At 44.1% G+C, this 72,089-nt stretch overlaps 1 protein-coding gene across 1 annotated transcript; it reads right to left on the bottom strand.

Annotated features, from left to right (window-relative positions):
• Nucleotides 1-14,700: 14,700 nt before the first annotated feature.
• On the bottom strand, nt 14,701-49,695 carry LOC124624653. The gene is made up of 3 exons (XM_047149120.1): nt 49,570-49,695; nt 40,882-41,213; nt 14,701-15,035 (listed from the first exon to the last, which is right to left on the bottom strand). Exons 1-3 carry the CDS (start codon nt 49,693-49,695, stop codon nt 14,984-14,986), a joined length of 510 nt encoding a protein of 169 aa, XP_047005076.1. The 3' UTR covers nt 14,701-14,983.
• Nucleotides 49,696-72,089: the final 22,394 nt, after the last annotated feature.

A 72,089-nucleotide genomic window follows, 5' to 3' on the forward strand; every position in this document is an offset into this window, starting at 1 on the left:
CAACACTGAACTGAGCAGCAATGGCTTTCTGCGAAGAACCTCGACTTAACTTATCTAATATTTCGAGTTTCTGCTTGAGGCCTAGCGTAACGTGTCTCGTTTTAGAAAACATGATTCCGAACTGTAAAGAAAGCTACAATTTCAAATACTGCATATAAAGCATTGATTAACCAAGCAAAGTTGCGCACGATAATTCATTGTGCACGTGTTTTTGGATGTGCGCCGGATTACTCAGAGGCCGGACTACCGAAGGCCGGATTAGCGAGAGTCTAGTGTACATTGAAAACAGCACGATACGCTTCCAAATTAAAACAAATGAATGTTCTACAAAACTTATATATGCTATAATAATTATGAAAATAATTGTAACGACGACCAACTGATGTCACACATGTGCTTAAACATGTTTGGGCAAGAAAACTGAGAAGAATGTGAGTTTGTTAAAAACGGAAAGAACGGACTGTCTTATTTAGGAGGTCTGTTGTTGAATTAACATTTTATAGTTCTCGTTCAAATGAAGACCTGCGAACAGATGATGTGTTTCTCATCTTATCTCAGCAATGAGTCAATTCTTGCATAGGTGACATTATCCTCACGGGCAAGGTTAACTTACTTATGTTAACGAAATCCAGTAGCAAAAGAGGACTAGAGAATGTTACAAGTTCTGTAAGTGCTATAGAGAAGTAACGTCGAAATGGTGAAGTAAAGTCAGGTGGATTTTAAATGTTACATGCCCAATACTGACCGGAGTAGTGCAGTGGTTAGCACAATGGACTCCCATTCGGAAGGACAGTGGTTCAGACCCCCGTCTGGCCATCCTGATTTAGGTTTTCCGTGATTTTCCTAAAACGCTAAAGACAACTTCCGGGATGGTTTCTTCGAGAGAGCACGGCCGATTTTCTTCCCTAATCCAGGCCCGTGCTCTGTCTCTAACGATATTGTTGTCGACGGGACGTTAAACCATAATCTCCTCCTCCTCTTCCCCAATGATATCGTGAGAAATATGGGCGCCTGAAGACTGTGCAATTCATTAAATTATGATTATTCCTTGTTTTTCAGAAAATTTATGTTTTGACGTGTTGGAAAATTCCTCCTCCTCTTCCCCAATGATATCGTGAGAAATATGGGCGCCTGAAGACTGTGCAATTCATTAAATTATGATTATTCCTTGTTTTTCAGAAAATTTATGTTTTGACGTGTTGGAAAATTCCAAATTGTTTGTCTTAGAAATGAAAGGCTAAAAATAGATTTATTAAAAGAGTAAAATAGTGTCAGTGGACGGGACATCCAAGTGAAGTGTAGAATTACGTCCTGTAGTGTGCAGTAGTTGAATCACAGGGAACAGTAGAGGTCGTTAGAGTACTGCTGACAGAGCATGCTTGCAAACATCTGGATACAGCTACGAATTTGCTGAGTAACTTTAAGGAAGTTATCAATTACGGGGCTTCTCTACAGCATAATGTAAGTTTTATACTCTATCTACACTTCTACATATAAACCTTGTTTTTCATCTCCTTATAAACAATGTGTATATACCTATCATACGACGATGTGTGAAAAGCGATGCCTCCTAATTTATTATGCGAAAATTCTTAATTGCTTTTTTACATGAAACAAACGTTATTAACATTCTGTACTTTTATTCTTCATGTCTTCAGGTTTGCAGCCCTCTGCTGCTGTAGGGCTCCGAAGACCAGGATGCAACCTAGCTGTGTGTAACGTAAGTATGTCAGTGCGTGAGAGACAGCGTGCTACAATCAAGTTTCGGTTCGAAGCGTTCGTCCACACATGGATCGTCCCCTCCGTCAACATGGCGTGGCATTGCAAGACCTTACGCGTTCGCTGCGTCATCTGCAACAGTCCGACGCCTTGGGTTCACTGTCATCCATCGTCTTCCATACGGCCCCGACTTGCCCTCATTCGATTTTTATTTGTTTCCAAAACTTAAACAACACCTTGGAGGACTTCACACTGATAGTGGAGAAGCAGTGCAGGCAGAGGTGAGGTTATAGTTCCGTCAACAAAGTCAAACACTCTACAGTGACTATATCAACAAACTCGTCTCTCGTTGTGAGAAATGTGTTCGTTGCCAGGGTGACTTTGTTGAAAAATAAATATGTAGACATGTAGAATGAAGATGTAGACTTTTAATAATGTTCATTTTACTGAAAAAGCTTTAAACGTGTTCACATAAAGAATTCGGAGGCTTTGATGACTCCCTCGGTTTTAGGGCAGTTTCGTGAACTATTTAATAAAGGACTAATACACTTACGGAAAAATAGCAACACCAAAAATTAATTAATATAGAGAAATGAAATTTCTGGAATTCATTTGTCTGGGTAACATATTCAAGTTGAAACCTCCCCTCAAAAAAATTTATGAATGACTGTGCTGATAAGCCTCTACGTTATTTGATTTTCAAACCGCTGAGCAAAACTGAACGTACTCAGACATTACTCTCTTTACTTATTCTGATCAACACTAAACTGACACACAATATTTTTAGCGCAACGCAACCTGACTCAAAAATTCCTACAAAAGAATGGCCCTGACTAACAATAACCTATACCTTTCATGAATCACTTACCTCACAAAAATCTTCGTTACTCGAACTACTGCAATACAGCGAGCGCCACTACTGCCAGGTGAATAAAAGATTCTAATTACTGAAGGCACTAACCACTGATAGGCATAGTTAGCAAATGAAAGATTTTGATAGAGAACAAACAATGTATTACCTTAATAGTGTTCAAAAGCCATAATATCTATATCACTTCATGACATCCAGTCTTACAAATTTGCTCTTTCTGATGGACACGCGTCCAGATCATCCGCTCTCAAAACTCCGCCATCTCACTCCCCACATCCACCACTGCTGGCGGCTCACTTCCAACTGCGCAACGTTGCTCGCTGTTCACATCCAACTGCCACAGACTGCACACAGCACAGTCAGTAATTTTCATACAGAGCGCTGCGTGGTGTTACCAACATAAAAACCTAAACAGCCTACTTACAAAGTGGCTAACTTTTATAAAGACGGCGCGTGGGTCTGCTCCTGAAAGCTGACAACGAAGCCGAATGAAAGGAAGCGAGTTGGAGCAGGTGAGGTAAAGCACGTCGGTACTGCAAGTGAAGTAAAAGTGGTTTTACTATGGTATAAATATATGCAAACATGTTACATAACTTTAGGTGATGAGCACGTAGGTGTGCAGCCAAAGTCTAGATAAGACAGTGTCAATAGCAAGCTAAGCTAAAGCGATGGTTCTCGGCCGTCTGCTCTTCATGAACTGGGCGAAAGTAGAGCTGCGGTCGTAGAGCTGCACAGCGTCGGCTAGAGGGCGCTGTCGTCGGCGAAGATCTTCCGCTCTCGTAGTACCAACCTACGCTGTGGCATCGGAACTATATAGATACCACACCTACATTGCAAGATTACAGGCTAATGAGCGCAAGAGACAAGTCATTGAAAATGTGAAACGCTGGTACATTAATAACAGACGTAACCACCAGTATGTTGAATGCAAACGTGCTTTCATTGTGTTGTACTGGTGGTGGATGTCAGTTTTTGGAATGGAGTTCCATGCTTGTTGCACTTTGTCGATAAATACAGTTAATGCTGTTTGTGGACGACGCTGGTGTTGTCGTCCGATGATGTGATCGAGCAGGCCAAGGCAACATGTCGACAATCTGGAGAATATGTTGGGTTAAAAAGCGGCATGTGGGCGACCGTTATCCTGTTGGAAAACACAAGATGGAATGCTGTTCACGGATGTCAGTACAACAGGTCGAATAAGCGGACTGACTTACAAATTTGCAGAGAGGGTACTTGGGATAACCACGAGAGTGCTCCTGCTATGATACGAAATCGCACCCCTAAACCATAACCCTGGTGTAGGTCCAGTGATTCTAGCACGCACATGAATTGGTTGCAGGCCCAACTTGCCTCGCACACGGCCATCACTACCACCGAGGCAGAAACAGCTTTCATCAGAAATCACAACAGACCTCCTCCCTCCCTTCCAATGAGCTCTCACTCGACATCACTGACGTCGAAAATGGTAGTGATTTGGGGTCAGTAGAACGCATGCTACAGGTCGTCTGGCTCGGAATTGACCTTGAAGTAACCAATTAGTAACAGTTGGTTGAGTCACTGTGGTGTCAACTGCTGCTCAAATTGTTGTTACAGATGCAGTACAATGTGCCAGAGCTATAAGACAAACACGATGGTATTTTCTCTCGGTAGATCACATGATCGCCCGGAGCCCAGTCTTCTTGCGGCCGTACCTACCCGTGGCCATCACCGCCAGCAATCATATACGGCGGCCCACTCTTGCCAAGTCTTTCTGCAGTGTCGCAGAATGAACATTCATCTTCTTGTGTCCCTATTACACGATCTCGTTCAAGCGAAGTGAGGTGTTGATAATGGCGTCTTTGTCGCCTTAAAGGTACTCTACTAATATCAGCTGACCACGTACGATCTTAAAGGTAACTAACGCTCACCACCTGATTTGCACCCTAATATTGGCACTACTAGCGCCGCTTTTATGTGACTGGCGCGAAATTTGAATACACATCATCTTTCAGATGTGCAAACACGCGTAGACAATGTCGTACAACTCCTTCTTAGTGTTGATATTACTTTTCCGTCAGTGTATTTTGGCCGATATCGGAAGTGAACTAGATCAATTTCTACACAGCAGCTGGAGCGATTATTCATTATTTTAAGCAACAGTTGAGGAATCCGCATGTAGAGAAATTAATAAAAGCTATTGTCATTTTGGAAGAGAGGGCTGCCCACAGAATGTAGCAGAAAGGGCAGCACTTGGGCACCGAGAAGGTTGAGTAAAGATCCTGCTTCATGTTGACGGTGAACTGAATGAGTAGGCCCAAGTCATGGTACGAAAAACACCCCAGAAAACATCGCACAAATCGCCTCCGGCCTGATCTACGGCCTCCACACGCTACAGGTCATACGTCTCACTGGGCTATTGTTGCACTCGCCGCCTTGCATCCTCCCCAAAGAAGAAAACTCGCGACTAGTCAACCACACCCCACCCTTCCAGTCGGAGTGTTGTCTGGTCCACTGAAGACGTCGTGCAGCTTTAAGATTCGCAGTGAACAGCAGGCTTCGGCGAGGTACGCAGCTCCAGATGTCCGCAGTTCTCCTCGCAATGTTCACTTGGAAACTAGATGAGAAGGACAAGAATTTATTGACAGCAGCAATTACAGTCGGGTTTGAACCCGCTTGCCATTGACACGACGTGACTCTTGTTCCAGTCCCTGGGAGTTGCAATCTTTTTGCAGTCACTGTTCTTATGCCATGTTATATGGCTGCTTCTGGTACACCATTCCCTGCAGACGGGTTGTACCGTGTACGTTGACACAACAACCATCAGACAACTCCATTCACAATGTAGTCGTAGGCATGTCGAAAGACGATGGCACCTTTCTGTCATTCAGTCACGCCTCCAGGTATTATACGCACACACACACACACACACACACACACATACGCACGCGCGAACCTCCCACTCAACCACCCACCCTCCCACACAAACACACGTACACAAACGCACAAACCACTTCACTGCTACGACTTCTGTCAGAAGTGGAAGGTCACAATATAGCTTAGTATCAGTTCTGTATCATCTGCAACGCTCCAGAGAGAGCGGCATTGATGGGGGGTCACTCAGAGCGCTGTAGGTAAAGCGCCGAGAGCTGGAGGGAAGCCTACGCTCACATTTTTTGTAAATATTAAGTGGGGCCCCTCCATGCCCACATTTGCATGTTGACTATTCTAAAAGATCTACTGTCACCTCTACTTTCTTTAGTACCTAAAAAAATAAAATCCTCCGAAAATGCAGCGATTTCTTTTCGCCTGACTTGTTAACCATTTGTAACTTCCTGAGAAGCGTCACGAGTGATCAGTTTTGAGTATAACCTACACATTTCCCTGGTTGCCATGTCAAAATTTGGTTCTTTTGCCAACAGACCGCGGAGTTTACACCGTCCAACCTCACTAACATATTGTACAGACACAATTGCGAGAAAATTATGAAACTGTGGTTTACTAAGTTTATTAAGTGAGGAACTGAGGAAAAGTAAAGTCAGTATCTTATGAAAAATCACTTTCACGGTACAAAAAAAACGTGTAATGTCTTCATACATGATGTTCCAACCCATAGCATTTCTCGTTTCACCAGATATCGATGGCCCTTAAAAATTACATTCTTTCACCAAAAAAGTGTGTAGTTATTGGAATAACACGATAGATGACGAAGCTTTTACATAATAAAGATATGGTGAAATACTCTCCTTTGTGAGCTATCATTTGCCAAAATCTCATTTCGATATCTGAAACCGTTTGTGAAGCATGAGGAATGATGTGGATATTTCATTCAACGGCTTTATCGCTGGCCCGTCGCTATCGCAAATAAATACAGCACATAAATATTCAGGACCCGTAATATTTTTCAAACGCTGGACAAAACACATTCCCATGTCTCACAACAAGAAAAATAGGAGACAATGCCAGAAACTCCTGATGGCGGCTGCTAATGCGCATTCCTTCTTATGACTGCAAAATCAGGCACTATATTGAAACACCGACAAGGAAACATCATGTGTTCCTAGGTACACTATCCTCTAGGTGCAACACTCTTCCTAACTACAAAAAAGGTACAACGTTACCTTCATAAACATCTTAATTAATAATAGTAGATGAGTGTTAACTATACATCAGATTACTTACTTACACCTTCATGCATTCCAACTTGCAGAAAACGTCATTTCGATACCTTGGGCCAATCATGAGTGAAGAATTAGGCGCCTCACAGTACAGTCAAAAGTGCGGTTATAAAATTATCCTTACTATATGCCCGTCGTTGTTCTTTTGGCTTATAAAGGTTTTTCGTGGGTGACTGGGAAGAATTTCCTATCTTTAAGAAATCACAAGGAATTAAATGCACGTTTTGTGTTGCAGTTGGGTTTAACATTTTTAATTATTACATAATTTGTAATTCTCGCTATTTGTAAGGCCATTGATAGTTTCACGGTATTTTTCGACGTTGCTAATTTTTCGCTTTTCTCAAAAAATAATATTAAGTATAAGAATAAAACTACTACGAAAAACAACCCGTACAAGGAAATAAGGGATTTAACATTTTGTTTATCTTTTCTCAAAAAATAGCGCCCAACACGTATGTAATACTGCTATCAAAAACAATCTCTACAAAGGATTCAGAATTTTAATGGTAGTGCGAAAAGAGTCATATTTATTGGGAGACATTTGTTTATCAAACTTACAATGTATATTATAGATTTTGTGATTAACATGGTAAAGTTTAAAACAGTACTCTCATGCATTTCGGAAAGAACACACTGTTGATGATCCACAGCAATACGAAATACTTTCTAAATTCATTCGCTGCCTGAGAAATCTTTCGCATCAGCTATATTACCTATAGGTCTACTACCGAAAAGTGAGATATGAGAATTTGTGACTGACCGAGTCTCGAACCCCATCCTGCACAAATTTTCATAAGCCATTGTTGGATAGTAGGTCTTTAAATAACACAGCTGACGTCAAGGAATTCACAGACAAGGAATAAATTCCGAAAGTTTAAGAATGTACTAAACATCGTTCAGTTGGACAACTCTGTCTACTCCGTTGAATAGTATGCCCACGGTACCTATTAAAATTAGTGTATTCGGTCGTTGTTGTTGTGGTCTTCAGTCCAGAGACTGGTCTGATGCAGCTCTCCTTGCTACTCTATCCTGTGCAAGCTTCTTCATCTCCCAGTACCTACTGCAATCTACATCCTTCTAAATCTGTTTAGTGTATTCATCTCTAGGTCTCCCTCTACAATTTTTAGGCCTGTGCTCACGAGCGTGCACGACCTCGTCGTAAACCAGATCCTGCAAACTTTAAGTTGAGTGCATTTGGATTCAAGCAGAGAAACCTCCACCATTGTGAGACCTTGGTTTCGTGTTGCTGCTCATAGTGTTGCCGAGGTGAAGAGCAGCGAGTGGAGTGCTATGGAGCGGCGGATCTGATTAGCTTTCCTGGACTTCTAATTACTATTTATTGCTTTCAGCTTGTTACTATTTGTTAAGTTCAACCAGCGGTATTTTTCCTGCCTTGTGGCCGCTAACACCCCACTTACATGCCCTAGGGGTTAGTGTATGTAACGGCAGTGCACGTTTCTTCGCCTTGCCGCTGCTGTCCGGTGAGGCGTGTAGTTTTGATAGCTTTCTTGATTGTAGGTTGGTTGACGATTCTTATACTCTGGTGGTAGTGATTCCTTTCTCGTTCTGGGCGCTCTAAGCACAGTATTCTGCGGACGGAGTCCAGACTGCAGGTTCCGGCTTTGGCGTATTTTTACATCTTTGTATTTGGTTTATTGGACGTCAGGTAGCCTCAGCAAGGTTATCATTAGTCATTCGTTAGACTGCCACCAGTCTGAGTTACCATCTTGTGAAGTGAATGCAGCTCTTGGCTGCCTATCTCATCGCTCGCTAAAGTGTTTTTTGCCGGATCTATTCAGAGGTCGATTCCTGGTGCACCTTGTGTTTTATTGTTGTATTTGCTGTTTTATTCTATGTTTTTAAAATTTTTTATGTAATTGCCATTGTTGGCGTTATAGCAGGTTTAAATGATTGTGCTACCAAGTTCACCATCATTTTGTCTCACCTGTTTGATTATCAGTTCCTTGTCCTTTTAAATTAACCTTTGCTGTTTAATTTGCTGTTTTACTGTATGTTTTTCTAATTTTTTAATATAATTGCCAATCTTGGCATTCCAGCAGGTTTAAATGGTTGTGCTACCAAGTTTACCATCATTTTGTCTCATCCGTTTGGTGATCAGTTGCCTGTCTTTTCAAATTAACCTTTGCCATTGCATTGCTGTTTTACAGTGTGTTTGTCAACTTTTTTTATAATTGCCGTTCTTGGCGTTAAAGGCCTTCAGCCGTGACTGTGGTTACTTGCCTTAAAATTCTAATTGGGATCACATTGGCTTGTTTTTAGAACATTATTTGCTGTGTCTGTATTTTATGCTCATTAGGTAAATTGTAACGCACTGAAAGCACTATTAGTTACACAGTTGTTTATTCTTTCATTAAAATTACCAAATATGAAGCAACCAGTCGCAAAATCATGTTTTATTTATTCACTTTTGCAAATCTATTTCGACTGATTAACAGCCATCATCGATGCTTGCAACTAATATCTGTCCTCAGTAGTAATACTGTCTTAAGCAGAGGTCAAACATAATTTTATGTTTGCATATTGGTTGCAAGCACCGATGATGGCTGTTAATCAGTTGAAATCGATTTGCAAAAGTTAATAAATAAAACATGATTTTGCGACTGGTTGCTGCATGTTTGGTAATTTTCTGGTTTACGATCGCTGCACGACTTGGGAACCACATGGAGCCCACCATTCATTTTCTCACATTAATGCTGAGTCTGGAATTACCGTTTTAAAATAAATGCGTGTAATTGCAAAAGGGAACCAGTAGTAACTGATTACAGCCCCGTCCACAATCGCAACCGAATCCTGCCTTCCTTGACTACCAGGTTTCACTGTTCTCTTGAAATACAATACTCAGCATCAACAACAGTAGAAGCTCATCTGAAACTCTAACTACTCGTTGGTCCACACGATGATGGTGACTGCTGTCGCTGAGGTTTCGAACAGGGGTGAGCTCTTGTATACTCAGCTCTATATTGACCTCAGTGTGAGTGCGCTGCTGTTGATGAGAGAGAGGCGTGGTCTTCTGGAGAGCCATTCATACGTCATTGGAGATTGTAGCGAGCCCTCGCTAATGTCTGTGGTATCGATTCACTTTGCCGACGTTGATGTGTCACAGAAATCCATGGACGATACCACACTATTAACAGTCTGCATTATATCTCGTCTCCTTTTCGGCTATCATTAGTTAGTTTTCTGCGCAGCTCATCTACTACTTTTGTGTTTCCTTTCCTAATATACCCCCCCCCCCCCCCCATGAACCATGGACCTTGCCGTTGGTGGGGAGGCTTGCGTGCCTCAGCGATACAGATAGCCGTACCGTAGGTGCAACCACAACGGAGGGGTATCTGTTGAGAGGCCAGACAAACGTGTGGTTCCTGAAGAGGGGCAGCAGCCTTTTCAGTAGTTGCAAGGGCAACAGTCTGGATGATTGACTGATCTGGCCTTGTAACAATAACCAAAACGGCCTTGCTGTGCTGGTACTGCGAACGGCTGAAAGCAAGGGGAAACTACAGCCGTAATTTTTCCCGAGGGCATGCAGCTTTACTGTATGATTACATGATGATGGCGTCCTCTTGGGTAAAATATTCCGGAGGTAAAATAGTCCCCCATTCGGATCTCCGGGCGGGGACTACTCAAGAGGATGTCGTTATCAGGAGAAAGAAAACTGGCGTGCTACGGATCGGAGCGTGGAATGTCAGATCCCTTAATCGGGCAGGTAGGTTAGAAAATTTAAAAAGGGAAATGGATAGGTTGAAGTTAGATATAGTGGGAATTAGTGAAGTTCGGTGGCAGGAGGAACAAGATTTCTGGTCAGGTGACTACAGGGTTATAAACACAAAATCAAATAGGGGGAATGCAGGAGTAGGTTTAATAATGAATAGGAAAATAGGAATGCGGGTAAGCTACTACAAACAGCATAGTGAACGCATTATTGTGGCCAAGATAGATACGAAGCCCACACCTACAACAGTAGTACAAGTTTATATGCCAACTAGCTCTGCAGATGATGAAGAAATTGAAGAAACGTATGATGAAATAAAAGAAATTATTCAGATTGTGAAGGGAGACGAAAATTTAATAGTCATGGGTGACTGGAATTCGAGTGTAGGAAAAGGGAGAGAAGGAAACACAGTTGGTGAATATGGATTGGGGGACAGAAATGAAAGAGGAAGCCGCCTGGTAGAATTTTGCACAGAGCACAACATAATCATAACTAACACTTGGTTTAAGAATCATGAAAGAAGGTTGTATACATGGAAGAACCCTGGAGATACTAAAAGGTATCAGATAGATTATATAATGGTAAGACAGAGATTTAGGAACCAGGTTTTAAATTGTAAGACATTTCCAGGGGCAGATGTGGACTCTGACCACAATCTATTGGTTATGACCTGTAGATTAAAACTGAAGAAACTGCAAAAAGGTGGGAATTTAAGGAGATGGGACCTGGATAAACTAAAAGAACCAGAGGTTGTAGAGAGTTTCAGGGAGAGCTTAAGGGAGCAATTGACAGGAATGGGGAAAAGAAATACAGTAGAAGAAGAATGGGTAGCTTTGAGGGATGAAGTAGTGAAGGCAGCAGAGGATCAAGTAGGTAAAAAGACGAGGGCTAGTAGAAATCCTTGGGTAACAGAAGAAATATTGAATTTAATTGATGAAAGGAGGAAATATAAAAATGCAGTAAGTGAAACAGGCAAAAACGAATTCAAACGTCTCAAAAATCAGATCGACAGGAAGTGCAAAATGGCTAAGCAGAGATGGCTAGAGGACAAATGTAAGGATGTAGAGGCCTATCTCACTAGGGGTAAGATAGATACCGCCTACAGGAAAATTAAAGAGACCTTTGGAGATAAGAGAACGACTTGTATGAATATCAAGAGCTCAGATGGAAACCCAGTTCTAAGCAAAGAAGGGAAAGCAGAAAGGTGGAAGGAGTATATAGAGGGTCTATACAAGGGCGATGTACTTGAGGACAATATTATGGAAATGGAAGAGGATGTAGATGAAGATGAAATGGGAGATACGATACTGCGTGAAGAGTTTGACAGAGCACTGAAAGACCTGAGTCGAAACAAGGCCCCAGGAGTAGACAATATTCCATTGGAACTACTGACGGCCGTGGGAGAGCCAGTCCTGACAAAACTCTACCATCTGGTGAGCAAGATGTATGAAACAGGCGAAATACCCTCAGACTTCAAGAAGAATATAATAATTCCAATCCCAAAGAAAGCAGGTGTTGACAGATGTGAAAATTACCGAACTATCAGCTTAATAAGTCACAGCTGCAAAATACTAACACGAATTCTTTACAGACGAATGGAAAAACTAGTAGAAGCCAACCTCGGGGAAGATCAGTTTGGATTCCGTAGAAACACTGGAACACGTGAGGCAATACTGACCTTACGACTTATCTTAGGAAAAAGATTAAGGAAAGGCAAACCTACGTTTCTAGCATTTGTAGACTTAGAGAAAGCTTTTGACAATGTTGACTGGAATACTCTCTTTCAAATTCTAAAGGTGTCAGGGGTAAAATACAGGGAGCGAAAGGCTACTTACAATTTGTACAGAAGCCAGATGGCAGTTATAAGAGTCGAGGGACATGAAAGGGAAGCAGTGGTTGGGAAGGGAGTAAGACAGGGTTGTAGCCTCTCCCCAATGTTGTTCAATCTGTATATTGAGCAAGCAGTAAAGGAAACAAAAGAAAAATTCGGAGTAGGTATTAAAATTCATGGAGAAGAAATAAAAACTTTGAGGTTCGCCGATGACATTGTAATTCTGTCAGAGACAGCAAAGGAGTTGGAAGAGCAGTTGAATGGAATGGACAGTGTCTTGAAAGGAGGATATAAGATGAACATCAATAAAAGCAAAACAAGGATAATGGAATGTAGTCTAATTAAGTCGGGTGATGCTGAGGGAATTAGATTAGGAAATGAGGCGCTTAAAGTAGTAAAGGAGTTTTGCTATTTGGGGAGCAAAATAACTGATGATGGTCGAAGTAGAGAGGATATAAAATGTAGGCTGGCAATGGCAAGGAAAGCGTTTCTGAAGAAGAGAAATTTGTTAACATCCAGTATTGATTTAAGTGTCAGGAAGTCATTTCTGAAAGTATTCGTATGGAGTGTAGCCATGTATGGAAGTGAAACATGGACGATAAATAGTTTGGACAAGAAGAGAATAGAAGCTTTCGAAATGTGGTGCTACAGAAGAATGCTGAAGATTAGATGGGTAGATCACGTAACTAATGAGGAAGTATTGAATAGGATTGGGGAGAAGAGAAGTTTGTGGCACAACTTGACCAGAAGAAGGGATCGGTTGGTAGGACATGTTCTGAGGCATCAAGGGATCACCAATTTAGTATTGGACGGCAGGGTGGAGGGTAAAAATCGTAGAGGGAGACCAAGAGATGAATACACTAAGCAGATTCAGAAGGATGTAGGTTGCAGTAGGTGCTGGGAGATGAAAAAGCTTGCACAGGATAGAGTAGCATGGAGAGCTGCATCAAACCAGTCTCAGGACTGAAGACCACAACAACAACACATTCCTAATATAATTCCACCAGTGTCATCTTATTTTATTAGACTGCACACCACTACCCTTTAGAACTATAACGAAGCTAGTCACTTCAGTCTGTTGTGGTGGTGGTGAGATCGCACAACCTTTAAGCACTACAGCCGCATTCAGAAAGACGGCAGTTCACCTCCCTATTCGGACCTCCAGTTTCAGTTTTCCATGATCTTCCTGAATCACTTATTGTAAATTCTCCGGCGATTCTTTTCAAGATGACATGGTGAATTTCGTGTCCCATTTTTTCGCAATCTGCCTTCAATAACCTTGTCATCGAGGAGACAAGCTTCCTTCACTCTCTCTCTCTCTCTCTCTCTCTCTCTCTCTCTCTCTCTCCCCCTCCCTCCCTCTCCCTGCCTCCCCCAATCTCTCTATTTACGTCACTAGACCTGGGTAAAATGTACATCGTTGACTTCTTTCCATATGACAAGTATATAATAAATGATGAAAAATAATGTCGTAATATAGTGTCGCACTATTCTTTAGAATAGTTCCCCGTTCGATAGCAATACGTTAAGTAGCTTACATTAACTGGCTTATGTAAGGTCTTTACAGGTCTTCGTCCAGCCCGAGAGATTGTTGAGCCACCTGATCTGAACGGTTTTCGTCTTATTGCCCTCATATTGCCGCATTACTCCTGTGGCAAAGGGGTGTGAGTGTGACAGTTTTATTGTATCTGACTGCGATGTCTGCGTATAGAGTGTTGTGTAATGTTTCTATTGTTGATGAGAAAAGGGAGAGAACGAAATACAGCGTCGGTCCATACCCGAATCTCTCTCGAACAACAACAAAAGAAGAGCCTGCGGAAAAATTTTGGGAACTGGCCAAGGATAATGTTGCAGTATCTAGTGATGGGAAAAGATACGACGGCACCTTTCGTTCTAATTGGCTACCCTACACATTATATTTCTGAGGTTGGAGCCATAACACGTTGGTGTTGCACTTGTCTCTCATCTGACTGGCTCGTCGAATAATGCAACATGAGAACTGTGTTACACGTGACGTAGAGTCTTTTTTTGGAGGCTACTTAACATGTACGTGTAAGCGTCACCCACTGATGCTCCGAAGGAGGCCTCATGGACCTACTGAAAACTGTAATCTGCTGATGGCCTGTCTCTGTTACTTCTCCTGTTTCGCAGAGGCTCTTTGGCGACGCCGTGCTAATGACAGCACACGATAGTGGGGAGGAGCTGGTAGCAGTTGAGTATTTGCGTGCGGCGCATTCACGTGGCTCCATAATGAGTTTCAGCTTATTATTAATGTTGTACACTGGGAGATAAAGCCATAAGCATGCGGGATGCCACACAGGGAGACAAACCAGTAAAGTGAGAGAATTTTAAATTGTTTTATTAAAAAACAGAAAAAGTACGGTTGCAACCGTAAAGCAGAGCAGACAGTATAAATATCGGTATAAAGAACAATATGGAATGTCCATATGTTTTGGATTATAAAACAATAAATAAATGACAGAAATGTCAGGCTTCGACAGAGCTCATCCTTGAGACGGCAGTTAGCGATGGAGAGTGGCCATCTTCGTAGTAGACGGGACGCCGTGTGGAGTGCAGAGGACAGCCAGAACCGTGGGGAGAAGAAGCAGCTGCGTGCTGCGCCCAGCCGCGCCGCAGCCGCACCAGGATGCCGGGTCGCGCTGCCCGCCGCTCCCTGCCTACAACCGCCGAAGCAGAGGCAGCAGCAGGTGCGACAGGCGCAGCTTACCCCTGTAACACCACAACCACCACGTGTGACGACTGTCAGCAGGAACGCAAATATCAAACAAAGGTTTTGCTCGGTATCTATACAGGGTGTAACAAAAAGGTACGGCCAAACTTTCAGGAAACGTTCCTCACACACAAATAAAGAAAATATGGTTATATGGACATGTGTCCGGAAACGCTTAATTTCCATGTTAGAGCTCATTTTAGTTTCGTCAGTATGTAATGTACTTCCTCGATTCACCGCCATGATTTCGTACGGTATACTCTACCTGTGTTGCTAGAACATGTGCATTTAAAAGTACGACACAACATGTGGTTCATGCACGATGGAGATCCTGCACATTTCAGTCGAAGTGTTCGTACGCTTCTCAACAACAGATTCGGTGACCGATGGATTGGTAGCGGCGGACCAATTCCATGGCCTCCACGCTCTCCTGACCTCAACCCTCTTGACTTTCATTTATGGGGGCATTTGAAAGCTCTTGTCTACGCAACCCCGGTATCAAATGTAGAGACTCTTCGTGCTCGTATTGTGGACGGCTGTGATACAATACGCCATTCTCCAGGGCTGCATCAGCGCACCAGGGATTCCATGCGACGGAGGGTGGATACATGTATCCTCGCTAACGGAGGACATTTTGAACATTTCCTGTAACAAAGTGTTTGAAGTCACGCTGGTAGGTTCTGTTGCTGTGTGTTTCCATTCCATGATTAATGTGATTTGAAGAGAAGTAATAAAATGAGCTCTAACATGGAAAGTAAGCGTCCGCAGCTCGTGGTCGTGCGGTAGCGTTCTCGCTTCCCACGCCCGGGGTCCCGGGTTCGATTCCCGGCGGGGTCAGGGATTTTCTCTGCCTCGTGATGACTGGGTGTTGTGCACTGTCATTAGGTTAGTTAGGTTAAAGTAGTTTTAAGTTCTAGGGGACTGATGACCATAGATGATAAGTCCCATGCTGCTCAGAGCCATTTGAAGCATTGTGGAAAGTAAGCGTTTCCGGACACATGTCCAAATAACATATTTTCTTTCTTTGTGTGTGAGGAATGTTTCCTGAAAGTTTGGCCGTACCTTTTGTAACAACCTGTATATGTAACTCTTTATCTACACTACTGGCCATTAAAATTGCTACACCAAGAAGAAATGCAGATGATAAACGGGTATTCATTGGACAAATATATCATACTAGAACTGACATGTCAGTACATTTTCACCCAATTTGGGTGCATATACCCAGAACAACCACCTCTGGCCGTAATAACAGCCTTCATAGGCATTCAATCAAACAGAGCTTGGATGGCGTGTACAGGCACAGCTGCCCATGCAACTTCAACACAATACCATAATCCATCGAGAGTAGTGACTGGCGTATCGGGACGAGCCAGTTGCTCGGCCACCATTGACCAGGCGTATTTAATTGGTGAGAGATCTGGAGAATGTGCTGGCCAGGGCAGCAGTCGAACATTTTCTGTATCCAGAAGGGCTCGTACACGACCTGCAACATGCGGTCGTGCATTATCCTGCTGAAATGCAGGGTTTCACAGGGATCGAATGGAGGGTAGAGCCACGGGCCGTAACACATCTTAAATGTAACTTCCACTGTTCAAAGTGCCGTCAATACGAACAAGAGGTGACTGAGACGTGTAACCAATGGCACCCCATACCGTCACGCCGGGTGATACGCCAGTATGGCGATGACGAATACACGCTTCCAATGTGCGTTCACCGCGATGTCCCCAAACACGGATGCGACCATCATGATGCTGTAAACAGAACCTCGATTCATCCGAAAAAAATGACGTTTTGCCATTCGTGCACCCAGGTTCGTCGTTGAGTACACCATCGCAGGCACTCCTGTATGTGATGCAGAGTCAAGGGTAACCGCAGCCACGGTCTCCGAGCTGATAGTCCATGCTGCTGCAGACGTCGTCGAACTGTTCGTGCAGATGGTTGTTGTCTTCCAAACGTACCCATCTGTTGACTCAGGGATCGAGACGTGGCTGCACGATCCATTACAGTCATGCGGATAAAGTGCCTGTCATCTCGACTGCTAGTGATACGAGGCCGTTGGGATCCAGCACGGTGTTCCGTATTCCCCTCTTGAACCCACCGATTCCATATTCTGCTAACAGTCATTGGACCTCGACCAACGCGAGCAGCAAAAATCGCGATACGATAAACTGCAATCGTGATAGGCTACTATCCGACCTTTATCAAAGTCGGAAACGTGATGGTACACATTTCTCCTTCTTACACGAGGTATCACAACAACGTTTCACCAGGCAACGCCAGTCAACTGCTGTTTGTGTATGAGAAATCGGTTGGAAACTTTCCTAATGTCAGCACGTCGTAGGTGTCGCCACCGGCGCCAACCTTGTGTGAATGCTCTGAAAAGCTAATAATTTGCATACCACAGCATCTTCTTCCTGTCGGTTAAATTTCGCGTCTGTAGCCCGTCATCTTCGTGGTGTAGCAATTTTAATGGCCAGTAGTGTATCTATACAGCACTTCTGATGATCTAGATTACTCGCCAGGCGAAGTCCGTAGAGGTAAACCCCGAAATGTTCAGTAATAATTTACAATCGAAGTAGCTACAACTTCGTGTGCATTTTTACAAGTACCAGAAGGGATTCTAACGTAAGTGATTAAGTAAAAAAGAAAAAAAATATATTTGAAACGCCAGCCCTTCCATCTGACTAAACTTTCGGACCTATTTTAGGAAGTTTGGAAGGTAGGAGATGACGTACCGGAGGGTTATGGGAGAAGTAAGAGTGTCCTGAGTTGTGCTTGGGTAGCTCAGTCGATAGAGCACTAGTCTGTGAAAGGCGAAGGCCCCGGTTTCGAGTCTCCGTCCGGTATACACTTTGCATCGGCCAGGAAGTTTCATATTTTTAAAAAAATCACTTTAAAAAAGCTTCTTCTTCTATTTTTAATCCACGGCTTCGTTTTCAGTAGCCTTTTTCATATTTTCTGTGTCTGTAACCATTCTCTTCAGGTGGTGGTAGTTCCTGCATCGTTTAACGTTCATCAGTTTTCAGTGTTTTAATCAAATGAAACCACGTGGTTGCACAGACGTTTTTCAAATCTCAAACGTGTACACTATGTGATCAAAAGTATCCGGACACCTGGCTGAAAATGACTTAAAAGTTCATGGTGCCCTCCATCGGTAACGCTACAATTCAATGTGTTGTTGGGCCACCCAAAGCCTTGATCACAGCTTCCACTCTCGCAGGCATACTTTCAGTCAGGTGTTGAAAGGTTTCTTGGGGAATGGCATCCCATTCTTTACGAAGTGCTGCACTGAAGAGAGGTATCGATGTCGGTCGGTGACGCCTGGCACGAAGTCAGCATTCCAAAACATCCCAAAGCTGTTCTATAGCATTCAGGTCAGGACTCTGCGCAGGCCAGTCCATTACAGGGATGTTATTGTTGTGTAACCGCTCCGCCACAGACTGTGCATTATGAGCAGGTGCTTGATCGTGTTATAAGATGCAATCGCCATCCCCGAATTGCTCTTCAACAGTGGGAAGCAAGAAGGTACTTAAAACAGCAATGTAGGCCTGTGCTGTGATATTGCCACGCAATACAACAAGGGGTGCAAGCCCCCGCTACGAGAAACACGATCACACCATAACACCACTGTCTACGAATTTTACTGTTGCCACTACACACGCTGGCAGATGACGTTCACCCGGCATTCGCCATATCCACACCCTGCCATCGGATCGCCACGTTGTGTACCGTGATTCTTCACTCCACACAACGATTTTCCACTGTTCAATCGTCCAATGTTTACGCTCCTTTCACCAAGCGAGACGTCGTTTGGCATTTACCGACGTGATGTATGGCTTATGAGCAGCCGCTCGACCACGAAATCCAAGTTTTCTCATCTCCCACCTAACTGTCATAGTACTTGCAGTGCATCCTGATGCAGTTAGGAATTCCTGTGTGATGGTCTGGATAGATGTCTGCCTATTACACATTACGACCCTCTTCAACTGTCGGCGGCCTCGGTCAGTCAACAGACGAGGTCGGCCTGTACGCTTTTCTGCTGTACGTGCCCCTTCACGTTTCCACTTCACTATCACATCAAAAACAGTGGACCTATGGATGTTTAGGAGTGTGGAAATCTCACGTACAGATGTATAACACAAGTGACACCCAATCACTTGACCGAAGTCCGTGAGTTCGGCGGAGCGCCGCATTCTGCTCTCTCACGGTGTCTAATGACTACTGTGTTCGCTAATATGGAGTACTTGGCAGTAAGTGGCAGCACAATGCACCTAATATGAAAAACGTATGTTTTTGTCGATATCCAGATACTTTTGATCGCATAGTGTATGATGTATATTTGTAGACCGAACAAGGAACGAAAATTTGTACCAAGGCCGGGCTTCGTACCCGAGTCTCCTACTCAGTAGGCAGATGCGCTACCCGGTGTACCACCATGGCACTGCGGCTTTGCACAGCTCCACAGACTGCTGTAACACTACGCCCTCCTCAGTCTAAATGTAGGAGGAATACCTAGCAGGTTGAGTTATGAATGGGATTTGGACTGAGGATGGAGGCGTGTTAGGGTAGTCTGTGCAGTTGTGCAAAGCCACAGTGCCAGGATGGCGTAGTGGTTAGACTATCTCCCTTGTGACCAGGAGACCCGGGTTCGAATCCCAGCCTGGATATAAATTTTCATCCGTTCCCTCACCCTTCATAAACACATCAACTTTTCAGTGTAATTCATCTCCAATACAACTTTTATTTTAATTTTCATTCTACTTTTATAACTTAGAATATGAGCTATCCCATTTTCTCCCTTTTTTCATATTGTAGCCTCTGTAGATCTAGTTTTATTCCCATCCATGTAAGCCTTTATGTTATTTGAAACCTTCTTGCCAGCAGATAGACGGCAGGTTGTTGGACATCAACGCCTCATCACGGAACGTGGGGGTCGGAGGCCTGGCCGCTCTCGAAAACCGGATAGTTAGCGATCAGTGACAGATCTGACGACAGAGTAAAATGCTGGTGCAGCATCAAGTGTTCCGGAGCACGCAGTTCAGCGCACATTGTTGAACGTGAGACTCCGCGTAAAACTACGTCTATATGTTCCCATTATGACCCGATGACATTGTCACTGATGATTGCAGCGGGCACGTTCTCATCGAGAGTGATCAGCTGCTGGTCGAATGAATCACGTTTCGGGTACGAGTACGCCGTTACCCAGATGACCGCCTGCTCGTAACGTGCACCGTGCCACGTACACCCTGACCTCCAGATGTCAGATACCGAGATTGATGCCAGACGTTGCATGCCGATTGAGTATCGACCAAAACACCGATTTAGTTCGTGCTATGTACTGTCGTCTAGTATAACATGCGTAAAAGGTAATTAAAACTAATTCCAGAACTACGGATACAGGAAAAGCGTATCTGTGAATGATTATCTTGTAGATCTCGTATGGGTGAGTTGCTAGAGCTTGAGGTAGTCGTTCAAACCTCACTGTTGACTTCTTTTAACTGTTTACACGTGAGCCGACCGGTGTGGCCGAGCGGTTCTAGGCGCTTCAGTCTAGAACCGCGCGACCGCTACGGTCGCAGGTTCGAATCCTGCCTCGGGCATGGATATGGATGTGTGTGATGTCCGTAGGTTAGTTAGGTTTAAGTAGTTCTAAGTTCTAGGGGACTGATGACCTCATGTTAAGTCCCATAGTACTCTGGCGCAGTGGACTCGCATTCGGGAGGACGATGGTTCAAATCCGAGCCTGGCCATCCTGATATCAGATTTTCAGTGATTTTATTAAGTCACTTCAGGCGAATGCCGGGATAGATCCTTAGTAAGGGCACGGCCGACTTTCTTCCCCATCCTCCCCTAACCGGATGGGACCGATGACCTAGCTGTTTGGTCCCCTCCCCCGAATCAATCAAGCAACCAAACAACAAACAGTAGAATAAAGAAACAACTGCATCACACATGCTGAAGTATTAATAGACCGATGTAAAACTATCACACACAGTACAGTAAAAAACTTGTTACCACTGGGATTTTAACCCAGGACCCTTGGTGTTATAATCTAACGCTCTACAGCCTTCTTCGCGGATAATATGCGTATTAGCTACTCACAGTTATGCTTTTCCTATGCTCCGTAATTCTAGTGTTAATTTTAATTACCGTTTGCGCGTGTTCTACCGGACGACAACACATGTTGTTGTTGTCGTCTTCAGTCCTGAGACTGGTTTGATGCAGCTCTCCATGCTACTCTATCCTGTGCAAGCTTCTTCATCTCCCAGTAGCTACTGCAACCTACATCCTTCTGAATCTGCTTAGTGTATTCATCTCTTGGTCTCCCTCTACGATTTTTACCCTCCACGCTGCCCTCCAATGCTAAATTTGTGATCCCTCGATGCCTCAAAACATGTCCTACCAACCGGTCCCTTCTTCTAGTCAAGTTGTGCCACAAACTTCTCTTCTCCCCAATCCTATTCAATACCTCCTCATTAGTTACGCGATCTACCCACCTTATCTTCAGCATTCTTCTGTAGCACCACATTTCGAAAGCTTCTATTCTCTTCTTGTCCAAACTAGTTATCGTCCATGTTTCACTTCCATATGTGGCTACAATCCATACAAATACTTTCAGAATCGACTTCCTGACACTTAAATCTATACTCGATATTAACAAATTTCTCTTCTTCAGAAACGCTTTCCTTGCTATTGACAGTCTACATTTTATAATACGAACTAAATCAGAGTTTTGGTTGATTTTCTATCGGCATACAACATTTGACACCGATCTGTTTGTCTGAGATCTGGAGGTTTGGATGTCAGGCTAGTGAAGGTGGTATTACGCTATGGGGACGTTCGCCTGGGCTGCCACGGGATCTGTGGCAGTAATTGAAGGCACCACGATAGCTGTGGACTACGAGAACGTTGTTACGTTGTTGCAGACCACCGGTTATTAAAGTTTTTTTTCTTATTTTCGCAGAAAATGATGAGAGATATACTAAATATGAACATCAGGACTGTTATCGCAGCCTGCCGTCGCCAAGAGGTCGCAAAAGATATCTTTTGACCAGCCACACAATAGGGAAACTACAATGAGTAAGGTGCATTCTACGTATCAGGGTCAAACAAAGCCAGAAGAGAAATACTTTGAATATCACGCCACACACTCACAGAGAAAGCAATTTAATTTTGTCTGTTCTAAATTCTGTATTTTTTTGTGCAATTAGGCACATAGTAGCAGGTTGGCGATCTCCCCATAGTGGAACATCGCTTCATCTGATCCTATAACGCTACTCGAGTTATTAGAGTTTTCATCTTTCCTTCGTATCATTTTAAAATGTGAAAACCTTTGGACTGAACCTGTATTACAAAGTACAAGTTACTGTAGTAGTCTGACGTAATGAAACATTATGCGTACTTGAACACAGAGGTTCACTCACTGTTAGATTTCCTTGATGTACGCTACCCACTAAAGTTTTGGAATCGTCTTCTCAAGACATCTTGTCAATCACTGAGGCTGCTGTTTAAACTTTAATGATGTACGAGAAATATACAATACCTTATCAGTTCCACGAGTATCGAAAAATATCCCATGCTGTTGACAGGTATTCCAAAGATTACATTTGTTTTCCGCTTAATTCTCTGGAAACGTTGGTACAAACATTTGACAAGCTTGTTCGGTATACAACTACTTAAAGCTACTGAAGATAGAAGTACATTCTACATAATAGGCGAAGTGAAAATGATCCGTCTTTATGGTCAGTTATTGGCTATTGCTTGTGTTTCTGACACGCCGACCAGTTGCTTGAAAGCTTACCGCTTCCTGAGATAATAGTCTTGTTTAAAGCCGTTCTGATAAAAAGTTAATTTGATTGATGATGCACTCAGAAAGAGAAACAGGTAGGAGTCTTTGAATAGATTTGAAACTTGTGTTGTGGCTCAGTACGTAACAAAAAGATAAACAGGCCGTATAGAATGAAAGAAGATTTGAGCTTGACGCCCTTCGCCTGCGAGGTCGTTATAGATAGCATCACGCGGAAATCGGTAGCCTAGTGCGAAATGCCTTAAAAAAAAAAAAAAAAAAAAAAAAAAAAAAAAAAAAAAAGTCATTAGAGGTGAAGTAAAAGGTGGGACTGGTCGCGTCCTGTCAAAGGGAAAATCCTGACATTCACCTCAAGCGATTAAGGGAAATAGCGTGAAACCTAAATTAGGCTGGCTGAACAGTGGTTTGAACTACCATCCTGCAGAAGACAAGTCCATCTCGCTGCTGCACCATCTCGTTCAGCTGAACAGGTCTCGTACTATTCGGAGCAACTGCTGCACATTAATATGCGACCTCAACATTTACCGGCAATCCAAGATCGTGTCCGATCAGGAGATGACGCCACTAGTGTCTGACATTTGAATTAGACGGGCGCAGCTCAAGGTTTCAGCTCTGCACCTTCTTTCACGGTAAATTCCGCTCGCCTTAAAGGAACGGTTCCCAAGGTGAAGGGCGATCCCCTAGAAATGCGTGCAAAACACAATAAGCATGCAGTTTTCACACAAGAGGTATATTCTGTATTTCATTTGCGTACATTGTACAGGGGTTGGGACGCAAATGCTTGACGACGTACAATTTCTCGTTACATGAGCTGCGTCGTTTTTGATAGAAAGTTCTCTTTCACGATTATTCGGTCAGTATAAATTACACTGACGAAGAAAAGTGTTGTGACCGCCCGCTTACGGATACACCTGTGATACGCAACACAGCAGCGACTCTGCGTGGCATGGATTGAACAAGTCCTTGTTGGGTTTCCTGAGATATGTGGCAGTAGATGCCTACCCACAGGACACACAATTCCCGTAAATTATGGATCTGTGGTCTGTGGAGAGGAATCTAGAATCCAAGATGATTTCCAGATCTGCTCCATCGAATTCAGATGAGCTGGACTGTTGCCGACTACATCAACGCGACTTCCCTATCGAGCTGTTCGAATCACGGTAGCACGATTTTGGCTTCGTGACACGGACAGTTATCTTCCTAGAAGGTGCCACCGCTTCCGGGAAAGACATCAAGCACGAAGGGAGGCAGTGATTAGCAGCACTGTCCAGGAAGCCCGTAGCTGTTATGGTTCCTAGGAAGCCCAGATGAACATTTCTCTTACCACACAGATCTGCTCACCTGACGCAGTGAATGTTTCGAGCATCGTTTCGCCTGAATGACAGCGTATCCGCACATGGCCGTCGCCCTGGTCTAACAAGATACGTCATTCCTTTGACCAGATAAGTTTTCATTGATCCACGATCTTGTCTCGATGACACAGTTTGCTCTGGAATCGTGATTGACAATGTCGTTCTTTCAATATGAAGTGGTCAGTGCTCGTCTTGTACGGAGTCCCATATTCAAAAATATGCGTTGAATGGTGTGCTCCTAAACATTTGTGCTTGCACCAACATGGTACTCTGTCTTCATATCTGCCACTGCTCACCGAATATCCTGCTGTAGTGGGCGACCAAGTTTCCGAGCTCCGTGTTCTAAGATGAGGCGCGGATACCCAACATCTGTTGGCTGTTGTGTGCTGTCCATAGGTTAGTTAGGTTTAAGTAGTTCTAAGTTCTAGGGGACTGATGACCATAGATGTTAAGTCCCATAGTGCTCTGAGCCATTTGAACCATTTTTTTACCCAACATCTCGTCGCCTTCTCGTGGTATCAGCCGACCGGCTACACCAATTACGAAATGCTCTTTTCCAGACGCCTAGCCATAAAAATTTGTCATTTATCAAAGTCGCCTACTTCAATAGATTTCCCCATTTGCGGCCCGTATCTTCGCAAGAATGATGCCTATTCGTTTCTACTTCGCTTACATTTACTGGGTTGGAGCAAAAGTTCGAAGCCTTTTTCCATAAGTTTAATAAACACAGCAGATCTACATCTACATCTACATACATACTCCGCAATCAACCATACGGTGCGTGGCGGAGGGTACCTCGTACCACAACTAGCATCTTCTCTCCCGGTTCCACTCCCAAACAGAACGAGGGAAAAATGACTGCCTATATGCCTCTGTACGAGCCGTAATCTCTCTTACCTCATCTTTGTGGTCTTTCAGCGAAATATAAGTTGGCGGCAGTAAAATTGTACTGCAGTCAGCCTCAAATGCTGGTTCTCTAAATTTCCTCAGTAGCGATTCACGAAAAGAACGCCTCCTTTCCTCCAGAGACTCCCACCCGAGTTCCTGAAGCATTTACGTAACACTCGCGTGATAATCAAACCTACCAGTAACAAATCTAGCAGCCCACCTCTGAATTGCTTCTATGTCCTCCCTCAATCCGACCTGATAGGGATCCCAAACGCTCGAGCAGTACTCAAGAATAGGTCGTATTAGTGTTTTATAAGCGGTCTCCTTTACAGATGAACCACATCTTCCTAAAAATCTACCAATGATCCGAAGACGACTATCCGCCTTCCCCACAACTACCATTACATGCTTGTCCCACTTCATATCGCTCTGCAGTGTTACGCCCAAATATTTAATCGACGTGATTGTGCCAAGCGCTACACTACTAATGGAGTATTCAAACATTACGGGATTCTTTTTCCTATTCATCTGCATTTATTTACATTTATCTATATTTAGAGTTCACTACCATTCTTTACACCAATCACAAATCCTGTTCAAGTTATCTTGTATCCTCCTACAGTCACTCAACGACGACACCTTCCCGTACACCACAGCATCATCAGCAAACAGCCGCACATTGCTATCCACCCTATCCAAAAGATCATTTATGTAGATAGAAAACAACAACGGAACTATCACACTTCCCTGGGGCACTCCGGATGATACCCTCACCTCCGATGAACACTCACCATCGAGGACAACGTACTGGGTTCTATTACTTAAGAAGTCTTCGTGCCACTCACATATTTGGGAACCAATCCCATATGCTCGTACCTTAGGAGTCTGCAGTGGGGCACCGAGTCAAACGCTTTCCGGGAGTCAAGGAATATGGCATCCGTCTGATACCCCTCATCCATGGTTCACAAGATATCATGTGATGACAGAGACTCGAGTCATCAATAATATACCCTCCTTCAGTGTTTGCATCAGTCTGCCAACGCTGGGGTATCTTTTCGATTCCGCGACTGTAGAAATCACGTGCCTTTCAGGCGATGAACTCGTCGATCCATGTTCTGAGCGCATTTTCATCCAGAAAGGAAATTCCTTGAAGGCTGTTCGACAGAGAGCGGAGAAGGTGAAAATCTGAGGGTACAAGATGAGGTGAGCAACGTCAGCAACCCAAATCCTATATAGTGACGGTCTAACAGAATGCGAACGGGCGTTATCGTGGAGTAGCATCACTTCACGCAGTCTTCCTGGTTGTTGTTCTTGGACTGCGTCTGCAAGACTTCGCAGCTGTTGACAATAAATGTCAGAAGTGATGGCTACAGCTCGGGGAAGCAATTCATATCGTACCGCACCGTCGCTGTTCCACCAGATGCATAACATTATCTTTTGTGGATGCCCACTGGTCTTTCTACGGGAAGTTCCGCTTTGTTTGGCCTTATGTTAGTATACGGACTTCATTTCTCGTGACCAGTAACGATACGGGGTAGGAATGTGTCGGCGTTGTTTACGAGCCAATCGACGGCGAGCAAGGAGAGATGCACATATGTCCACCCACAAATTTTTGTGCTTTTGGCTTAGTGCATGCGGTACCCATACACCCGATTTTTGAACCTTCCCCATTACACGAAAATGTCGCACGATGGCGGAATGATCACAGTTCATCACATTTGCCAGTTCTAGAGTACAATGATGTAAATCATTGCGGACTAATACGCTTAAACGATCTTCATCAAACCCCGAAGGTCTTCCTGAACGTGGAGTGTCACTAATGTCAAAACGATCCTCCTTAAGACAAGAAAAACGTTTTCTTACTGTGCGCTCTCCAATGGGATTATCCCGTACACGGCGCAAATCTTTCTGGCTGCCTCTACTGAACTCAAACAGAAGAAAATGTCGGGAACGTTCTGATTTCTTCACTTGGCACTCCATTTTCTAGCGTCCGCACCTCCAATCGCTGTCTCCAAATGACAAAATGACAATATGTTAACTCAGGTCGATAAATAAACCCATAACAACCGAAATACCAAAATGCAAAACAAAAACACTATGAACGTATGCACCAAACAATACTTTCACTAGCGTGTCACGTGCCTGCATCGCCAGCAGAGGTACTCAATTTCACGGTGGGCAGTGGTCGTAAAGTATATAGTATCTTAGATTTGTCTCAGATTGGTCCTAGTTTTTCAGGTTATGTCACTCTTGTCCTACATGCGTGCTTGTTGTATCTACATTTCTATTTCATACGAAGTATTTATAGTACAGTCTCGTGTCTGTTGTGGTACACGTCAAGCTAGTTAACTGCTTCTATGTTCCTAATAGAGATCGATCCATTCACGTTGGACATGCAAAGCGGCTAATTTCTGTACGTCATTCACAAACTGTTTATCGAGACTAAATCGATGTTTCGTCCCTCTCGGACGTTGATGTGTGTCTTCTACAGGCCATGATAGGCGCCCCTAATAAAATACTGCCATCTAAGTGACCCCAATCAGCCGTCACTACCGTATGCAATAGTGTCATGAAAGGGCATGATGGACTGCTACAAACTGGAAATGGTCTGTATATATTTTAGCGGATGGTGCTCAACAGCTTGAAATTACTTGAGAAAGGGAGGTATGACCACCAGAAAGCTACAAAAAAGCGTTACTTTATTCAGCCTCTAGTTTCGATGGCATGATCATCCGATCAGCTTAACTGAGTCTTATTGACTAACAGTAATGTTTAATGATTTCTACATCTACATCTACATGGTTACTCTGCAGTTCACCCTTAAGTGCCTGGCAAAGGGTTCATCGAACCATTTTCATACTACTTCCCTACCATTCCACTCTCAAATGGTACGTGGGAAAAAGAAACACCTAAATCTTTCCGTTCGAGCTCTGATTTCTCTTATGATGATCATTTCTCACTACGTAGGTGGGTGTCAAAAAAATATTTTCACATTCGGAAGAGATAGATGGTGATTGAAATTTCGTAAATAGGTCTCGCCGCAAAGAAAACAGCCTTTGTTTCAGTGACTGCCACCCCAAGTCGCGTATCGTATCAGTGACACTCTCACCCCCATTGCGCGATAACACGAAAGGAGCTGCCCTTCTTTGCACTTTTTCGATGTCCTCCGTCAGTCCTACCTGGTAAGGATCCCACACCGCGCAGCAATATTCCAGCACAGGAGGGGCATGTGTAATGTAGGCTGTCTCTTCAGTGGATTTGTCCCATCTTGTAAGTGTTCTGCCAACAAAGCGCAGTCCTTGTTTCGTCTTCCCCACAATATTATCTATGCGGTCTTTCCAATTTAAGTTGCTCGTAATTGTAAGTCCTAGGTATTTAGTCGAATTGACAGCCCTTAGATTCGGATTTCTTTTAGTACCTATGTGGATAACCTTCACTTTTCTTTATCTAGTGCCAATTGCCACTTTTCGCACCATACAGAAATTCTCTCTAGATAATTTTTAATTGGAATTGATCGTCTGATGATTTTACTAGACGGTAAGTTACAGCGTCATCTGAAAACAGCCTAAGGTGGCTCCTCAGATTATCACCGAGATCATTTATGCAAATCAGTAACAGCAGAGGGCCTATGACACTACCTTGCTGAACGCCAGATATCACTTCTGTTCTACTCGATGATTCATACTCTATCACTACGAACTGTGACCTCTCTGAGAGGAAATCACGAATCCAGTCACACAACTGAGACGATACTCCACATGCACGCAATTTGATTAATATCTATTGTGAGGAACGGTATCAAAAGCATTCTGGAAATCTAGGACTATGGAATCGATCTGAGATCGCTTGTCGACAGCACTCATTACTTGATGGGAATAAAGAGCTAGCTGTGTTGCACAAGAACGATATTTTCTGAATCCTTGTTGGTTATGTTTCAATTAGTCATTTTCTTCAAGGTGATTCATAATGTTCGAGTACAATATATGCTCCAAAATCCTACTGCAAAATGAGGTCAGTGATATGGGTCTGTAATTCAATGGGTTACTCCTATTTCCTTTCTTGAATATTGGCGTGACCTGTGCTACTTTCCAGTCTTTACGAACAGACCTTTCGTCAAGCGAGCGGTTGTAAATGATTGCTGAGAAAGGCGCTATTGTGTCTGCATACTCTAAAAGGAACCTGATTGGTATACCATCTGGACCGGAAGACTTGACTTTCTTAAGTGATTTGAGTTGTTTCGCAACACGTAAGATATCTACTTTTATGTCACTCATGCTAACAGCTGTTCTGGTTTCGAATTCTGGAATATTTACTTCGTCTTCTTTCGTGAAGGAATTACGGAAATCTGTATTTAGTAACTCCGCTTTAGTGGCACCATCATCGACAACATTTCCATCATTATCGCGCAGTGGCAGTATTGACTGTTTTCTTTTTTTTTTTTTCTTTTTTTTTTTTTTTTTTTTGTACGTGACGGCAATGGCTGGCCATTTTTAGTGACGAATCTAGTCTGTGTCGGCCACTATACCTCAATTAAGCCAACTTCGTGGCTGACGTTCAGCGAGTGAAGTGGGAGAGGCTAGCCGGTAGCCAGTTGTTGTTATTTCTCGAGCTCCATGTACCGTGTGTTGTCTTGCCTGTTTAGCACATACATGTAGAGCCTTGTCAACAACGGCCGCCCGCGCGCCGCTTAACTTGTCTTTCCCGCATCACGCCACCGTTGCAGTCGTTCAATAACATGTTTAGTTTATTCGAGCTTGATGTGTCTGATGGATTTGTGGTGAGCGCTTCACTTCATTTTTACAGAGGCACGACCCAAAATCATCGCTAACGATTTGCTGGTCAGAGCAGCCAAATGGTGACATTCGAAGTGATACCCGCAACTGCAACAGTGCAGAGTTACTTGCAGACACCGTGTGGCTCTGCATATTGCACTTTGGTTCCATAAGACAATTTATAACAGGACAGTGGACGGCAGTACACTATGATGTCGTCGTGGAAATGCGTTTGCAGTGTTATCCCATTCCCGCTGTCAACTACAACGGTACATATGAGATCTCCAAGGCCGCCACTTGCAGCTGTCTCGTAGATCCAGTTGCGTCAAACACTGATGATCATGTCGCACGTTGTCGTCGATATCATTATGCCCAGTCTGGTCCGATCTCACACACAATATGGAGACAATAAAAGGGGTTCTAGCGTCTTACATTGTAAGTAAAAAAAAAAGTCTTATGAAAAACAGTCCGCTGTAACTAACAAGGGTGAGTCAATAAATAAATCGCAAACGCCAGAATACGGCATATTGCTAGAAAGTTCACGCATATACATATCTAGATGGCGGCAGTACATGTCACGTGGAATGTAACCGATACACAGTATTCCGCGGCCAGTGGTTAATGATCTACGGTCAGAACAGTATGTAAGAGTGTGTACCCGATAAGAACAGCGCGATTTGCATTTCCATAGCGAAATTCGTCCCGTATTTGGTTAGAACTGTATTTCAGGGAAGTTTTTGTTCAACTGGACACAGGAATTCAACTAAGGACAAAAAAGTCACAAACAAGGAGCGTCCTGCTGGCGGGCATGGTTATCCAATGATAGTGCAGTGTTTCCTCATGTAGGGGTATTTCGCTACTCGCAGGACGCATCGGTCTTGTTGGTAGCAGCAATTTAAGAAACCAAATGAACTTGTTATTTCCCGAGAGGTCACTCGTTATTTATTGAGCGACCCTCCTACTTCCACTCAATTTGAAGGATGTATCAATGCTATTATGAACGCTATCAAAATTACATGCAAGTCACAGGTTCTGTAGTGACTATTTTGTTTGATTATCCGTTTCAACTTATACATCATCACTAGATCAATCAAGGTCAAGTGAAGACGTAATACATAGGTATGGAGACATCTGCATTATCCACAAGACAATGCATTCTGCAGCTGTATAACACTTTAATTTATTTCCGTTTTTAAAATTTTATCTAACTTATTTTATTTAACACTGAATGAATGGAGATACTTATGAAAAACTCCAACTTCACTGTTCTTCACGAATTACTGTCCCTTCAAACAACTGTTAATGCATGCTTTAGAAATACAGTCAGTAGCCACAGATAAGCGCTATTTTTGACGTATATAAGTATTGTGATAACATGGACAAAAAGTGACAAATACGAGGCCTGTTCAGAAAGTAAGTTCCGATTGATTGCCAAATTGAAACCACAGTGAACATCAGAAAAGTTTTACTTGTAACAATTAGCTACACCTTTCAGCTACTTCTCTACGTAGTCGCCGTTCTGACTTAGACTTTTGTCATAGCGTTGTACCAACTTTTCAATAGCCTCATCATAGAAGGCAGCCGCCAGTGCTTTCCGCCAATTCTCCACGCTGGCCTACACCTCGTTGTCTGTGACAAAATGTTGTCTTCAAAGACAGCGGTTCATGTGACCAGAGATGAAACTCCGGGGGAGACAATTGCGGACTGTATTGTGGGTAATCTCACATTTCCATTTGAAAACGATGCAGGAGCATCTTCATTGCCCCCGCAGAATGCGGCTGAGAATTGTCTTGAAGAAGAAACAGCACGACAGTTATGTAATGTTAGCTGCATAGCTTCAGGAGAAATTTCTCACCAGGCCCTCGTACTTGGCGGCAGACACTATTTTCTAGACGTCTTTACGCACTCACTGCGAGCTCAGAAATGAGAAGAGCGACGTGATGCTAACTGGGGTTATACTAGAGACACTACCCAACACATCTGTGCAAAGCTTTATCGGATTTTCATAGTCGTTTCCATTTCGCGACCGATCGGAGCTTACTTTCTGAACGCCCCTCGTATTATGTCTGAACAGTGACGTCGTGCCGCTGCCAACCGTATTAGCTCTACTTCGTTAACATTTAAAGAACAACAATAAAAGCAGCTTGGGATATATCACAGCTATCATAGGATTCGTGCCCTGCTATCACTTCTGTTTGGACTTTATTCACCCTTTCCCATATAACAGAACAAGATGCTTTTTAGCTTGATACTGGGCGTACAGAAAGAGATCATGTGTGAAAGGAAAGAAAGTTTTTCTGGTCTTTCCTCTGGCTGCACAGCTTCTAAGTTGACTTTAAACGAATCACGAAATCATAAGGAATAATCGGAACGTCAAAAGCTAGTTGAGGTTCTTTGTTGCCGTATAGCACTTGGCTTAGAGCTTAAGGATTCTTTAAGACATTCCCTTTTCTCAACACTGTAGTGTACCTGCGTAAGCAAACACTGGTCCATATCCAACACTACGGCATGGACCCAGTATACAACGGTTTCTATATTTAAACCGCATCATGTTTGGGATGAAACTCGAGCTTTATAAGATATTCACTATCGCCTTCTTCTGAGTATTTAATACATGGATGCTCCGAAGCCAAGATATGAACTGGTTGCTTCTAAGTCGAATGTCACCGCACCAGCGTACGTTAACGACCTTAGCAACTGAGTCAGATAAAATATCGTCCAAGCTCCCATACAGGATGAACCCAGGATGAAATCCAGCAACAATAACTTCGGGGCTCGTTCAGGGTTATTTCCTGATAATTGTGGTATAAGAGGCTCTTGGTCTCGGGTGGCTCTTTGCAGAGTATTAATGTTATTATGATTATATGATTAACTCGGTGTGTACGCAGTTACCTTTGTTTCTGGAAAATAACTTCACTACAGTGGAAAAGACTGTAAAATGCAATAATTCTAATACGTGGCGTGGTTTCTCTTCGGCACCTGTGTACAGATGCAAAAGCACCATGATGTGTGTACGTGAAGACGTCACCCGCCTGCATTCCCGTTATTTATTTCAACATTTCGTTTGCCAGGAGAAACTCAGAAACTCAAGTTTCTCATTGTTTACCTGTGCAGTAAGGAAATGTGTCGTCGCTTGCGGAGGTTCGCCGAGTTACGAAATAGTTGAATGAGATAGTAATGCGGTTCTCGAAGACACCACCCTGCTGCATTCCCGTAAGTTACTCGTATTTGAACATTTTATACGCGGAGAGTAACTCGGGTTCCTACTGGACGTAATTGCCGTCGCTGTAGGAATAACGTCGTTTTGCATCTGTTCCACTGCATTGAATGAACCTATACATGAGGTGCATGTTAGCCAACTCTTCGTCAATTAACTGTCCTTACTACACTGAATCGCCATTAACATGTAACTAGTACTGCTGGAAAACAAACGTGTGACAGGACCAGGCAGTACTGAATGCAAGCTTGAGGCCGAATAGTTATCAGTGGTAAGTACCGTGAGAGAATGGACCAAGTCTGTTGCCAACCAGATCGAGCATATCGTCGACATTTCAACGATGTTTTCGGAGCAGTACAGATACAAAGATGAACGGGGTAAAGGAATCAAACCCAAATGCAGTTACATGTAACGAGTCACCGGAGATGACGTTCCTTTACAACAAAACACTCAGAAAATCTTCCTGAACAGCCTCAGGAATTTTCTCGTGAAGCTGGATTTCACCCCGTATACGTATCCTTTGAGCAACGAACGCATTTTACGCCTTCAAAGGAACGGAACGGCAAGCCGCACAGCAGTGCGGTACTGCGGTCATATCGCTAAACGGAATAGTAGGCAACTTGAAGGTAGCTTTGAAGGATACTTCTCCTCTTCACTTAACTAACTGCATCTTCTACCCACACGTTTACACATTGCAGCGTATGCTGAACATGTCTACTGCTGAACGTACTGCTTTGTTGCCCATACAAATGAAAACGTCCGTTCGATGAAAGTCATATATCTCCGAAAGGTCTACACCGACTGCTTTGACACAAAGTTGCATTTGATTACGCACGTTTTTATACACCTACAAACTAATGCTATTCATTTATTATTAATAAAAATGCTAATGCTCGTTGGTACAAAAACGTAAATTTCTCAAGTTCCTCGCCGATTGCTTTGAAATTTTGATGCAACGTTGCAATCGAACACCCACATGTTTTCACACATCTATTTTTAATACAATATATAAATAAATGTGTAACATATAAAGAGGAAACGTTATTACCAAAAATCTCGAAAAGTTCTTGACCGATTCACTTTGAATTTTAACGAAATGCTCTAATGAACATTCGGGCGTATATATATATATATATATATATATATATATATATATATATATATATATCTGGACATAGAAAGGGAGGGGGAGAGGGGGAGGTGGTAATGGACAGAGAGGGGGTGAGAGAGCGGACAGAAGGAGATGGAGGGAGAGGATAAAGGGGGAGTAGGTGGTGAACAGAAAGAGGGGGGAGGAGGAGTAGGTGGACGAACAGAGGGGGAAGAGGAGATGGACAGAGATAGGGGAGAAAAGAAGATACAATATATGGCCGAGCGGTTCTAGGCGCTTCAGTCTGGAACCGCGTGACCACTACGGTCGCAGGTTCGAATCCTGCCTCGGGCATGGGTGTGTGTGATGTCCTTAGGTTAGTTAGGTTTAAGTAGTTCTAAGTTCTAGGGGACTGATGACCTCAGATGTTAAGTCCCATAGTGTTCAGAGCCATTTTTGAAGATACAATTTCCATACATATTATAAACGTGTGCTTTCTTTTCCGTTTAACCACACGGCCGCAGTTTCAGGTCGCCGGGAATAGCTAATTCACAAAACAAAAAACTTTAAACGAGCTAGACTCTTCATTTTCTAGAATGCCAAAGGCCTTGTCGCAGTTGTAACACCGGTTCTTACCAGATCACCGAAGTTAACCGCTGTTGGGTTTGGCTAGCACTTGGATAGGTGACCGTCCGATATGCCGAGCGCTGCTGGAAAGCGGAGTGTACTCAGCTCTAGTGAGGCAAACTGAGGAGCTTCTTGACAGAGATGTAGCGGCTCCGGTCACGAAAACTGAGAACAGGAGGATGCTGACCACAGGCCCCTCCTTATCCGCATCCAGCGACGCCTGTCGCCTGAGGATGACACGGCGGTCGGTCAGTACCGTTGGGCATATTCGAAAGGAGTTTTAGGAGGAGCATAGTAACAACTTCTATTATTATTTGAAAGGGGCTCATGTTCAAATCATCTCAGGTCCCATTATTTGGACAGGCGTTATTTTCATAAACCCGAGTTCAGTCATGTTTGTTCGCGGAGAGCAGTGTTTTGGTCACTTTCCGATGCAATACCGTAAAGACGTGAGAATAAGATCCTCGGGCGCTCGAAGAAGGATGGACAGAGGTTGGAGTTTCAGCAACGTTGAATGGCTCACATGGTTAGTAAATATTCTGATGATTTCTGAAATATGTATAACGGCTATGCTTACGTGAAACGGCCACAGTGGTATGATCGTGTCTTTCATGATTTCTCGTAGATGATAAGACCGAAAAAATCTTCTTCCTAGTGGTGAGAAAATTCGATTGAAGATCTGTGGCCTTATCGGTAGTTGTCACAACTCTCATCATTCCACTGTAAAACGAATATCGCTTTAGACTGACTTATCATACTCTATCGAAAGGGCACGATTTAAAAATAATTTTATTTGTAACGGAAACAAACAGACGGTTTCCGTCAAAGCTGGGCGTCATACGTGAGACGTGCTAGGTAAGATGATTGTGGGCTGACTCCAGCTACACGTTGCAAAAACGAAACTATAAATATCTGCCGAAGCACCAGAGAAAATGAGCCTGACATCTTTCAGGAGTGACACTCGGTACATAGCAGTACTAACGTCGTTGAGAAACATTTAAAATCACTGAAACTAAACAAGGCTCCCGAGCCCGATGGAATCCATGTCAGAGTCTGTAAAGAATCTGCAGCTGAATTGGCTCTCATTTTAACCATAATATACCGTGGATCCCTTGAACAAAAACTGCAACCAGGGACTGAGAGAAACCATAGGTCACACACGTCTACAGGATGGACGATCCACAAAAACTACCGTCCAATTACATCGGCGTACATTTGTTGTAGAATCCTAGAAAATATTCTAAATTCAAATGTAATGAGTTTTCCGGAACAGAATAACCTTCTCCATACCAAACAGTGTGGTTACTGAAATCATCGATCATGCGAAACATAGCTTACGTTTTCTCACATGAAATCCTGAAATGAAGGCATTCAGATGAATGCGGTATTTATCAACTTCCGAACAGTGTTCACCTCTGTACTACATAAACCTTTATTAACAAAAGAATGATTATATGGCGCATCAAACAAAATTTGGACTGAGGATCCTGTAGTAGAGAGGATGGTGGGTGTTATCTTGGGTGCAGAGTCGTCGACCGAAATAGATGTAATTTCAGGAGGGGTCCAGGAAAGTGCGTGGAACATTATTGTTCCTACTCAATATTTATGACCTGCAGACAATATTAAAATAAAGTCCGACTTTTCGCAGATGTTGCAGTTATCTATAATGAAGTAGGCCTACCGCCTGAAAAAATTACACAAATATTCAAGCAGATCTTAGTAAGATTTCAAGAGGTAAAAAGACTATTAACTTGCTTTTAATGTACAGACTGTAAAATTATGCGCCTGACAAAACGAGAAAACATACGAGGGGCGTTCGTTAGTTTTTCCGTCAGTTTTGGTTGAAAAAATGCGGAATTTGTTGTGGGACTTCGTGGAATATTCCCGCTTTAACTCCTGTAGTTTAATGATGTTATGATAGGTAGCAACGCTATACGTATCCTTCAAACTGGTGTCGGTAGAAGCAGAGAGCTGTCATCGATTTTCTTTTGGTGGGAAAGCAGAGCATCGCATATATTAATAGGCTGTTGCAGAACGTCTACGGAGCCCTGGCAGTGAACAAAAGCGAGTGAGTCGTTGAGTGAGGCATCTGTCATCATCGCAACTGTCCTTCCTCATGAGTAATACGACACGGACCTCGCACCTTCCGACTTCCGTCTGTTTGGTCCAATGAAGGATGCATTCCACGGGAAGCAGTACACGGATGATGGGGAGGTTGCTGATGCCCGACATCGACCCATGCGGGCATACAGGTCCCCCCCCCCCAGTAAGGTGGCGTAAGATCCTGACACTGAACGAAGACTATGCTGAAAGAGTGGAAAATAATATGTTGGAACCCTGAATAAAACCAACTTTCTTTCAGAAAAAAAAGTGTTGCATTTGTTACTGAACGCCTCTAGTAGTATCCTTCGACTATATTGGAATCAGTCAATTCATTCAGATACCTGGGTGTCATAATTTGTAGGAATATGAAATAGATTGATCGGTAGGCTTAGTCGTAGGCTCAGGGGTAGACCTAGCTCATTGGCAGGATACTAGGGAAATATAATCAATCTACAGATGAGATTGCGTATAAAACACTCTTGTGGCTCATTCTAGGATATTACTAAAATGTATGGGACATAATCCAAATGGGGCTAACAAGGAGTATCGAACATGTCTAGAGATAGCCGATACAAACGGTCACATATTCGACTCACGGCACAGTGTTACATACATGTTGCAAAGACAGACACCAGTCATCCAGCGAAGGGCTACTTAAAAAGTTTGGAGAACCAATATTAAGTGAATAATCTAGAGAAATTCTTTATCCTCCTACGTATCTCTTCTATGGGGACTGTGAGACAAGGTTAGACTAATTACAGCACGCACAGAGGTGTCTAAACGGTCATTATCCTCCGCTCCATTCGCGATAGGTACGAGAAAAACCCATAACATACGTTACCATTCACTTCAATGTGGTTTGCAGAGTTCATATGAAGGGCTTATTTCAATAGTGGTACAAGTCCATTACCTCCAATTTTCTGTCTATGATGCTTCTGAAATTAATGTGCCAAACAAACACAAAGAAAGGTTCATCTCTAGCAAGAAGCCATATGCTTGAACATTTCGTTATCACAACGGCATATTTTTCAGCGCTCATTTAACTTTAGGACTCTGTATCTCAATATGAACAAAAATGGACTTGTACCACTATTGAAATAAGCCCTTCGTATGTACCTGTGGAAGTAGATTTTTTTCCTGAACACGTGTTGATTCTCTTACAGCAGCTTATTTTCGTTCGGGAATATAACAGCACCAGAGCTTAAAATATGTTCTAGGGTCCTGTGATAGAAGGATGTTAACGTCATAGCTTTTAAATCCTCCGCAGTCTTACTTTTAGTATTACTGCAAACAATGTATCACACTTTTTATAGTTGGTGGCGATAAGACATTAGTACGCTTGTATTCCAATGCGTGAGCACATTTTTAAATGCGGAACTGAATACTGCGGTTTCTTGTCTGTTGTCTTGAAATTCTGCAACAGACTGATACTAGACAGATTAGATATACGAGTATCAAAGGGACTGTTCATATTTGTGCCTCAGTGATTAGAAAAGACATCATCAGAAGACCAGACCATGGCGTCCTGAGAAATTTATCGACAAAGAAGGAGCCAAAGGCTCTGAAATTGCCACTATCGTGTAAATGAGTTAGTCAGTTTCGAGACGCCACAAGAACAAATGCAACGTAATGTTGCAACTGACTAAACTCTGTACACCCTCTTCCCAGAGGGTGAAGGGGGGGGGGGGGGGGGGCGAGCGCCCTGTCTTGACCTCATCCCGTTGTGGTCGCATATGACCGCGCCGATAGGGAGCAGCAGATTACTTTTGTGGGGAAACAAAACCAGGATCAAGAGCTGGACGCAACAGGATATGATTCTCGCGGCTGTATCCAGTGGAACACAGAGAGCAGCGAGCGCCGAGGGTAGGCAGAAGCTGCGGTGCTCATTCCGTGGACTCCAGCCAAGCCACCTGAACGATTTCTTAGCAAATGTGATCTACAGGTTTCTGAACAGTTGTGACTGCAGGAGTTCGCGCCGTCTCCCACTGTATCCTACCTGTGACTTGGATTAAAACGAATCTACTCAGTCAGCAGCGTCCGGCTATTATACAGAGGGGTCCAAAAAAATGTATCCACTGTTTAAAAGTCCATAACTGGAAAACTAATTGACGGAGTTGTCTCATCTTTGGTAGTGTAATAGTTTGTAGTTCCGGCCATAGCCACACAAGCGTTGTATTGCGTTTTTTTTTTTTTTTTTTTTTGTCACATGACAGTCTGACAGTCGCCAGATAGCAAGTGTTTTGTTCGTAGTTGCACCTAGTTACTCGAGTAAACAGGGTTGGCGCAAGGTTTACATTCGATGAAAGGAAGTTAGTTTTAAAGTGATATTTTAAGTACGAAAACATTAATGAGGTTGAACGTCAACGGCGAAATGAGTATCAAACAGAGCCACCGACACGTTTAACGATTCGTGGCATTTGAGACAAATTTGAAGCCGAAGGCTGCTTTAAAAATGTACACAAACAACGATCTGGACGACCTGTAACAGTAACAAGTCCAGCTAACTCTCGTCGTGTGTTACAACAATTCACTCGCTCAAGAAATGGTTCAAATGGCTCTGAGCACTATGGGACTTAACATCTGAGGTCATCAGTCCCCTAGAACTTAGAACTACTTAAACCTAACTAACCTAAGGACATCACACACATCCATGCCCGAGGCAGGATTCGAATCTGCGACCGTAGCGATCGCGCGGTTCCAGACTGAAGCGCCTGGAACTGCTCGGGCACCAGCCGCCGGCTCACTCGCTCACCACAGAAGTCTGTGAGACAGTGTGGCCGTGAAACTGGAGTGAGTCGCTCAAGTGTTCGGCGAATTTTGAAGACAGCAAAGTGTAAGCGCTACATCCCACGATTGCTACACGCAATGAACGAGGACGACCCAGATGGTAGAATGGAGTACTGCGAGTAGCTTAGTAACATGGTGCGCAACGATGAAGAGTTTACAGAGATGATTGTGTGGTCTGATGAGGCACAGTTCAAACTCAATAGTACAGTAAATCGCCACAATTGCATCTAAAAACGGTTCAAATGGCTCTGAGCACTATGGGACTTAACATCTGTAGTCATCAGTCCCCTAGAACTTAGAACTACTTAAACCTAACTAACCTAAGGACATCACACACATCCATGCCCGAGGCAGGATTCGAACCTGCGACCGTAGCAGTCGCGCGGTTCCGGACTGAGCGCCTAGAACCGCGAGACCACCGCGGCCGGCACAATTGCATCTACTGGGCCGCCGAAAATCCGAGCGTCCATGTAGACAAAGCCGTGAATTTGCCAGGAGTAAATGTGTGGTGTGGGTTGTCTTACCGGGGCTTGATTGGGCCATTCTTCTTTGACTGGACAGTTACCGGTGATGTTTACCTTCAGAAGCTTCAGACATCCACTTTACCTGCCATCCGAGACTTGTATGGAGACGAAAGAGTTTACTTTCAACAAGATGGTGCCCCAGCCCACTACCAAAATCGCATTAGGGCGTATCTCGACGGAAATCTACCAGGAACATGGATAGGCCGTAGAGGTGCTGTGGAGTATCAACCACGTTCCCCAGACCTAACTCCTCTGGACTTTTACCTGTGGGGAACACTAAAGGACGTCGTTTATCGACAAAAGCCACGCACACTGGATGAACTTCGAGAATCCATCGTACATTCCTGTGCAAATATCCAAGTGAAGACGTTGCAGTCAGTAGTTTGTGCTACAGTTCGGCGGCATCTTTTGTGTGTGGATGTTAATGGTGACCATTTCGAACACCTACAGCGATATCTTTAAGTTGGACTTTAAGCTAAACTTTCACCAAAAATGAGACAACTCCGTCAATTAGTTTGCAAGATATGGACTTTTAAACAGTGGCTACATTTTTTTGGACCCCTCTATATGCAGGATGCTTCCTCCCCTACAGCTCATGTAAGCAATAAAGGCTAAGCAGTATGTCTAACCGTACTGCTAACGTGAAACGGCCCTGTCCTCGTGCGGTGTACTTACTTATTGGGCTTCTCGCCTCCCTGAGGCAGCTTGCTGTCCTCAGAGTTGGTGGACTGAGGTGAGGGTGGAGGAGGCGTCGGCTTGGCGGGCGGCTTGGTGTGGCCGCCCTCTGGAGGCGGCTGCGGCTTGCCGGAGGCTGAGCCCGAGCTCCCAGTCCCGGCTCCGGCGCTGGCGAGCAGCTCCTCCAGCTGGTGCTCGAGGTCGCTGTTGGAAGAGGCTCCCACGACGAGCGGCACCAGCACCTCGGCCGGCACCACGGCCACCACCACGCCGTCCACGTGCACGCGGTAGTTCTCTGAGCCGTTCTGCCGCTGGTCGTACACCGTCTCCTCCTGCCGACAGCCGCACCACCGTACACAACACACAATACACCACCCTCTGTCTGCTCCACCATCTGCTCCATTTCACCACCCCTACGTACACTAACACATCAAAAGCATCTGGACACCTTTATGCAATGCGGAATTTGTTAGTACACTACTGGCCATTAAAATTGCTACACCACGAGCATGACGTGCTACAGACGCGAAATTCAACCGACAGGAAGAAGATGCTGTGATATGCAAATGATTAGCTTTTCAGAGCGCAAGTGGCGACACCTACAAAGTGCTGCCATGAGGAAAGTTTCCAACCGATTTCTCATACACAAGCAGCAGTTTACCGGCGTTGCCTGGTGAAACGTTGTTGTGATGCCTCGTGTAAGGAGGAGAAATGCGTACCATCACGTTTCCGACTTTGATAAAGGTCGGATTGTAGCCTATCGCGATTGCAGTTTATCGTAGCGACATTGCTGCTCGCGTTGGTCGAGATCCAATGACTGTTAGCAAAATATGGAATCTGTGGGTTCAGGAGGGTGATACGAAACGCCTTGCTGGATCCCAACGGCCTCGTATCACTAGCAGTCGAGATGATAGGCATCTTATCCGCATGGCTGTAACGGATCGTGCAGCCACGTCTCGATCCCTGAGTCAACAGATGGGGACGTTTGCAAGACAACAACCATCTGCACGAACAGTTCGACGACGTTTGCAGCAGCATGGGCTATCAGCTCGGAGACCATGCCTGTGGTTACCCTTGACGATGCATCACAGACAGGAGCGCCTGCGGTGGTGTACTCAACGACGAACCTGGGTGCACGAATGGCAAAACGTCATTTTTTCGGATGAATCCATGTTCTGTTTACAGCATCATGATGGTCACATCCGTGTTTGGCGACATCGCGGTGAATGCACGTTGGAAGGGTGTATTCGTCATCGCCATACTGGCGTATCACCCGGTGTGATGGTATGGGGTGACATTGGTTACACGTGTCGGTCATCTCTTGTTCGCATTGACGGCACTTTGAACAGTGGACGTTACATTTCAGATGTTTTACGACCCGTGGCTCTACCCTTCATTCTATCCCTGCGCCCGCCTGAGTGGCCGTGCGGTTCTAGGCGCTACAGTCTGGAGCCAAGCGACCGCTACGGTCGTAGGTTCGAAAGCTGCCCCGCTACAGTCTGGAGCCAAGCGACCGCTACGGTGGCAGGTTCGAATCCTGCCTCGGGCATGGATGTGTGTGATGTCCTTAGGTTAGTTAGGTTTAATTAGTTCTAAGTTCTAGGCGACTGATGACCTCGGAAGTTAAGTCGCATAGTGCTCAGAGCCATTTGAACCATCTATCCCTGCGAAACCCTGCATTTCAGTAGGATAATGCACGACCGCATGTTGCAGGTCCTGTACGGGCCTTTCTGGGTACAGAAAATGTTCGACTGCTGTCCTGGCCAGCACATTCTCCAGATCTCTCACCTATCGAAAACGTCTGCTCAATGGGGGCCGAGCAACTGGTTCGTCACAATACGCCAGTCACTACTCTTGATGAACTGTGATATCGTGTTGAAACTACATGGGCAGCTGTACCTGTACACGCCATCCAACTCTGTTTGACTCAATGCCCAGGCGTATCAAGGCCGTTATTACGGTCAGAGGTGGTAAGTCATGATTCCTCATATTTAACTTTCATTAACACAGCTTCAAAAATACTCAAATTATCAATTTTATTTTTATTCTAAATGTCTGCTACGACTAAATCTACTATTATTGTTATTATTATTTTTGCTATCACCATTAGTAGCCCCCTTGTTAACTATGGCTATTACCACCATTAGGAATTGCTACTAGGATTCATCGTCCTTTTTATGCAACAAACGAAGATTACCGTGTGTCGCCCCTTCACCACCAAGGTCATTAGGCACGCAACGATAGGTCACCTTAACAGGGATGGAAAATAAAATGAACTATTGCATTGTTGGGGGAACCATCCTGCCACTCTCCTCGTCTGATTTAAAGAAAGTGCAAATAACATAAACCAGTGTAGTAGAAATGTTAACGAAACCCGTTTCTTCGAAACTCGACTGCATTGTTTTAAGCACTGCGCCTTTTTGTATTTTTTTTCTTTTAATACGAATATGTGGTCCTTGATTTCAGAACGCGCAGTCAACACCTTAACTCTTGGTAGTTCGGCACAAGGGGGCTAATAGTACTCGGTAGGCGATCAAACGTTGCTCTCCAAAAAGAAAATATCTGACAGTGTGAAGGCTCAGTAACTTGCAGCGAGCTTAGCCGTTAGGACGGCCGCACTGGCGCCAGACGTCTGAAATATGTGTCCGTAGAGCATCTTGTGGTGTAATGGTTAAATGCGTAATATTAACAGTGGAAATGAGAGAGGGAAAGTTTGAACGTATCTACTCATCCCAAATAAATCCATAGCACTGATCTTGAAGTTCTCATTCGATGAACTATCACCGAGAGCTGATTGCGGATCATCTCTGTAGGATACACTGTAGAGCTTTTGAAATTAGTCCATAGTACTCGGATACAGTCGACTGAGCAGTGTTACGTCTTCTCCTGCTGACCACTTTGTAGCGATCCTAACTTTTTTCATGATCGCGATTTCCAAACTGATGCACAGACGACATGGGTATGGAAGTACAGCAATGTACCACAGAAAAGATTCCAATCGGTACACCGAACTGAATGGAACTTGATTGTGCTACAAGTAAAAAACTATGTTGCTTTATGAGTAGAAGGACGTCAGACGACAAATTCAACAGTTCAAGATTGAATGCTAAATTCTCGAAATTTTTCAATTGCTTAGCTTTGTTTTCACTCATGGCAGTACTTTGTGTCCATGAAAAAGTCAAATGGAACCGTGAATGTTATTCCACGCTAAACCAGAGTCATATGCGTATTCAGTCCAAGAAACAGTCTGAACATTGTAGAATATGTTATGAAGTACATGCTCTATGAACATGAACGATCTCTTGCTCTTTAATGATACTGGGTTAAATTAGTGAAATGGTGTTAACGCTGCTCTGAATACTGTATGAGATTCTTACTGTGAATTTCTACGAGAGACTGGAAAATAAAGAAATAGGTCAGAGAGCAGAGACGTAAGTATGACTCTCACCAAGATGAAATGCTTTTGAGCGAGATATGTAAGCAGGCGAATGTACGTGTAGCACCTTGGAATAGTCCCGAAGATAGAAGTCTGTAACAAGCGTGGGAAGCCAGGGCAGCCACAGCGCAAAGACCGATTTTGAACAGCTGCCGGACGCTCGGCCTCCTCGCGACAATGCAAATTCTGCAGCCTGTGATCTTCAGTGCGTCCTGTTGTCCTTTAAATGCCGCCAACGCGCATTCTGAAGACAGTTCACTGAGAGGTATCTAGGTAGGTGGCCGCGCTGACTGGCCTCAAATAATTTGGTACGTATTTGTCCATACCACGCTGTTACCAGTGCTTGACTCAAGTGTCTCGTGATTCTCGTACTGATGCTGGACGTACTTAACTTACCATATCCTGCATAATCAGTTCTGTTAGCGGAGATGGTGAGGCACTCTGGATTCACAATCGAGAGGACGGTCGTTGAAACTCCCCTCCCGCCATATAGATTCAGGTCTTCTGATGTCCCTAAGTCGCTTTAGCCAAATGTCGGGCTGGTTCCTTTGAAAAGAACGCGGCTGAATTCTTTCGGTATCGTTCCTCAATCCGAGGTTGTTCTTTAATAACCTCGTCATCGATGGGACATTAAACGCTAATTTTGCTTCGTTCCTAAGCATAATGACGAAGTCTGCTGCTCTTACGCTTCAGAACCCCACAGTTTGTCCACGATGGCATACACAGGTATAGTGCTCCTGCGTATGAGGATTCTAGTAGAAACAACAGGCACCAGTTTAAGTTCTGCAAGGACGACATCAGGTGATAGGAAGACCAAGAAAGTTCTTTGCTGGACTTCTGTGGATAAGAAAAGACGAAGATGACACTCTTATAGGTGGGTAGATGCCGCTAGAAAACACTTTGGTGGATTCCGATGGATAAGAAAAAAAACTAAGATGACACTCTGATGGAAGTGAGGAGGATGGCATTGGATACCAGTGGATAAGAAAAGACGAATATAAAAATCGGGTGGAAGATGGGTAGATGGCATTACAAAACACTTGGCTGAATTGCAATGGATAAGAAAAGAGAAAGATGGCACTCCAATGGAAGGCATTAGAAAATACTTTGCTTGATTCCAGTGGATAAGAAAAGAGGATGATTACACTCTAATGGAATGGGAGAAGCTGACATTAGAAAATATGCAAGAGCATTACAGGTGTCTATATGCAGACTGAAGGGATGAATGATATTTTGTATCTACGCTGGGATTGGAACATGGGTCCTGCTCACTAGGCAAGTGCGCTAATCTCTACGCTAGTTCGGCGTGGTGGCTTTGCACAGCTGCACGGAATACCTTAAGCAGCCTCCCTCCTCAGCCCAAATTCCCATTCACGCCTCAGCCATTTTGTATTCCCCCTAAACTGGGAAAGCATTGCAGAGCCAGGCGACCTAGAGTAGTCCGTGTGGTTGTGCAAAGAGGCGGTGTAGTCGTTAGCGGAACTGCCTCGTGAGCAGAAGACCTGGGTTCGAATCTCGGCCTTGCCACGAATTTTCACTCGTCGCTTTAGTCTGCACATATACGTCGTACATGTTTGACACTTAAAACGTTCTTGGAACCAAATAGTTTCATTTCATTTAATACGGATGTCGATTGCTAAAGAATCTATTGCACGGAAAAATCAGGATGATGAATCGCTGTCGGGTAAATTAGAGATGCAGTCACAGCTCGATTGGATAAGAAAGTTGAAAAGACTGTTAAAGGAATGATGTCAACATTTACTTATTGTGGTTTAGGAAATAAGTGGAAGCCGAAATGAATATGCCCAGCTGAGAACTTGAGCACCAAATTAACACAGGCTTTATAGGCGGTGGCCCACTTTCTAAAAAAATAAATAAATAAAAAGATGTGGACGTATAAGCGCGTTATGACGTAAGAAAACTACCAGAATTTGGGTACTGGTGCAAGAGCCTCTTAGTACATCTATAAGTTGTTTTCATGCTTTAATAGCAGTTGTGATGTTTTTGGCAGACGATATGGTGATGGACTGTTTGATAAACGTTAGTAAATATAGTTTTAACTACATCTACATACATACTCCGCAATCCACCACACGGTGCGTGGCGGAGGGTACCTCGTGCCACAACTAGCATCTTCTCACCCTGTTCCACTCCCAAACAGAACGAGGGAAAAATGACGGCCTATATGGCTCTGTACGAGACCTAATCTCTCTCATCTTATCTTTGTGGTCTTTCCGCGAAATGTAAGTTGGCGGCAATAAAATTGTACTGCAGTCAGCCTCAAATGCTGGTTCTCTAAATTTCCTCAGTAGCGATTCACGGAAAAAACTCCTCCTTTCCTCTAGAGACTCCCACGCGAGTTCCTGAAGCATTTCCGCAACACTCGCGTGATGATCAAACCTACCAGTAACAATGTAAGTACGCTGTTTAGGTTTTTATATTGGTAACGTCACGTAGCGCTCTGTATGAAAATCACTGACTGTGCTGTGTGCAGTCTGTGGCTGGGTGGCATTGTTGGAATAGTCGCTATTGTAGTGTTGGGCAGTTGGATGTGAACAGCGCGTAGCGTTGCACAGTTGGAGGTGAGCCGCCAGCAGTGGTGGATGTGGGGAGAGAGATGGCGGAGTTTTGAGAGCGGATGACCTGGACGTGTGTCGATCAGAGACAGTAAATTTGTAAGACTGGATGTCACGAACAGATATATATATTACGACTTTTGAACACTATTAAGGTAATACATTGTTTGTTCTCTATCAAAATCTTTCATTTACTAACTACGCCTATCAGTAGTTAGTGACTTCAGTGGTTAGAATCTTTTATTCAGCTGGCAGTATTGTCGCACGCTGTATTGCAGTAGTTCGAGTAACGAAGATTTTTGTGAGGTAAGTGATTCATGAAAGGTATAGGTTATTGTTAGTCAGGGCCATTCTTTTGTAGGGATTGTTTAAAGTCAGATTGAGTCGCGCTAAAAATATTGTGTGTCAGTTTAAGCACAGTCATTTATCATTTTTCTAAGGAGACGTTTCAACAAATCTAGCAGCCCACCTCTGAATTTTTCTATGTCCTCTGTGGTGTGCGTACTGTAAGACCTTCGGTATACACATCATCAGATTATTTGACTTGTCGCTCTAACGAAGTAGGCGAGTGCCAGCAATATATCTCGTGGTCTTATCGTGGCGTGTTTATCTTCTGCCGTTAGGTCAGACGATAGAAATGCCAGTTGCACGGTTAGAGTAGCAGATTGACGGTGACCAACTTTAAACAGAACTTGAGTAATTTTCACACACATTTATTAAAATAATAACAATCATAAACCTTACTTAACTTGATTCTGGATGCTATTTACAATTGAAAATCTGAAGTTCCTTTGGTCTTGGTACGTTAATCTTATTCTCACATATCTCTGATACTTGACAAAGTGTCTGTTAATTTATCTTCATGGCTATGTACAGGAATATGATAATGTTATTAGGCGCAGACTGCAGACTAATGCAGTCTAATGCAAACTGATTAATCGGAGGTCTGTACACTCGTTATAATACCTCGAGCGTTTAGGTATCACTGCGCGAGTGTGATCCGTGAGGAGAAAAGGTTCTACGTTAGCATCAATCTCATTGGCTGCGTTACATATTAATACGCGGATCGGCGGAAGCAGAATTTGGCCCATTTCTAAGACAGCGCCATCTCGTAGTGCGGAGACGGACGAGCGCTGCACCTGCGCTGTTGTGCTTAGCGGGTCGCGCTCTAGTGGGAAAGTTGTGTACGCGCTGACTACGTGGAACTATGTACACTACATGCTCCCTCAACCCGACCTGATAGAGATCCCAAACGCTCAGGCCTGTGTTAATTTGGTGCTCAAGTTCTCAGCTGGGCTTTTCCATCTTGGCTTCCACTTATTCCTCTGAACCACAGCAGGTAAATGTTGACGTCATTCATTTAACGCTGTTTCCAGCTTTCTTATCCAATTGAGCTATGACTGCGTCTATAATGTACAAGTGGATTGTCGTTAAAAGCGATGAAGAAGATGTCCTGACAAGGGAACCTCCCCGTCGCACCCCCCTCACATTTCGTTATAAGTTGGCACAGTGGATAGGCTTTGAAAAACTGAACACAGATCAATCGAGAAAACAGGAAGAAGTTGTGTGGAACTATGAAAAAAATAAGCAAAATATACAAACTGAGTAGTCCATGTGCATGATAGGCAACATCAAGAACCATCTGAGCTCAGGAGCCCCGTGGTACCGTGGTTAGCGTGAGCAGCTGTGGAACAGAAGGTCCCTAGTTCAAGTCTTCCATAGAATGAAAAGTTTAATTTTTTATTTTCAGACAATTATCAAACTTCAGGCACTCACACATAATCAACTTCGCTCTCAAAAATTCCAGGACATGTTCAAGTTTCCTTGGACATATGTAGGATTTGACGGTCTACACATGGAAAAATTTGAAAACGTTAAAAACGTATGTTTTGACAGAGCACAGGGAAAACTGTGCGACTGTGAAACTGTTGCATTCATTTGTTGCAGTTTATGTGACAAACTCTTACGTTTTCATCACTTTTTTGGGAGTGATTATCACATCCACAAGAAAACTTAAATCGGGCAAGGTAGAAGAATCTTTTTACCCATTCGCCAAGTGTACAAGTTAGGTGGGTCGACAACATAGTCCTGTCATGTGACGCACATGCCGTCACCAGTGCCGTATAGAATATATCAGACATGTTTTCCTGTGGAGGAATCGGCTGACCTTGCGATCAAATGTTTTCGGTTCCCATTGGAGAGGCACGTCCTTTCGTCTACTAATCGCACGGTTTTGCAGTGCGGTCGTAAAACACAGACACTAAACTTATTACAGTGAACAGAGACGTCAATGAACGAACGGACAGATCATAACTTTGCGAAAATAAAGACAGTAAACTTTTCACTCGAGGGAAGACTTGAACCAAGGACCGCCCGTTCCGCAGCTGCTCACGCTAACCACGGGACCACGGCGCTCCTGAACCGATGTTATCCTTGATGTTGCCTATCTTGTGCATCGACTACTCAGTTTGTATATTTTGCTTATTTTTTTTTTTTCATAGTTCCACACAACTTCTTCCTGTTTTCTCGATTGCTCTGTGTTTAGTTTTTCAAGGCCTATCCACTGTGTCAACTTATAGCTAAATCTGAGGGGGGTGCGATGGGGAGGTTCCCTTGTGAGTACGCAGGAACAGAGCCGCCTGGAGTGAGTGAACGATCGAGAGTGGCTGCGTTTACCTTGTTGCAGTCTTGAGCAGCGGCGGCGTCGCTGGGGGCGTCCAGTAGGGAGGATGGGGCGGCGAGGGCGGCGGCGGCGAGCAGGGCGGCGGCCAGAGCCGACAGGAGGCGGGCGGCGCGCGCCATGGCTGGGGTCGGACTGAGCGCCGTGCAGAAGCAGCAGGAGCAGGGGCAGGGGCCGCCGCAGCACCGCGGCTACAGGACAGGGGTCGACGGCCGCGCCGGCCAGCGCCGGTCACCCGGCGGCTTCCTGGAGCGCCGGTCGCTGGGCCGGCGGGGGCCGCTGCCTCCAGCTAGGAGGGCTTCCTGTCTAGCAGCGTACGGCCACACGCCTCAGAGTACAGGGGGCGGACAGTAGCGTGGAAACACCAAAAACACATCACCGTGCCTGTTGCCGTGTAGGAAAACAGTTCGCATCAAAGCAGTTTCCATTCGTCTCGGAATCGATAAATACGGGTCCTGCATGGTTTTAAATGAAATATTTTATCTACATCTACAGCACTGAAAGACCTAAGTCGAAACAAGACCCCGGGAGTAGACAACATTCCAGTAGAACTACTGACAGCCTTGGGAGAGCCAGTCCAGACAAAATCTACCATCTGGTGAGCAAGATGTATGAGACAGGCGAAATTCCTTCAGACTTCAAGAAGAATATAATAATTCCAATCCCAAAGAAAGCAGGTGTTGACAGATGTGAAAATTGCCGAACTATCAGTTTAATAAGTCAATACTAAAGCGAATTCTTTACAGAGGAATGGAAAAACTCATAGAAGCCGACCTCGGGGAAGACCAGCTAGGATTCCGTAGAAATGTTGGAACACGTGAGGCAATACTGACCCTACGACTTATCTTAGAAGAAAGATTCAGGAAAGACAAACCTACGTTTCTAGCATTTGTAGACTTAGAGAAAGCTTTTGACAATGTTGATTGGAATACTCTCTTTCAAATTCTGAAGGTGGCAGGGGTAAAAAACAGGGAGCGAAAGGCCAATTACAATTTGTACAGAAAGCAGATGGCAGTTATAAGAGTCGAGGGACATGAAAGGGAAGCAGTGGTTGGGAAGGGAGTGAGGCAGGGTTGTAGCCTCTCCCCGATGTTACTCAATCTGTATATTGAGCACGCAGTAAAGGAAAAAAAGGAAAATTCGGAGTAGGTATTAAAATCCATGGAGAAGAAATAAAAACTTCGAGGTTCGCCGATGACATTGTAATTCTGTCAGAGACAGCAAAGGACTTGGAAGAGCAGTTGAACGGAATGGACAGTGTCTTGGAAGGAGGATATAAGATGAACATCAACAAAAGCAAAACGAGGATAATGGAAAGTAGTCGAATTAAATCGGGTGATGCTGCGGGAATTAGATTAGGAAATAAGACACTTAAAGTAGTAATGTAGTTTTGCTATTTGGGGAGCAAAATAACTGATGATGGTCGAAGTAGAGAGGATATAAAATGTAGACTGGCAATGGCAAGGAAAACGTTTCTGAAGATGAGAAATTTGTTAACATCGACTATTGATTTAAGCGTCAGGAAGTCGTTTCTGAAAGTATTTGTATGTAGTGTAGCCATGTATGAAAGTGAAACATGGACGATAAATAGTTTAGACAAGAAGAGAAAGAAGCTTTGGAAATGTGGTGCTACAGAAGAACGCTGAAGATTGGATGGGTAGATCACATAACTAATGAGGAGGTATTGAATAGAATTGGGGAGAAGAGGAGTTTGTGGCACAACTTGACTAGTAGAAGGGATCGGTTGGTAGGAAATGTTCTGAGGCATCAAGGGATCACCAATTCAGTACTGGAGAGCAGCGTGGAGGGTAAAAATCGTAGAGGGAGACCAAGAGATGAATACACTAAGCAGATTCAGAAGGATGTAGGCTGCAGTAGGTACTGGGAGATGAAGAGGCTTGCACAGGATAGAGTAGCATGGAGAGCTGCATCAAACCAGTCTCAGGACTGAAAACCACAACAACAAAACAACATCTACATCCATACTCCGCAAGCCACCTGGCGGTGTGTGACGGAGGGTACCTTGAGTACCTCTGCCGGTTCTCCCTTCTATTCCACTCTAGTATCGTTCGTGCAAAGAAAGATTGTCAGTATCCCTCTGTGTGGGCTCAAATCTCTCTGATTTTATCCTCATGGTCTCCTCGCGTGATATACGTAGGAGGGAGCAATATACTGCTTGACTCCTCGGTGGAGTTATGTTCTCGAAACTTCAACAAAAGCCCGTACCGAGCCACTGTGCGTCTCTCTTGCAGAGTCTTCCACTGGAGTTTATCTATCCTCTCCGTAACGCTTTCGCGATTACTAAATGATCCCGTGACGAAGCGCACTGCTCTCCGTTGGATCTTCTCTATCTCTTCTATCAACACCGAGCGAGGTGGCGCAGTGGTTACACACTGGACTCGCATTCGGAAGGACGACGGTTCAATCCCGCGTCCGGCCATCCTGATTTAGGTTTTCCGTGATTTCCCTAAATCACTCCCGGCAAATGCCGGGATGGTTCTTCTGAAAGGGCACGGCCGCCTTCCTTCCCCATCCTTCCCTAATCCGATGAGACCGATGACCACGCTGTCTGGTCTCCTTCCCCAAACCAACCAACCAACCAACCAATCTTCTATCAACCCTATCTGGTACGGATCCCACACCGGTGAGTTGTGATCAAGCAGTGGGCGAACAAGTGTACTGTAACCTTCAACTTTTGTAGTACTGTCTTCCTCAGTTGCGTCTAATATTACGGCATATTCCTACAAACATGGAACAAGAAATGAAAATAACGAGAATAAGCAACCATGACAAACATCTTATACAAAGGCAAGAAAACTTCCACATCCAGAAAGCCATAGCAGAAAACAAACATGTGATAAATGAACGAACACGCATCAGCACAGGTCCCTAAGCCGGCCGAAGTGGCCGTGCGGTTAAAGGCGCTGCAGTCTGGAACCGCAAGACCGCTACGGTCGCAGGTTCGAATCCTGCCTCGGGCATGGATGTTTGTGATGTCCTTAGGTTAGTTAGGTTTAACTAGTTCTAAGTTCTATGGGACTAATGTCCTCAGCAGTTGAGTCCCATAGTGCTCAGAGCCATTTGAACCATTTTTTTGAACAGGTCCCTACTACACTTAATAAAGGAAATGATAAGATAAAACAAAAAAACTCTTCCGCCTTCACCTTCTGGAAACACACACACCCACACACACACACACACACACACACACACACACACACACACACACACACACATAAATGTGCACACGCACAGATCACAGATACTTCAGTAATTACACTCGAAGGTTTGGCAGTGACATTCGATCTTTGGCAAAATCATTTGACAGTCGGCAACAGAAACCAAAACATTGCATCGAAACAAGAGTTCAGTTCATAGTGCTGTGGAATGTAAAAAAAAACCGCAAATTGGCATTCATAAGAAGAAGAACAACACCAAAAATGCAACAGGAGTGTAATATGTAAGAAATTGTCCACGCAACTTGTAAGTACAGTTCAAAACATTACTGCTTAATAGGAAATACCAACCACCAGAACTGTTTATAACCTTTAGGTACAGAGACAAAAATGTAAATTAAATAGAAAACATATGTACATATTCCAGGCCACTGATGATGCCTTGCAGAAAATAAAGGCGAAACGCGTATGGCACTAAAATTGTGTTTTATTCAATTGCTGTCAGACAGTCCATAAGTAAAAATTATCAATATACCGTACTGTAACCTACTTCCCCTGTTTTCGGACTGCATTTCCTTAGGATTCTTCCAATGAATCTCAGTCTGGCATCTGCTTTAGCGACGATTAATTATGTATGGTCTTCTTGCAAAATGGTGTGAAGTTCAGATAACGATGAGGGAGGTGGATAGCAACAAGTACCCTTCTCTCCGAAGTAAATCACAAAGGCGCAATAATTTGAGGTCTGATGACTGTGCTGGCTAAGGGAGATATAACAATTGATCCTCGTGCTCGCAAAACCAGACCTGGACGATGTGAGCTGTGTCAATAGGAGCCAAACCGTCTTCGAACACAGCATCATCATTGGGGAACAAGAATTGTATCATGGAATGGCCCTAATTATCCAACATGGTTACATAAAATTTAGCAGTAATGCAACCTTGCAGAGTACCTATAAGGCTCATAGAATACCGCCATATGGCTGTCCAAATCGTCACCAAACTCTCGCCATGTTTCACGTAAACTCCGCCAGAAACTGGAAACAGTGTGAAACAAAACTCGCCCGCTTTCTGCCATTGCTCCAAAGTCCTGGGTCTTTGGCTTCAGCACCCCCTTCTCCTGTTACGGACATTTGCATCACTGAGGAGTGATTTTGGAATTCCAGCTTGCCCTGAAATTACGAGCTAGTGTGGCTCCAATGTCATTTTGGTGCTGACAGGGTTTAAATGGTTCAAATGGCTCTGAGCACTATGGGACTTAACACCTGAGGTCATCCGTCCCCTAGTCTTAGAACTATTTAAACCTAACTAACCTAAGGACATCACACACATCCACGCCCCAGGCAGGATTCGAACCTGTGACCGTAGCAGCAGCGCGATTCCGGACTGAAGTGTCTAGAACCACTAGGCCACAGCGGCGGCTGACAGGGTTTGCGAGAACGACATTCAGTGTGAATTTAGTATGACGTTTGCAGGCTCTTAATTTTCGTTAGAATCCTCTTGAATGACCGTTCGTCGTGGTCACTCAACAGACAATTTCGTCCGTGTTGTCGCTTAGCAGGAGATGTTTTTCCGCTTTCCCTCTAATCGGTGTAAATTTTGGATACGTTGCCTGCTGAAATACGTAGCACTTGCGCTACCTTGGTTGTGGAAGTACCCACCATACGACCAACAGTTTATCCACGTTCGACTTCATGTAGCGCCGGCCGCTGTGGCCGAGCAGTTCTAGGCGGTTCAGTCCGGAACCGCGCTGCTGCTACGGTCGCATGTTCGAATCCTGATTCGGGAATGGATGTGCGTGATGTCCTTAGGTTAGTAAGGTTTAAGTAGTTCTAAGTCTAGGGGACTGATGACATCACATGTTAAGGCTCATGGTGCTTAGAGCCATTTGAACCATTTTATTTGACTTCATATAACTTCGTCACATCTACACAGAACTCTGTTCTGATCGCGATTGACACTTGAAACGTATTGGGAACATTGCACAGGCGCCGTTCTTGGTCAAATACAGCAGCGCAACCTGCAGTCTGGCCTAGAATTAACATTTAACTTCAGGGTGCATTTTTCGCGGTGTTCCCATACTTTTATCCACCCTCTGCATATGAACCAGATACCGCCTTTTGACCATATTGGCACAGAAACAGAAGATGGCGGAGAGAAAGCCGAATATTGAGATCGGTCTTCGGAAATCGCTTCACCGCAAAATATTGTAATACGGTTCGTCCTTTCAAACGTCGTACTTATGTCAAAATGGCAGATATTAACATTAATGAGTGTGGAATACAAAATCAGTTAAAACTGTTCATCAGCGAAAGACAGCTAGACCTAACGAGATACCTCTGAGTTTCTACAGAGATTGTCCGAAAAACTTACTGCCCTCTGTAACGGATTGTTATCTTTTCTCTAACTTGTCCGTAGCAAGTTTCTGCGTCTCGTACCGCTTATTCGATCTTTGAATGTGTCTTACCGTGGCACTAAGTTTCGTAACCACACTTATTCTCGACGCCAACTCGCGACATAGCAAATGCAGGTTTCTTTGGATTTCGTATTTATGTACCAGTTAGACATTACAACTATCGTTTGGGTGAGAATATACTTTAACAAATACATATTTTTACACAGTACACCGAGACGGTCGTTCCACACGACCGCTTCCCACGCTATTCCACACATAACTGGCCGCAAAAACATGCATGCACAAGCGATATCCATTCTACTGCCGACTTAACATCCTTAGTGTAGCACCACCATAGATATCGCTGATAGTCGAACACACTGCTAAATACACATGTTCAAAAACTGGAAACCATTCAGCTACAGAAATTAAAATATTAACTATCAAGAACCATTGACAGTGGTCGTTACAGCTTCTAGCAGCAGCCTACCGTACGTCACTAGAGCAAGGAAGGGTACCTAGCGGTTCGAAAGAAATCCACGACTTCCCCGTTTTCAAGAAATATCGCGGACGACACGCTTAATTATAGGCATAGATCGCTTACGTGAATCTGTTGTACATTATGGAACTTGTCTTATGCTCACAGATTATGGTTTCCTTGGAGAACGAAAATATTTGTAAAAATCAACATGGCTTCCACAAGCAGAGGGCTTGCGCAATTCAATTCGCTCTCTTCGTCAATGAAATCCATAGTGCCGTAGATAAAGGCGCTCAGGTTGCTGCTGAGTTCCTTACCTTCCGGACGGCATTGGATACAGTTCCGGACTGTCGTTTAGTGAACACATTGCAAGCTTACCAAATATCGCCCGTGATTTATGACTGAGTACAGGATTGAGTACTGTCTTTTCCTGCTGCTAGTTACTTTACATACGCGTTTCCCCTTGGGATCTATAACGATACAGTTTTGTTAGTCTTAGATTATTAATCAGTTCACTTCGTGATTGCCGCCCGGTGTGGCCGTGCGGTTCTCGGCGCTTCAGTCTGGAACCGCGTGGCCGCTACGGTCGCAGGTTCGAATCCTGCCTCGGGCATGTTTGTGTGTGATGTTCTTAGGTTGGTTAGGTTTAAGTAGTTCTAAGTTCTAGGGGACTGATGACCACAGATGTTAAGTCCCATAGTGCTCAGAGCCATTTGAACCATTTTGAACTTCGCGATTTTTTTGTAAAACAGTAATTACTTACGATTTGCTGATCTGCGTTTCCTCACATCTGGTCTGGAGGTAGCACTACCACTTTTATCTCTGCCATATAATCATAACTTTGTGTTCTGGCTTTCCTCACACTGTTCACCATGTTTCTCACTCTTTTTTGTGGTGTACTATTGTTCTTTTGTCACTCGATACAACTATTTCGTCGTACACTGTTTTTCACAAAGTAAATATTGCGACTCCATTACGTGTTTCATCCTCTTTGGTATGTTTAGACATTTGTTGCCAACTTAACAAAATATACGTTCGAGACTAACTTCTATTTATGAATTCTTCGTCGTTCAGGCTTGTTTGGCAACACGGGAGGCGTCAATGCCACCTAACCACCGTGTGATACGATGATGCATTGTTACTGGACAGTTACAGTTGCTCAACGCGGATTGTTCAACCATCTTTACTCTCCAAATGCGGAAACGAACTACAGCACAGTACGCTCTTTTATTTTGCTGCCGTTCTGCCCTTATGTCACAAATAACTTTGTGGGTTACTGTTGTCTTTTAAGTTGAAATTATCAGCAACATCATCCACATACCGTCCTCTAAAACTAAAGCGCGTTATTTCTTCTGACCTCTGTAGGCACAGTTTGAGGCGCAAAGACATTTGGGGTCTCTCCGCTTCGGCCAAAGGTGCCACCTTCAGAGATGCTAAGTCCAGGTTCCTTACTAAATCAAAACATTTCTGGCAACTGTAAATCGGGACTTCAAATGGTTCAAATGGCTCTGAGCACTATGGGACTTAACATCTAAAGTCATCAGTCCCCTAGAACTTAGAACTCCTTAAACCTAACTAACCTAAGGACATCACACACATCCATGCTCGAGGCAGGATTTGAACCTGCGACCGTAGCGGTCACGTGGTTCCAGACTGTAGCACGTAGAACCACTCGGCCACACTGGCCGGCTAATCGGGACTCACTTGTGATGACAGCGATTCTGTGTTTATCTACAGTCCCACACACGTTGTTGTGCCCAGCTACATCTAACGATGGGCGTAACACACATGGATAGGGACTGTGACTGCTGTGTCCGGCTAAGGGCTGGGTTGGCATCCCTTCGCTCCCAGCTTCAGGCAGTGTTGGCTTCGGTCACACAGCTTGAGGCTGTTGCCAATGGGCATCACTGTGGGGGTCCGGACGGGGGTTTGTCGGGGACGGCCAGCTCGTCCCACACATCCCCCAGTCGGACTTCGGCTGTGGCTGCCCAGGATAATGCTCACATTGAGGCTGACCCCTCACCTGTGGTAGAGTGGGAGATCGTTTCGATGTGTGGCAGGGGGCGAAAGACATTCCAGAGGGCTAAACGGAAGGCCTCTCCAGTTTGTCTGACGAACCGGTTTCAGGCTCTGTCTCCGGCTGATGCTGATCTTCGGCCGGACGTGGCTGCTTGTCCTGTTCCAGAGGTTGCCCCTCAGTCTGCAAGATCCGGGCGGTCGCAGAGGGTGGGCTTACTGGTAGTTGGGAGCTCCAATGTCAGGCACGTAATGGGGACCCTTAGGGATATGGCTGCAAGGGAGGGGAAGAAAACCAATGTGCACTCCGTGTGCGTACCAGGGGGAGTCATTCCAGATGTGGAAAGGGTCCTTCCGGATGCCATGAAGGGTACAGGGTGCACCCATCTGCAGGTGGTCGCTCATGTCGGCACCAATGATATGTGTCGCGCTGTGGATCGGAGGAAATCCTCTCTGGCTTCCGGCGGCTATCTGATTTGGTGAAGACTGCCAGTCTCGCTGGCGGAATGATAGCAGAGTTCACCATCTGCAACATCGTCGACAGGACTGACTGCGCACCTTTGGTACAGAGCCGAGTGGAGGGCCTGAATCAGAGGCTGAGATGGTTCTGCGACCATGTGGGCTGCTGACTCCTCGACTTACGCCATAGGGTGGTGGGGTTTCGGGTTCCGCTGGATAGGTCAGGAGTCCACTACACCCAACAGGCGGCTACACGGGTAGCAGGGATTGTGTGACGTGGACTGGGCGGTTTTTTAGGTTAGATGGCCTCGGGCAAGTACAGAAAGGGCAACAGCCTCAAAGGGTGCGGGGCAAAGTCAGGACATGCGGCGACCAAGCAGCAGTCGGTATTGTAATTGTAAACTGTCGAAGCTGCGTTGGTAAAGTACTGGAACTTCAAGCGCTGATAGAAAGCACCGAAGCTGAAATCGTTATAGATACGGAAAGCTGGCTGAAACCAGAGATTAATTCTGCCGAAATTTTTACAAAGGCACAGACGGTGTTTAGAAAGGATAGATTGCATGCAACCGGTGGTGGCGTGTTTGTCGCTGTTAGCAGTAGTTTATCCTGTAGTGAAATAGAAGTGGATAGTTCCTGTGAACTATTATGGGTGGAGGTTATACTCAACAACCGAGCTAGGTTAATAATCTGCTCCTTTTACCGACATCCCGACTCAGCAGCGTTAGTGGCAGCACAACTGAGAGAAAATCTGGAATACATTTCACATAAATTTCCTCAGCATGTTATAATCTTAGGTGGAGATTTCAATTTTCCAGGTATAGACTGGGACACTCAGATGTTTAGGACGGGTGGTAGGGACAGAGCATCGAGTGACATTATCTGAGTGCACTATCCGAAAATTACCTCGAGCAATTAAACAGAGAACCGAATAGTGGAGATAACGTCTTGGACCTACTGATAACAAACAGATCCGAACTTTTCGACTCTGTAAGCGCAGAACAGGGAATCAGTGATCATAAGGCCGTTGCAGCATCCCTGAATATGGAAGTAAATAGGATTATAAAAAAAGGGAGGAAGGTTTATCTGTTTAGCAAAAGTAATAGGAGGCAGATTTCAGACTACCTAACAGATCAAAACGAAAATTTCTGTTCCGACACTGACAATGTTGAGTGTTTATGGAAAAAGTTCAAGGCAATCGTAAAATGCGTTTTAGACAGGTACGTGCCGAGTAAAACTGTGAGGGACGGGAAAAACCCACCGTGGTTCAACAACAAAGCTGGGAAACTACTGCGATAGCAAAGAGAGCTTCACTGCAACTTTAAAACGCAGCCAAAACCTCTCAGACAAAGAGAAGCTAAACGATGTCAAAGTTAGCGTAAGGAGGGCTATGCGTGAAGCGTTCAGTGAATTTGAAAGTAAAATTCTATATACCGACTTGACAGAAAATCCTAGGAAGTTTTGGTCATATGCTAAATCAGTAAGTGGATCGAAACAGCATATCCAGACACTCTGGGATGATGATGGCACTGAAACAGAGGATGACACGCGTAAAGCTGAAATACTAAACACCTCTTTTCAAAGCTGTTTCACAGAGGAAGACCGCACTGCAGTTCCTTCTCTAAATCACCGCACGAACGAAAGAATGGCTGACATCGAAATAAGTGTCCAAGAAATAGAAAAGCAACTGGAATCACTCAACAGAGGAAAGTCCACTGGACCTGACGGGATGCCAATTCGATTCTACACAGAGTACACGAAATAACTTGCCCCTCTTCTAACAGCAGTGTACCGCAAGTCTCTAGAGGAACGGAAGGTTCCAAATGATTGGAAAAGAGCACAGGTAGTCCCAATTTTCAAGAAGGGTCGTCGAGCAGATGCGCAAAACTATAGGCCTATATCTCTGACATCGATCTGTTGTAGAATTTTAGAGCATGTTTATTGCTCGAGTATCATGTCATTTCTGGAAACCCAGAATCTACTCTGTAGGAAACAACATGGATTTCGGAAACAGCGATCGTGTGAGACCCAACTCGCTTTATTTGTTCATGAGACCCAGAAAATATTAGATACAGGCACCCAGGTAGATGCCATTTTCCTTTACTTCCGGAAGGCGTTCGATACAGTTCCGCACTGTCGCCTGGTAAACAAAGTAAGAGCCAACGGAATATCAGACCAGCTGTGTGGCTGGATTGAAGAGTTTTTAGCAAACAGAACACAGCATGTTGTTCTCAATGGAGGGATGTCTACAGACGTTAAAGTAACCTCTGGCGTGCCACAGGGGAGTGTTATGGGACCATTGCTTTTCACAATATATATAAATGACCTAGTAGATAGTGTCGGAAGTTCCATGCGGCTTTTCGCGGATGATGCTGTAGTATACAGAGAAGTTGCAGTATTAGAAAATTGCAGCGAAATGCAGGAAGATCTGCAGCGGATAGGCACTTGGTGCAGGGAGTGGCAACTGACCCTTAACGTAGACAAATGTAATGTGTTGCGAATACATAGAAAGAAGGATCCTTTATTGTATGAATATATGATAGTGGAACAAACACTGGTAGCAATTACTTCTGTAAAATATCTGGAAGTATGCGTACGGAACGATTTGAAGTGGAATGATCATATAAAATTAATTGTTGGTAAGGCGGGTACCAGGTTGAGATTCATTGGGAGAGTCCTTAGAAAATGTAGTCCATCAACAAAGGAGGTGGCTACAAAACACTCGTTCGACCTATACTTGAGTATTGCTCATCAGCGTGGGATCCGTAGCAGGTCGGGTTGACAGAGGAGATAGACAAGAACCAAAGAAGAGCGGCGCTTTTCGTCACAGGGTTATTTGGTAAGCATGATAGCGTTACGGAGATGTTTAGCAAACTCAAGTGGCAGACTCTGCAAGAGAGGTGCTCTGCATCGCGGTGTAGCTTGCTGGCCAGGTTTCGAGAGGGTGCGTTTCTGGATGAAGTATCGAATATATTGCTTCCCCCTACTTATACCTCGCGAGGAGATCACGAATGTAAAATTAGAGAGATTCGGGCACGCACGGAGGCTTTCCAGCACTCGTGCTTCCCACGAACCATAGCCGACTGGAACAGGAAAGGGAGATAATGACAGTGGCACGTAAAGAGCCCTCCGCCACACACCGTTGGGTGGCTTGCGGAGTATAAATGTAGATGTAGATGTAGGTGGTTGGCTCACATCCGTACACCTTCACGAAGTTCTCTGGACAAAGAATCGACGATATCCTCCTCCTAATTGAGTCATGTAGGACGAACTGCATTTTGTATGGGATCGCTGCCCTACTCTTTCGAGTGCAGTTAAGAAAATATTAATCATAGACCGTTGGTCACTCCTGACTGTATCTTCTGGATGCCGAACCTGCTATTCACCATTGCTGCCTTAGTCTACAGACAACAGAAGGACGATAATTTGCAATTTGTATGCTAATTCAAGTCACAACCTAACTGTCTCTTCTCGCTCTCTTTGGACCAACTGCCATTCCACTCCTAAATATGCAGGTTACAAATAAAATGCAATATTGCTGGCTCGCTCGTGATAGTTTAAAGCAACGGTTCTGTGAAAATAGCGCACTCATCCTTTGCACCGAGTGCTGTGGCACAGTGGTTCTGGTATTATTCTCGCATTTGAGAGAAAAGGGGTTGAGTCCCCTAGAACTGTGATTTACGTGATTTTCGTAAATCAAGTAAGGCGAAGCGAGAGCGTTCCTTTGAAAAAAACCTCCCAAATTTCCTTGTCCGATCCGAGCTTGTGGTCTGTTTTTAACTATCTCGCGGTCGACGGCTTTTGTGTCAACAGGTTTGTTTTCCAGATATACTTTCCCTGATGTATAGAAACTGACGTACTACTCTATTTCGATATCATTTTCTGAGATGCAAAAGTGATGGATAACATTTTGGTTTCATTATTAGCGGACTTCGTTATTGTGTCAGAAGTGGCTGAGACATTTTGAATCGAGAATTCAGTATTACTGTAGCCTATGCAATCATTGTTGTTGTTGTGGTCTTCAGTCCTGAGACTGGTTTGATGCAGGTCTCCATGCTACTCTATCCTGTGCAAGCTGCTTCATCTCCCAGTGCGTACTGCAGCCTACATCCTTGCGAATCTGCTTAGTGTATTCATCTCTTGGTCTCCCTCTACGATTTTTACCCTCCACGCTGTCCTCCAATACTAAATTGGTGATCCCTTGATGCCTCAGAACATGTCCTGCCAACCGATCCCTTCTTCTAGTCATTCTAATCAATGGTGCCAAGGTGAGGATAAACGCCATTGCAAAGGTGTGGCAGCAGGCTCCTTTCTAACGAAGTTGTTGCGAATGTGGAATGGCAAAGACGATGTACTATTGAGCAGCAACGTGTCTTTATTGAAAAGATTTTTAATGAGTAGGCTGCAATAATCTTTAGTTGACATGTATAGTGCATGCTGCACAGATACGATTTACTGGTGTAATAAGAGACTTTGATTTACAAGGATTACATAATTCTTACAGATCAATACTAAGAGAAAAAAAAAATAAACGAAAAAGAAATCGAGAGGGCACAGAAGTTGTTCATATTTATGAAATATTGTCTACGAAGTTCGTATGTAGATTCCATTTTTTTTTATTACATGTGACAATTTTTAAAAAGGGATTGCTATGTCTTATGTTGCATGCCAGTCTTATAAACAAATAAAAATAATGAAAATGGAAGGAATTTAAAATTATAATGCTATGAGCCATCATTCCGTCACAAGTGGGCGGAGTCTCCATTATATATAGTAAGACGTGCACTGGTTTCTCCAGTAGTGATTTTCCAGTATAAGGAGGTTCTTACTCATTGGTAATTCATCGTTTTATAGCTTTATAACTTTATGTATTTTCTTTAGTGTATGTAGCCCTCTAATTAAAGCTTTGTATACGACTTGTAGGTCTGAAGATGACCACAGTAGTGGTCGAAACCGGTCACCGTAGTAAATAAAGACCGTTTTTGATAGTAAATATTTGTAACACATTGATCACTGTTCTCTCTCATAATGCATTCAACATTTTTTACTTTTGATGTTTAAACGCATTCTCAAATGCCAGACTTGGCCAGGCAGTAAACAGTGAAAAATTGCATAAAAGGTCAAAAACTGGGTTGTACTTAAATATACAATAAAACATTCACATGACTGTGTGTTCTTTTAAAAAATACTGTATGAATGTTATTCAGCAACATCAAAAAGTGTTGAAGTCATAAGGCTTTCATCTCGATTTAAAAGTGACGTCGTCAGGATTCACATACCGTCTTACCGTTAAGAAGGTTCGCCGTGAGAGCGTTGTGTGATCTTAAGAAAGAACCCAACGCCTTCTTTCTCCGACATGACCTGCAGGAATAACGGAAAACCTGATTCAGCATGGCCTGAACGGGACTCGAACAAGCGCTCTCCAGTTTGAGTGCACGGTGGTCCCGTTGGCCGCCACCGCCGGTCCGTTACCTCAGTTCGGAACGGACTGACGTCATTGGCGGAGAGCCAGGGCACTCCGTTCACGTCACTGACCTTGCGAGTCCGTTACTCGGCTAGTAAATAAACGTGACAGAACATTGTATGGAAATCAGACAGCTGGTTCTGTGAATCAGAAGATGACGAAAACGAAATGCAATAAACTCAGATAAGTCTTCTAAAGTATCGGCCAAAGTTGCGCTTCCGAGGGAGGTGGAGTTTGTACACCCACTAAAGAAAACACAATCGTATTGAAAAAAGGTGTATTGTTAAACTGACAACCTTTTCATGTAAGAATGGAAGACAGTTTTCTCAACGGAGAGTCATCCATAAGCACAGAAGAAATTTCAGATTGGACTCAAAAAATGGTTCAGATGGTTCTAAGCACTATGAGACTTAACATCTGAGGTCATCAGTCCCTTAGGCTTAGAACTACTTAAACCTGACTAACCTAAGGACATCACACACATCCATGCCCGAGGCAGGATTCGAACCTGGGACCGTAGCAGTCGCGTGGTTCCTGACCGAAGCGCCTAGGATCGCTCGACCAGGATGTGATTCAAAGGAGGTTAATAGGGATACCGATGTTGTAAATATAGTCCTACGGATAATTTGTCTCTGAGATCCAGTGGAATGATCAGCTGCCTAATAGGAATGGTTTCCTTTGTTAGCACGCACTGGTATCTTTTCTCCGCGAGGAAACGTGTTGTGTCTTTGCTGCATCTTTTGAGTGGACATTATTATGGCGATTGACGCACGCAATTTTTGTGCCTCGTTTATTTTGTTGAACTGATGTAAGTGAAGAGAGAGGGTGAAATCTGGTATCTATTTCCCTCAAATACCAACTCACGGATCACCGTGTTTAATGTCCCCTCATTTTATGCAGGGTAAGACAGCTGAGAAAGACAAGCCCAAATATATCCACAAGTAAATATAGTGAGATGAGGTTTTTGTTAAACTATAATGGATAAAGTTGCGATTTTTTACTGTGGGCAAGTAATTTTTAACATTTTTAGACCCAGAATTATGAGACCGATTTTTATTTTTATTTTACATATTTCGCTCCATCAACAGCTTCACGGCTGGGACGTTCAAAAACAGTGTATACGGCAACTACATTGGTGTGCAAAACATAAGGACTAAAGTAACCTTCGTATGAGGTGTCACTGCCAAGTAACATAGCTCGATGAAACTTGCATCATAAATAAAAAGAACTGCTACAGTACAGCACATAAAGTATCAGAAAGAAATATGCAATGAAACGAACAGAAAAGGCACATTCATTCAAAGACAATAATTACACTGAAGCCACGGATTTATGGTGGTCCCTGTACATTAAAGAAGGCTGAAGATGATTCTTAATAGGGGATGTGATCACCACGGACGACAGTGAGTGCATGCTCTGAATGTTCTCCAATGCTGGCGAAAAGTTTGGCAAGGAGTTCTCGTGGTAGGGCGTTCCATTCCTCCATTATCAAGGTTGACACCTGCTGGATGGTCGCTGGTGCACGTGAACGAGCTACAGTACGTCTCGTCAACGAATCCCACACGCGCTCGATTGGATTTCGGTCAGGGGTACGGGCAGGCCAGTCCATTTTCCGAATGTCCTCTCGTTCCAAGAGTTCCTCCACCTGCAGTGTTCGATGCAGTCGCTCATTGTCATCCATAGAAATGAAATCAGGGCCGAATGCATCCCTGAAAAGACGCATACGGGGAGGGAATACAGTGTCACAATAGCGTTGATCGATAATGTACCATGTTCAAAGATTTGGAGGTCAGTACTCCTAACCAATAAAGTGCTCCACCGTACCGTAACACTTGTATCACCAAAACGATCATGTTCGCTGCCAGTGCTGATGTACCCTCATATGGCGAGAGTTGGGAATACATAACAGACCCAGGAACATTGTGGAACATGACCGTTTTAGTAGTCAGATATTATGGAGTGGGGAGGCATAATGGTGTATGGCCGTAATGACTCCAAATCATTGAATACGGTGCACTCACCAGTCAGCGTCATTGTGCCACGGTACTTTTTCCCCGTGTGCGTCTTATCAGGGGTGCATTCGGTCCTGAGTTCATTCGGATGGATAACGCGCAACCGCATCGAACAGAGCAGGTGAAAGAGCTCTTGGAACGGGATAATATTTGGCGAATGATCTGGCCTGACTGTTCCTTTGACTTAAATCCCACGCGAGTCATATGTTTGGGAGACGTACTACAATACATCCACGTGCACCAGCGACCATCTAGTAGCTGTGAGCCGGGCTGGTGGAGGAATGGAACGCTCTACGGCAAGAAATACTTACCATCCTTGTTGGCAGCATGGGAGAACATTCAGAGCATGCACTGTCGTCCTTAGTGATCACATACCCTATTAAGAACCATGTCCTGCCTTATGTAATATCTAGGGGACTATCACAAATTGCGGTCCTTCCGTATAATTACTGTCTTTGAATAAAAGTATCGTTTCTGTTCGCCCCTTTGCGTATTTATTTGTTAGTCTCCGCGCTATACTTACTAATACTTTCTATGTGTGGCCCAAGTTTCATCGAGCTATGTTACTTGACAGTGACATATCACGCGAAATCTACTTTCGTAGTGTTTGCACGCCAGTGTATGCCCACTACGAGTAAATGTGTTGAAGTAACGCTTTTGCTAAACTATAGCTAGCAAAATGGCGAATATTCTAGCGTTTACAAGTAATTTTTAAGTTTTTATCTGCAGAATTGAGAGACCGACTTTGTTTTTTACGCATTTCGCAGTGTGAACAATTTCGCGGCAATGACGTTCAAAAACAGTTCCGGTTCTCGGAGTGGTGTATGCGCAATCTACAAAGCGACGCAGCGATTCTATGCAAGATTTTAGTTACGGATGAAACAACATATACAAAGTACGAGCCAATCAGGTTTCGTAAGGTGTAGTGTTGGTCAGTCGAAGGCTCACGCTCGTCGGAGAAGTGCGTAGTCAAACAACTTTGGTATGTCAACTTGTGCAGTGGGTTTTTCAAGAATCAGATCATTGGTCCCCATTTTACTGATGGGCCTCTAAATAGCTGCATGAATCAACAGCCCCAAACAGATACGCTTGCTGGAAGACATCCCACTGGACGTATGGTAGCCCATGTGTTACTACCATGACGGATGTCGCGCACCTCGCATAATTAGAGACCTTCCTAACAGAAAATTTGCAGACCGTTGGATCGGTAGTTGGAGAAACACAAAATTATCTACGCACTCACCAGATTTAACACCCCTAGACATTTATTTGTGGAAAAAATTAAAACAAGAGGGCTACAACGAAACGCCGACGACACTTGAAAACATGAACTGCGCAATAACACGGAACTGGTTTGTGATAAGTTCAGATGAATAGTGTGCGGCGCTCTTGTCTGGTTACTGTTTAATGAAGCTTCACGCTCGTTAAGTCGTTAGAGACCATTAGGACTTCCAAGAGATCTTCCCAAAGCCGCAAAAAATGTTACCAGTTCCATTCAAAATAATAACATCCATGTCAAAACTAAGCAGCTGTAACGTTACACTTGCGTATATCAGAAAATCACCGCATTGTCCGCTATAACCAAACGGAAACTGCGCTTCCATACGTTTACATATTGTGAATATCCAGACGTTGGACAAAATATGTTTACGCTGATGTATCTCATCACGAGCGGCACCTGTGCAGTGTCCTCAATACGTTGCAAGAGTCAGCCGTGGACAGACCCGTGTAGTTGTGAGTGCGTTATGTCGGAGCTAAGTGATTTCAAACATGGGGAGACTGTTGGTGCTCGTATGGTGAGGGGTTTCGTAACCTAGGGAGCTGAATTGCTTCGTTTTTCAAGAGGCGCATTTTAGAACATTCACACTGCACGCAAGGAAAGCATTATCCGCTAAATCACAACACGGACGAAAGAGTGTGCTGCGTGGCCGTGACAGACGGTCATTGAAGAGGATTGTGACGAAAAAAAAGAGGAAGACAGCTGCAAAAGTCAGTGCAGAACTGAAAGTCGCACTTGCGAACCCTGTCAGCACCAAAACAACACGAAGGGAGCTCCATACGGAGGGAATTACTGGGCGAGCTGCAATTCCAAAATCAGAGATGCAAATGCCTGTAACAGAAGAACGTTGTGACGAAGCCATAAAACCTAGACAATGGAAAAATCTTTTGTAGTACAGATTAGCAAGGGGTAGAAATTAGAAAAAAAACGTTATTTAAACTCACTCAAATTGCCACAGGCAAATTCATGTCATGCCAGAGACAGAGGTGGAGGCAAGAAGTAAGCCATTATGTCGCAACTAGGTCAGGTCGACGACATGTTTGCCGAGTAAGGAATAAGCATTCAGCAGAAAAGAGGACGGGAGACTAAAGGAAGCGAGACAAGCATATTCGTTAGGTCGCAAGGCATACTCCAAGGAAATCTATCTATTTCATAATAGCACTTGGCGAGGGACCGACAGAACAGTTAACAGCCTGTTAAGAGAATGTAACGGAGTAAGGAGGACACATTCGGTCATTACGAACTGAACTTTGCTTCATAGCCTCATGCTAGCTCCCTTTAAATGCTCCAGCTCTCCATCTCTTTTAATGAGTAGATCATTGGCATCGATGGCATTCACATTAATAGCTCTCAAGTCCATGGCTACAGTACTATAGTGGATGTGTCCTAGATGCTCCTGCACAGTCCATAAACTAGCCGAACATGTACTCATCTGATGAACTTCATGCTGTTCGCAGCCTACCATCTACTGATGGAGATACTGACTGTCTTCCAATAACACCACATTGCAGAGTGCTGCCAACACCAGAGTTCAATGCGGAAGCTAGCAACAGGGCTTCCTGGGGTTCACATTCCTGTTGAACACTCATGCACCAACGGGTGCTGAAACCTACTAGCGTAGGAAGAATGTCAACTGACCACACGACTACCGACACCAGATACATCGCGAATGGGTTAGAATTCCGATTGGGACCGAGTACATTTGGCACCCGGCGCGAGAACCACTTCGCGCTGGGCAACCACTGTCTAGCTAGCCGGCAGTTGCCGCTCCGTCAGGGTCGCTGACATCGCCTCTGGGTGTGCAAACGCTGAGCTGACTCGACAGACGTCAGCAAGAATCCAACACGCACATGAATTAGCAATAGCCCAGGCTGCTGCAGAAAGACGACGACTTGTGAACATTGTGAATAAGTAACTGAATTCTAATAATATTTTACTGGCGTCGTTGACGCTTAACAGGTTCCCAACAGCTGTCCTGACTTCACGCAGAGCGCTCCGCTCACCATTTGGTCGGATGAGTCTTGTTTCACACTGTTTACATCTTCTGGCCGAGTTTACGTCCAAAAGTGAGGTATGATGGTGGTGGTGGGGGGGGGGGGGGGGGTCACTGATTATTTGGGCAGCCATAACATGGTTACTCTGCAATGTCGTATTGCTGCCAAGGAATATGTGGCCGCGTCGGCTGATCCGGTCCATCCCTTGGTACAACGGTTTCTTCCCAATTGTGATACTATGTCCCAAGGCAATAGGGCCCCTGTTCAAACAGCTCTCATTGATCAGGAGTGTTTTTGTGAAAAAGAGGATGAATTATCGCATCACCCCTGTCCACCACAGTCACCAGATCTCAATATTACTGAGCCTTTGTGGAATGCTTTGCAGATCATGGAGTGTGTTCGCTATCCACCTCAATCATTCTTACTTGAACTAGCCATTATTTTGCAAGAAGAATGGTGTAAGATTCCCTCAAAGGACGTACACGACGTGCATTTATCAGTTCTGAGAAGAGCAGAAACTGTTCTGAATGACAACGGATTTCCTACACCATATTATGTACGGTAATGTATTTTCGATGTTTCCATATTTTCGTCCAGCCCCTGTATTTGGAGTGACCGGTGTCAGCTGCTTCTTACAATCGTTCCTGTTACAGCCCTGAATGTTGACCATTCCTCGCGGGAAACCCTGTATATGTAAAGCGCTCTATATGCTATCTTACATATTACATTTACAAACAATAACGAAGGCACGAAGGCTTGTGTGCCTCAGCGATACAGATAGCCGTACCGTAGATGCAACTACAACGGAGGGGTATCTGTTGAGAGACCAGACAAACGTGTGGTTCCTGAAGAGGGGCAGCAGCCTTTTCAGTAGTTGCAGGGGCAACAGTCTGGATGATTGCTGATCTGGCCTTGTAACACTAACCAAAACGGCCTTGCTGTGCTGGTACTGTGAACGGCTGAAAGAAAGGGGAAACTACAGCCATAATTTTTCCCGACGGCATGCAGCTTTACTGTATGGTTAAATGATGATATCGTCCACTTGGGTGAAATATTCCGGAGGTAAAATAGTCCCCCATTCGGATCTCCGGGCAGGGACTGCTCAAGAGGACATCGTTATCAGGAGAAAGAAAACTGGCGTTCTACGGAACGGAGCGTGGAATGTCAGATCCATTAATCGGACAGATAGGTTAGAAAATTTAAAAAGGAGGATGGGTAGGTTAAAGTTAGATATGGTGGTAATTAATGAAGATCGGTGACGGGACGAACAAGACTTTTGGTCAGGTGAATACAGGGTTATAAATACAAAATCAAATAGGGGTAATGCAGGAGTAAGTTTAATAATGAATAAAAAAAACAGGAGTGCGGGTAAGCTACTACAAATAGCATAGTGAACGCATTATTGTGGCCAAGATAGACACGAAGCCCATGCCTACTACAGTAGTACATGTTTATATGCCAACTAGCTCTGCAGCTGACGAAGAAATTCATGAAGTGTATGATGAGATAAAAGAAATTATTCAGATAGCGAAGGGAGACGAAAATTTAGTAGTCATGGGTGACTGGAATTCGATAGTAGGAAAAGGGAGAGAAGGAAGCGTAGTAGGTGAATATGGAGTGTGAATAAGAAATGAAAGAGGAAGCCGCCTAGTGGAATTTTGCACAGAGCGTAACTTAATCATAGCTAACACTTGGTTCAAGAATCATGAAAGAAGGTTGTATACATGGAGGAAGCCTGGAGATACTAGAAGGTATCAGATAGATTATATAATAGTAAGACAGAGATTTAGGAACCAAGTTTTAAATTGTAAGACATTTCCAGGGACAGATGTGGACTCTGACCACAATCTATTCGTTATGAACTGTAGATTAAAACTGAAGAAACTAGGAGAAGGTGGGAATTTAAGGAGATGGGGCCTGGATAAACTGACTAAACCAGAGATTCTACAGAGTTTTAGGGAGAGCATAAAGGAACAAGTGACAGGAATGGGGGAAAGAAATACAGTAAAGAAGAATGGGTAGCTTTGAGGAATGAAGTAGTGAAGGCAGCAGAGGATCAAGTAGGTAAAAAGATGAGGGCTAGTAGAAATCCTTGGGTATAAGAAGAAATATTGAATTTAATTGATGAATGGAGAAAATATAAAAATGCAGTAAATGAAGTAGAAAAAGAGGAATACAAACGTCTCAAAAATGAGACTGACAGGAAGTGCAAAATGGCTAAGCAGGAATGGTTAGATGGTTCAAATGGCTCTGAGCACTATGGGACTTAACATCTGTGGTCATCAGTCCCCTAGAACTTAGAACTACTTAAACATAACTAACCTAAGGACATCACACACATCCATGCCCGAGGCAGGATTCGAACCTGCGACCGTAGCAGTCGCGCGGTTCCGGACTGAGCGCCTAGAACCGCTAGACCACCGCGGCCGGCAGGGATGGTTAGAGGACAAATTATCTCACTAGGGGTAAAATAGATACTCCCTACAGGAGAATTAGAGAGACCGTTGGAGAAAAGAGAACCACTTGTATGAATATCAAGAGCTCAGATGGAAACCCAGTTCTAAGAAAAGAAGGGAAAGCAGAAAGGTGGAAGGAGTATATAGAGGGTCTATACAAGGGCGATGTACTTGAGGACAATATTATGGAAATGGAAGAGGATGTAGATGAAGATGAAATGGGAGATTTGATACTGCGTGAAGAGTTTGACAGAGCACTGAAAAACCTGAGTCGAAACAAGGCCCCGGGAGTAGACAGCATTCCATTAGAACTACTGACAGCCTTGGGAGGGCCAGTCCTGACAAAACTCTACCATGTCGTGAGCAAGATGCATGAGACAGGCGAAATATCCTCAGCCTGCAAGAAGAATATAATAATTCCAACCCCAAAGAAAGCAGGTGTTGACCGATTTGAAAATTACCGAACTATCAGTTTAATAAGTCACGGCTGCAAAGTACTAACACGAAATCTTAACAGACTGTAGAAATGTTGGAACACTTGAGGCAATACTGTCCCTACGACTTATCTTAGAAAATAGATTAAGGAAAGGCAAACCTACCTTTCTAGCATTTGTAGACTTAGAGAAAGCTTTTGACAATGTTGACTAGAATACTCTCTTTCAAATTCTGAAGGGGGCAGGGGTAAAATACAGAGAGCAAAAGGCTATTTACAATTTGCACAAAAAACCAGATGGCAGTTATAAAAGTCGAGGGGCATGAAAGGAAAGCAGTGGTTGGGAAGGGAGTGAGGCAGG

The sequence above is a fragment of the Schistocerca americana genome, chromosome 1 (genome assembly GCF_021461395.2).
Source record: "Schistocerca americana isolate TAMUIC-IGC-003095 chromosome 1, iqSchAmer2.1, whole genome shotgun sequence".
In the NCBI taxonomy this organism is placed as follows: domain Eukaryota; kingdom Metazoa; phylum Arthropoda; class Insecta; order Orthoptera; family Acrididae; genus Schistocerca; species Schistocerca americana.

Coding starts and splice junctions, on each gene's coding strand:
- LOC124624653 (XM_047149120.1), bottom strand. CDS start 49,695: ATGGCGCGCGCCGCCCGCCTCCTGTCGGCTCTGGCCGCCGCCCTGCTC. Junction 41,214..49,569: donor CTGCTCAAGACTGCAACAAG/GTAAACGCAGCC, acceptor GGCTGTCGGCAG/GAGGAGACGGTGTACGACCA. Junction 15,036..40,881: donor GGAGGCGAGAAGCCCAATAA/GTAAGTACACCG, acceptor GTGGTGTTACAG/GGGTAAGCTGCGCCTGTCGC.